Genomic DNA, 72,089 nt, shown 5'->3' on the forward strand with positions numbered 1-72,089 from the left:
CTTTACCTCTGGTTGACCTATATGAGCTTCTATTTTCGGAACACGACTATCGGGTTTGCTTTGATAGGAAAACATTATGCTTGATTATCGACTTGTGGTTCAGGGAGCATTTCCCCTACTTCTGATTTTGCATAGTAGATATTGCAGATTACCCTGAAATTTGATTTATAGATTTTTTGTGCATGATTTGTAACATCCATAAAATTTAAACTTTTCAAAACAACCTTTTTTTTTCTATGGAAGTGTTTACAAAACCCATTGTTTCCAAAACATTATTAAAATCAGAATCCTTCTCAACATAGCTTTCAAAACTTTGTCATTATCAGAGCATCCCAGAAATCATAAGTCCAAAAACACTTGCATGTGTACGGTCACGCCTTCACCTTGACAAAATCCGTTGAAGTACCTAAAACCATAAACCAAAACTGTAAGCATGAAGCCTAGTGAGTTCCCCCCGAAGTACCAACACACAAAAAGATAACATATACCAACAACAGCATGCATACAGAGCCTTCAGCCTGTCTGGACCGCTCACATAACCTTCAACATGTCTGGATTGCCTCACCAGGCATGCAGCCTATTTGGACCGTTCTCTGGGCCTTCGCCCCGACTGGTACACCCCACTAGCCTACAGTCTATCCGGGCCGCCCTGGGTTTCTTGGCCTTCAGCACTAAGCAGGACCGCCTCAACCCAACCATACACACAAACCATGTCGACATATACATAATAGATAAGCATACATATAACATACCGATATAAATATCATAGAGTTTGTTGACTAGAAGCACAAAGCAATACAGTCTCAACCCAACCACACATAACATCATCACATGCGACTGGTAAACACATAGCCAGAACAAATAACAGGCAGATCACTAAGCATAGAATCGTCCTATCTACCAGGATACCAATCTAACAGATCATAACAGCATAACAACATACTTAGTATTAACAATCCAATGAATGCATGGCCGTATATATTCAGAGGTGAGATAGTCACCCGGACAGACGATGTGACACCCCGAAACTTCTACCTTGCTCAACTATTCAATACTATCAATGTTAAACTCGTTTCAACTATCTTTTAGCATTGTTTTGAGCCTTTTTAGATGATCTAAAGCCGTGTACAACCAAAGTTTGAATTAGGGACGGGTTGGTTTAAGATTTAGGGTTGCAAAAAGGCCAAACACTCCATCAAGAGGAGTGTGTGGCCGCACACCCATTATCTATATATAGATGAGGCTCATTTTCACTTCATTTTCCCTCTCCTCAACCGTACACACTTCTCTCTCTCTCTATACTTTTATCATCCACAAACACTTCTAAGGCTTCAAAACGTAAGTATCTATCCTTTTAGCTTGCTATACTTGAAAGATTTAATGATTTGAGCCTTGATTCACCTCAAAGTCGACCACTTTAGCATCATCATGAAGGGGTACGGCCGCACACCTTCTTGGTGACCGCACACTCTGACCGAACACTCCTTTGTGTGGCCTTACACTCCCTTCATACAATCATATGTGATAGTAACACTTGTCCCAAGTGTTTACTAGTCCTGTAAGGTGTCACTTATCATGATTAGTTGTATTATACACTAATTAAGTCCATACATGTATCGTTATATGTTAAATAGGGTCCGTTTGTGCTCAAGGCTACACTTGACACTCAGCATCCCTAACGATCTTACATTCGAATCACACATCAAACAGTGAGTTCATACCCCTACATTTTCCGTGTTTTTAATGTTTTCAGGGGGGAATACAAGTCAAATTCAAAGTATTTTATTAAGTTTCAAACTTATTAATACAGTCCAATGATTTCCACGTTTAATAACATATTCAGATATTTTATCCCTTTTTTGTGATATGTTGAGCATAAGGGAAACTTTTAATTTGGAAATCTAACTTCATAGCTTTCAGAAAGGTTTTTACAAAGCATTTTCCATATCAACTCTAATAAACTATAATGGGTATGGTTTGGGATAACCCTCTAGGTAGTTTCTACCAAATCAGATTTCATGGATGAATATGTATAAACTATGGCAATTTTAGTTTATGTTATATATTTTCTCAGGAGTATAAAGTACATTTATTCAAGGATAATTACTGTTTTATACTGTCTCTAGCTTGTAAACTAGATTATACAGAATTGTGAGGCTCTACTTCAATATTGTACCCTTAGGTGTACATGGATAAATCCTTTTAGTATAACCAGAGTCTCCTGGAGGGAGAGCGTGAGATTTGTGAAAAGATCTATTCGGGACTGACTATCCCACACCTGAAATGCTAGCTACAATTAGGCAGGCATGCCTAGGGTGAACAAATGTCATTTAGCTTAACGCCTGAAGAACGTTGTAAAGGTCTCTCGGTCATATCAAACATGGTTATACGACTCGCAAATAAGTATAAACTTACTTTGGTTTACGGACGCTACTCTTCATTGTTTTATTTTGAGTAATAAAACTACTTTCATAAATACACTGATAGTAATCAGGGATTTCTAAACTTGCATCTCTACCTCTAGGACGGATAACCTGTTTTTAGGGAAAATATGGGATTTTTTCCCAGGATAACACCGACATTTCTAAAACTGATGGTTTATTTTCTACTAATAGATACTCTTTCAACACTACTTTTCATAAGAAAATATGAGATTTTCTTGAGGAACACTTTTCAAAAGAATCAAAGAACATTTTCCACCAAAACTAAATGATTATGAACTCACCAGCTTTATGCTGATATTCTTTCAAACTGCTTGTATTCTCAGGAAATCAGTAGACAGGTACTTCTTGGATTTAGAGGAGTCGGAGCAATAAGAGTCATTTTTTTATATTCTACATACTTTTGGTGTAATTAAAACAAGTTTCAGACTGATGTAAACATTTTTCATATATATATATATATATATATATATATATATATATATATATATATATATATATATATATTCATTGTAATGGTTGTGTTACTATGATTGCTATTGTATAATGGTTGTGATGCTAAACATGACGTCCTCCACCCTGGAACGATTCTGCCATCCTGGTTTCGGGGTGTGACAAATGATCCCACTCTAGAACCACAACTAAACGAGGAACAGGTATGAGAGCTTGGATCAAGAGACTTCAGTCTATCGTACATGACTATATACAGTCCCTAAGGTACCCTTCTACTAATAGATAACCAAAACTAGTGGGTCGGCATTGGTGTCTTCAACCCACGTGTATAGTGAGGCGAAACTCACCTCGGATACTGAAGATCACTTCAAGAATTCTTAGATGCTGCCTCGACGACACCTCCGATCTATCAGATCAAAATAATACCCATTTAACAATTGGGTTTCATTTTAAGTCCCACCATCCATAGTTGGGGTAAAATGACCATTTTACCCCTAACTCAACATGAACCAAAACCGAGGCCCCACTTCTATTAACCAAAAGGTCCACAAAGGCCCACAAGTGGCCCAATTTTCCGAATTGGGCCCAACCTCATATGAGACTTATCCTAAGCCCATAATTTCCTCTATTACAATTTAGGTTACCTCAAGTACCCCCTTAGGATAACTTGGTCAAAGACAAAAGTCAAAAAGTCAAGGTCAACGGCCCGAGTTACCCCAACTCGCTGAGTTGTTCCTTCAACTCGCTGTGTTTTTCCATTTAACTGCAAATTCGGGAAAACCCGATCCAAATCGTCGAGTTTATCAATAAACACGCCGAGTCCGCTCAAAACCCAACAACTTAATACGATAAGCACTTAATCCATAAGGACATGACCCCAAAACCTAGATCTGACTTCCATAAGCTGGAAAAACCATGTAAAGTTGCTAACTTTACATTCATGCATGTCTAAATGAAGCTCTTAAGCTTGAAATGGACTTAAGGATTGACTTAATGCATGCATGATGTAACATCCATAAAATTTCATAAAATTTAAACTTTTCAAAACAACCATTTTTCTATAGAAGTGTTTACAAAAACCGTTGCTCCCAAATTATTATTTAAAAATCAGAATCTCTTTTAGCATAGTTTTTAGAACATTCACATTATTAGAGTTTCCCAGAAATCATAAGTCCAAAACGCGAGGATGTGTACGGTCATGCTTTCACATTACCACAATCCACTGAAGTACATGAAACCATAAACCAAAACTGTAAGCACGAAGCTTAATGAGTTCCCCTAAAGTACCAACACCCAAACAGATAACATATACAAATAACAACATGCATACAAAGCCTTCAGCCTGTCTGAACCTGTAACAACATAATTTTTCAAAAAAAAAATCCTTTTTAATTATACTAAAAACACATATCTCATTTCTCAAAACACTGATTATCCATCAACAATATAGTTTCCAAAAGTATTTATCACAATCCAGGATCCATAAACATATAACTCCGGCTCGGTGGGTGTGTGTGTACAATCAAGCCGGTGCCTTCCCGCGATCCTCGGAAGTACCTGAAACACATAAACACATAACACGATAAGCATGAATGCTTAGTGAGTTCCCTAAAATACCACATACAAATAATTAGCCACTCGAGGCTATACCTCTGGAAGACCCTCTTGGTCAATGTGTCTTAGTGGGACCCTCCAGTCCCACAGCTCGTTGGACCCTCTGGTCCGGTCTGATTGAGAACCCTCCGACCTCATAGTTCGTTAGACCCTCCGGTCCGGTCTAAGCAACAGATAATGTAGCATACATTACATATCACGCAAACATGCATAACTCAAGCAAACACATAAGACCCTGTGGTCACACATAGCTACCACTCTAGGTAAAGTATAGTGAGAAGACTCACCTCGAAGTAAGTAAGCTAGTACACCTCGTACACGAATCACCAAATCAGCCTCTGCCTAATACATATGGTGATTATCTCTAATTAGACCAATTATTCTAATAAGCTTCTACTAACCCCTCTCTAACTCTTGGTAAGGGTAAAAGAATATTCTACCCCTCCATGGTCTCCATTACTCATAATTGCTCTAAGCTCCAAAAGTCAACAGAAGTCAACTTGAGTCAACAGTCCATGTTGACTCAACTCGCCGAGTGCACCAGGAGGACTCGTCGAGTCCCCTCGATCCCTTAAAGGCCTTATGAAAACCAGCTCTACTCGCCGAGTAGTCCCGCCTACTCGTCGAGTTACAGCGCGTAGACTTTATGGAGTAAACCCTAATCGACTCGTCGAGTCAGCACATGGACTCGGCGAGTCCATCCAGTCCAAACTCCCATTTAGATGTTTTTGGGTAGATCTATCACTCCAAACACTGATCTAGACTCCCTAGGCTTGAATGCCACGTAAAGCTTTGATCTTTACGTTCATGCATGGCATATATGCCCCATAACGCCATTACAAGCTCCAAGAAGGGTTAAATGCTCATGAGCTTGCCTTCAACTCAATAAAGCTCGAACCTTTGGACTCTTAAGACCTTTTCTAGTCCAGATCTGAGGTTCTAACCTCATCCATGTTGAACTAACTCAAAAGCACAAGATGATTTGGGAGAAAACCCTAGAAACTCCCAAAAAATGAGATCTAATAAATATGAGGCCAAGGTAATAGCTTTTTACCTCAGAAGAGAAGCTAATGACAGAAGAATATTGCAAGATCCACAACATCCTCTTGATTAGATCCACCAAGCTTCTTCAAATCTTTCCTCCAAAATGCACAAGAATGCTCAAAAAGGATTCTCTTTCTTTCTCTCTCTCTCTCTCTCTCTCTCTCTCTCTCTCTCTACACAACGAAAGGCAAGTTAGGGTTTCTCTCTGGGGAAGGTGGCTGCAAAGGGAGGCCATAAGGGCCTTTAAATAGGCCATAAGCCCGAGAATTAGGGTTTCCTTCAGCAGCGTTGACTCGGCGAGTCGGCTCATGGACTCGGCGAGTCCCCTCATTAATCTACGTCACCAGACGCGACTCTACTCGACGAGTTGAGGCACCAACTCATCGAGTCACTATACTTATCTCAAAATAAAATACATAAAATATCATACCTGGAAATTTGGATGTTACAGGACCGCTCATAGAACCCTCAGCATTTCTGGAGCGCCTCACCGGGCATTCAGCTTGTCTGGACCATCTACGGGCCTTCGGCCTGACCGGTCCGCCTTACAGGCCTTCAGTCTATCCGGGCCACCCTGGTTCTGTTGGCCTTCAACACAAAGTAGGTACGCCTTAACCCAACCACACACATAAACCATGTCGACATATACATAAAAGATAAGTATACATATAATGTATCGATATAAACATTACCGAGTTTATTGACTGGCAACACCAAGCAGTATAGTCTCAACCCAACCACACTACATCAACACATGCTACTAGAAAACACATAGCCATAACAAATAACAGGCAAATCTAAGAAATCACTAAGCATAACATCATCCTATCTACCAGGATACCGATCTAACAGATCATAACAACATAGCAACATCTTATCTACCAGGATACTGATCTAACAGATCATAACAATACAATAGCATGCATAACAGGATATTAATCCAATGGGCCAGCATTGGTGTCTTCGACCAACAGGTATAGCGAGGACAACTTACCTCGAATGCAGAAGCTCTCCGAAAGAAAATCCCTAGTTGCTGCCTTGTCGGCTTCTAAGCTATCAATACCAACAACACACCCAATTAGCAATTGGTTTCCATGCTATAATCCATAATCCATACTTAGGGTAAAATGAACTTTTTTACCCCTGACCTAACATGACCCAAAACCAGAAGATCCACAAGGACCACTATTGGCCCAATTTTCCAAATTGGGCCCTAACCCATATGGGCCTTATCTTAAGCCCATAATTTTCCTTATTACGGTTAAGTTGACTATAAGTACCCCTTGGGACAAATTTGCTCAAAGACATAAATCAAAAGTCAAATTCAATGGCCCAAGTTGACCCAACTCACCGAGTTGTCCTTCAACTCGTCGAGTATCACCATCAACTGCACAGATCGGGGAAAACCAAGTCAATTCATTGAGTTGACCAACAAACTCGTCTAGTTCGCCAGAAACCCACCTCTTAATACATTAGGCACTTAATCCATCAGGACATGACTCCAAAACATAAATTTGAATTCCTTGAGATGGAAAACCATGTAAAGTTGCCAACTTTATGTTCATGCATGTCTAAATGAAGCTCTTAAGCTTGGAATGTATTTAATAATTAACTTAATGCATGCATGACACCAAAATTCTCATAAAGTTTTCACCTTTGAGCTCAAGGGTACCAAAACCAACTCAGATCTAAAAGAACAACCCCTAAAACGACTTTACTCCATCATCATCCCTAAAAAGAGGCCAACACACAGCAAAACCCAAAATAAGGATCTCTAATCATCTACAAGTCAAGGTATGAACTTGATACCTTAAAATGACTGCAAGAAATGGAGTGATTCTGCATCCAAGGCTTCCTTCTCCAAGATAGAAACTTCAAGATCTTCTAATTCCTTTACATTGCACAAAATGAACACCAAACTTCCTTCCATGGCTTAAAAATCAAAAACTTGACAATGGAGGCTACAATTCGATTTAGGGTTTGGATAACAATGGAGGCTGATAAGGAGGCCAGAAAAAGGACTTAAGGACTTTAAATAAGGTGCAAGACCCTAAAAATTAGGGTTTCCTTCCCAGCTACCAACTCGTCGAGTTTAGGCTCCCCAACTCATCGAGTTGGTTCATTAAACCCTCGCTGTCCATCCATATTCAACACGACGAGTTGGTCCCTCCAACTTGACGAGTTGACCTATAAATAGGGTTATTCTCAACAATTTCTATTCAAGAACTCAAATGTTACTATTCTCCCCCACTTAAATTAGATTTCGTCCTCGAAATCACTCCTTACTAACACTCATAACTAAAACAAACACTTGAGGAACGCACCCGAAGATTCTACACATAAACGTCCTTCCCAAAACAATCAATCCCAAATAGAAACTGCTAACCTGGAGAAGAAGAACCCATAATCCCATGCAAATACCCAATCTTATATATTCGACCTTGGGTATCGAATTGGTTTGATTCCCTGATAGACCTCCCAAACTGAACCAATTGCTAAAACCATGACATTTATCCATCGAAAAATTTATTCATCCTTTGATGATAACAATTCCATAAACACACAAGAGATACAAAATACAAACTTCCTCGACTATCGGGCCTATACACTGCTGCTAAGAGCCCAAAACCCCATCACTTGCCCTTCATTCACACGATGAGGCCATCCTAGAGTGCAGACACATAAGCTAAATCCAGAATCCTCCAACTGATGCCTTTGATATATAGATTTTTTTTACCCCCTCAACTCTGGATATGGACCTTGCACGGACCCACTGGTGATTCCCAACATGGGTTCCCACCAAAAACCTGCTCGAGAATGGCTACCCATGATACCTCGTCACATAACCTTCCCTAAAGCTGATGAATATCCACTTGAATCTACCCCCAGCCCTTAACTGGGGCGTTACCAGAACCATGAAAAATGATTCTCGAAACACACTGACCGTGAACTTAACACAAACTGAACCATATGATGAACCCAAAATCTTCACAGCCCTTGACTCTTTGCTATGCCATTACCAACCACTACTTAGTTGAGTAACCGTGATAAAACCATGAGCTTCTGCGATACATCTAACCCTTACCGGCTCCGGTGCTCCCCCACCCGAGCATTCGCTCGATACAATCACCAAGAACATTATGAATTACAACTGCATAAGAAATTTCCAACTTGAGAGCCACAAATCTAACAACGGCTTACGAACAACTGGAATTATAATGCATACAACCTGCCGAGACTTTCTAATACATGACTGATACTTTCCTTAATCCTTACTGCTTCCCTTATCCAACCAACCGATTTACGACTCATCTGACCCCCATCAACGAGTCCACACGAAAAGCACTACAAGTAGAAGAAATGAACCATTAAGATCACTAGGCCCACAACCTATGGCTGAAATGCTCCCAATAACCAACCGACATTGTCGTCATCGCATCATTGGCCCAATACTCCGGGTCTAAAGATACCCACCTCATTCCATTACCCTAAAGAGGCCTAAACAAATCCCTTACAATGCCAACAAACACCACATAACAACTACCAAGCAAAACCTTACGAAAACATAGTTGCACACGATCCGCAGATAGAATAACGGTTCCACTCTTGATCCAAATCGGAAGCTGAAACCCAAGAGAACCATGCACATAATTTGAACAAAGAGCCCCAATGCCCACTAGCCCAGCTCACAAGGAGAACCCCCATACACATACTTAAGAACCCATAATCTCATCCGAAGAGAAAAGAAACACCAGAGATAATCGAGAAGGCTACCTTACTCAAAACATAAAATATCCTCATGATCGGTCAAACAAGACCCCATACTTGTGAGACCGAACGAATCCCATCACTACACCACTAGCTCGAGAAGACCTCCAAGATGAACCAATAAGGTACCAAAACCTGAGTATGCTTCGAATCAGAATTCCACTTCACCATTAAGGGTAAACATACATGGGGACCAAGGAACATAAAGACACTGCACAAGAGGGTAGGTGATACATTCCTTCCTCTATACTATCACCACTTGAATCCTTCAAAGAATTCACGCTGAAAGACGAACTCAACGACCAATGGTCAAGGACACCTTGACACCTAACCCAGAGAACCACAACCCACCTGGAGCTGAACATACCCGCTTTTGGAAAGGGTTCACCGATCAACATCTGCCCAACAAATCTGACAGCAACAAACCAAACAACGAATTTATAGAACCCTTAATGACTGACGCTCAACCTGAGAATCCTAATTCTCCCCCACTTAGAACTCGAAACACCGCACATTGGTGGTGAAACCAAAACATAACCCAAACAGCCCAACCAGGTACAACCATACTTGACCATGGAATGGATATCATCCGAAGAATGATCCTATAAATATGGATCAAACAACCCCCAAGAAAACCTGGAATTTCAGTTGAAAACTTATGAATTTCCATGATAACCACTTACAGAGCATATGCAACTACCGATTTACCATCCAAACATACACCCCTTGCTTGCAACCCACATGACAATCCGATACCTAACTTTCCCATTTCCCAAGAATACAACCCTTGCTCACATCACTAAGGTACTCGAGCCACATTAAACCATTTGCACACACCAGCGCTGACATACTATCACCAACCACCGCGACCAACAGACCTCAAGCTAAAAATCCAACCTAACTTGGGAGGTCACAAACCTGCCCACTCCTTCGAACTCGGAAATTTGAAGGGCAAGATCCTTGCCATAGATAACGACAATCTAATCCAACAATCTGCCACTTAGATCCCAGATGCAATTCCAAACCGATCATATCAACCGCTTACTCCCTATGCCTCAAGGCCCAAGGAACGACCCCTAGCCAAACCTCCGAGACCTCCAAATTGTTGGGTTTTGAGCATTCTAACACTTCCTAAGTGTACATGCAACCCTAAATACCTTGGATCTATGTTTTCTCTATTATACATGCAAATAAGAACATCCAAGGTATTATCCTAATCTAGCATACAAAAACTATGAATGTAACAAGATAGAATACATACCTCTTGATGTAGCAAGATGTCTTCAAGCTTTAAGAGCTTAGCCCCAATAGTGTGGAAGCCTCAAGTGGAATCACAAATCACCAAGACACCTTGGAATACTTTAGAGAATATGGATACTTGGTTTTTCTCTTGTGAAATTGGCTAGCCCTTCTTAGTGTATCCACACTAGTGCCCATTTCACCAACCAAGGACATCTTAATATAGTATGGAGACTAGGGTTAAACCCATGACCTTTCATTTCATATGATCCATGGGTTAAACACTCCATGGACTATCCATGAAAGCTTAGCCCAACCTAAATGAACTTGGCCCATTCCATATATACAAGACTCCATATTTAATTAGTTCATTTTGATCACTTAATTAATTCTTGATCAATACTAATTAAATAATATGATTCCATATTAATATATTAGAACTTATAATATATTAATATTAATCATAAACATATTGTTCTCAAAAGATTATCCATATAAATTGTGTCGGTGAAGTGCAACCCAAATGGACCATGCCGGGTCGGGTCAAGTACATACCAAATATAGTTATGGACTTAGACATTAATCCAACACAAATAACATACTTATTCGGGTCTGAACTACTCAACCCACATCAATATCGCCACAGGGGCATGAACAAAGACAAAACCCATCCTCGCCTGGGCAGCCCGAGCCAAAAGATCAACAAATACAGAACCACTGCCTTGAACCATGGTATCCAACCATGCTAACTTCTCTGACCAGTCCTTAGACTCCCCTAAATCTTCCTTGAATAAAGTATGGATCTTGTGCTTCCAGTAGTACGGGCCCAATACTACCTTCCACACCTATCCATACTTTCCTTAAGAATCATCTCGGGTCCTCTAAGATCTAGTCATAAAATACTCCTGAAACCTGCTCAACAGTGAAACAACTGCACTAGAATGCTCCCTAGGCTATCCTAGGGTTCCCCACTTCTCTGCCATCAGCTGCTGAAAAACTCCTCACAATGTCAATTGGCTATTTCATGAATGCAGTCACATGCAACAAAGCTCAGATAATCCTTCGAGTAACAGACGCATCCCTACAATGATTAGACTCAGACAAGAGCTGCGCAGCAGGGTCAAATTTGTCACTATGAGATTATCTAACCTTTATCTCATGTGACTTGACATATTCACCTAATAGCTAACTCACATCACTCATGAGTTCCACAAAGCACAAAGCAATCAACATTCATGCAGAGGAGCCGACTTGCACTAAAATGCAATAAAATCAGACAGATCCTCATACGAAATCCTCGATCTTCAACTCCCCGAACCACGGGTGCACCTTTACCTTGCTCCCACTTTATCAAGAGTGGCTGATCATTCCCCGTGCTAAACCGCCACAAATTGATCCCCTTCTAAAGAAACCACCGCCTCCTCATCCAATAATGCAATTGGTCGGTTGTCCCCATACTACTCACCATACCACTAATTGCCACGCGACTCTCAATTGGTGTCAGGCGACTATCACATGAATACAATCACATACTCCACAATTTGAACAATCTTAGGCTAAAAGATTCAATCCCACAACGGTTGAGCTGCAAGGCAGGACAAAACCACTTAGCCTAAGATTCTTTAAACCATGTAGCATGTGACTTAGCGTATCCACTCAATAGTCAGATCAGACGCAAAAGAGTCACACAACAACCAAATAAGGGAACTCTATAGGAACTAAGGCATCACATAACCATGCAATTCTATCATGCAATTTTTTAAGATCCCTAGCATATCACTAGCATGTTGTTCTAACATAACATAACATAATCTCAACTAACTGTCACACCCCCGAACTGGAACGGCAGAAACGTCCGGGGGTTTGGGTGACTTCATCTTGTAATATCATCACAGTGTAAATAATTGAATCAAGACAACATCATCATCACACATACAATAATACAACCGTCATTGTTTACATCAGTGTGTTGGATTACAAATTACATTCCTACAATATAAGTGTACGATGATAACAAAAATACAACAAAATCCATGAGTTCTTGAAGGCCGACCTACTTAACGATTTACTGAGAATACAAGTTATTTTTGAAAATGGTCAACATATATAATGTTGGTGAGTTCATAAGCATATTTGTATGAAAAGTTTGTATCGCTTTGTAAACACCAGAAAATCCGATATTTTCTGTTGAAAATGGTTTGAACGCTTTGTATCAAATCTTGTATTAAAGCATGTGTGTTTCTGTTTTGAAAATGTATAAAGAGAGTATTCCAGAAAACCCTATATTTCCTGCTTGTAAAAGGTTTGTGGTCTTAAATCCTAAGAGGCTAAGACCGAGTAACAATGTATGTATGATTTTGTATCACCAGAAATGTATATGTATTCCGTAAATTTTACAGTGGAGTTAATTTCTATGTGAGTCGTTATAACCATACTTGATATGACTGATCTGCCTGTCATGACGTTTTTCAGGCGTCACTTGTTTAAGGTAAGATGTTCGTTACCCTATACTGGCCTAGTCTAGTTGTAGCGAACAACTCAGGTGTGGGGCTGTCAACACCGTATAGATCTATACACAAACTCTCGCTCTCCCTCCAGGATACTCTGGTTATAACTACATGACTGAAGGTTGTACGCTAGGTAGGTACGAATGAAAGAACGTCTCACAAGAACCTTAACTATGTTTACACACATATTGTAACACACTATTTAATGTTTTAAATAACGTTTTTGTGTATGTATTTAGGTTACAAGGCCCAATGAACATGAAATGAGTATACAAGGTCCTTCAAGCATGTAGATGAGTTAACAAGGCCCAATAAACATGTAAGGAGTATACAAGACCTATCAAGCATGTAAATAGGCCACTACGGCCCAATAACATGTAATGAAAGTATCAGGCTCAATAAGCATGTAAATGAGTCACTAAGGCCCAATAACATGTAATGAAAGTATCAGACCCAATAAGCATGTAAATAGGTCACTAAGGCCCAATAAACATGTAACGAATGTATCAGACCCAATAAGCATGTAAATGGGTAACTAAGGCCCAATAAACATGTAAAGAATGTATCAGGCCCAATAATAATGAGAACGACGTAATTAGCCTGCATGATATCATATTGTTTATTTTAGCTCGATTATTTACCAAACTGACATAAAATGCCCACTTTTTGTAATAATGACATTATTGGCCCATTAAGCCGAAAATTTACACTTAAGGCATATTTTTGGTAAAAATGACACTTTAGGCCCATTAAGACCAAAAGTTTACTTTTAAGGGCTTATTTTGTATAAAAGGACATTTTCAACCCACTTTTGATGGAAATAACGTTTTTGGCCTAAATTTAATAGAAATGACATTTTCGGCCCATTTAACCGAAAATTTACATATTTGGCCCATGTTTGTTTTAAAATGGAAATTTAATCCCTAAAAAGTCAATAATTACCTTTTTAGGCCCATGAAACCGTAAGTTGCTAAATAAGACCCCTTTTGTGAAAATTGACAATTCAACCCCTTAAAACCGTGAAAGCCCAAATAGAAGCCTATTTGTGAAGATTAACACTTTTGGCCCTTTTAAAAACCATGAATATCATAAAGATCCATTTTTATTTAAAAATGACTCTTTTGGTCCTCTCAAAACCGTGAGTTGACATAAGAACCTCACTTTTTGTTTATTTTGTCAAACGTGGCCCCTTTACATGATTTTATTTAGTTTTAAATCATTCTTATCATGTTTAATCCGTTCCACTTCATAGTAAGTCACATAAGATGATTTAGTTTACAAACATCACCAAGTTTAGTAGATTTTTTCGAGTTTAGTGATGATCTAACATGTTTTCATAACATAATCACAACATATAACATGAAAACACACTTACATATGCATAATATATAGATCTAATACAAAAACAACTTGTATTCTCCCCCAGAACATAGTAAAAACCAAAAACAAGGGGGTATGAACTCACTTTGGTTGATGGATCGATTTTGGTGAGAAGATTGAAGGAGATTCCGGCCTAGCTTGCTTCTTAAGGAGATTTTTTGGACTTAGGGTGTTCTAAGAAGCAAGAATCACGAAATGGAGTGTAAATGAGTGAAGGACTTAACATAAAAATGAAGTTGAACACCTTGATTAGAAAGTAGCTTACCAATAATGTTGATCTTTGATTAGGTGTTCTTGAACACACACACACAAGAACACATAGAAATTTGGAAGAATAGATGAAATCTTCTTGTGTTTGAGGGGAAAGGATGATAGTGGTGGCGGTGGCTCTTATGGCCGAGAGTGAGAAGAGAAGAGAGAGAGGGACAAGATGTTGCATGAAGATATGAGAATGCCTTGTTGTATGATGTGTATTGTGCATGGATATTCAACATGTAATGTTGAGGTGTCAATATATTAATTCCCACAAGCTTTTCCCACCTTTTTTTTATATTTCCGAGAATGAGAGGAGGAAAAGAGAAGGGAAATGTTTGGGATTGAATAAAAATCGAGATCTTATAGCCCAATTAGAAAGCTTTCGGCCCATTAGGCCCAGTAAATGATTTCTGGCCCAAAAAGATGTTTGAACGAGGAATTTTAGGGTTACAACCCAAAGTTGAGTGTATGAAATGTATTGAATTAGTTTTTGGGATTCACAAGTGAGTTTTGATTTGAAGGTATAACATGTAGCATCAATCTTAAAGTTACGAGATACATCAAGAGTTGATCATACATAGATAGAATTTCCTAGCCAAAAATGCTAGTTGTGACACATGACACCAAAATCCTCATAAAGTTTGCACCTTTAAGCTCAAGAGTACCAAAACCAAATCAGTTCTGAAAGAACAACCCTAAAATGACTTTACTCCATCATCATCCCTAAAAAGAGGCCAAAACACAACAAAACCCAAAATAAGGAGATTTAATCATCTACAAGTCAAGGTATGAACTTGATACCTTAAATGACTGCAAGAAATGGTGTGATTATGGATCCAAGGCTTCCTTCTCCAAGCTAGAAACTTCAAGATCTTCTAACTCCTTCATAATGCACAAAATGAACACCAAACTTCCTTCCAAGGCTCAAAATTCAAAAACTTGACAATGGAGGCTACAATTCGATTTAGGGTTTGGATAACAATGGAGGCTGATAAGGAGGCCAGCAAAACGACTTAAGGACTTTAAATAAGGTGCAAGACCCTAAAAATTAGGGTTTCCTTCCCAGCTGCCAACTCGTCAAATTGAGGCTCCCCAACTCGTCGAGTTGACCTAGAAATAGGGTTATTCTCAACAATTTCTCTTCAAGAATTCGGATGTTACACATGACACCAAAATCCTCATAAACTTGTAACCTTAAGCCAAATGAGGCGACAAAATGGTCAGATCTAAAACGACAACCCATTAAACACTCAAGTCATTGGATAATCCATCAAAGAATCCGATAATCAAGATACAACCCCAAAAGAAGAGATGTAATCAATGAAGAAGAAATGTACAAGCTTTATACCTCAAAGAGACTGCAATAAGTGGGGAATTTCTGGATCTAAAGCCTTTCCACCAAGCTGGACACCTTTACTTCAAGGCTCCTTCAAAAGAGTACCACAAATCAACACTCAAAGCTCTCCACAAGCTTACACTGTCAACTATGGAAGACGATACTCGAATTTAGGGTTTCTGGACAGAGGAGGTCGGTAAGGAGGCCAACCAAGGGACTTAAGACCTTTAAATAGGGTGCAACACCCTAAAAATTAGGGTTTCCTTCTTAGCTGCCAGCTCGCCGAGTTGAGACTCCTCAACTCGCCGAGTTGCTTCATTAAATCCCGTGGCTAAACATTCCTCAACACGTCGAGTTGAGGCTACCCAAATCGCCAAGTTCGACTAGAAAATCATACAAAAGATAATTCTTATACCTGGAAGTCGGGATGTTACATGTTTTAAACAAATTCCTTATTACGATGTAGCAAAAACAAGTTTATCCTTCTGAACAACATTTTGTTGAGTATTCCAATATGCTCCCACCAATCCCTCGCTCTGTCCTTCAGAAGACAGGAAGCGAGTCTGACCTTGTCCCCCTCAGGACACCGGCTCGTACGGAATGCGTTGGCAACATCAGTCAACCATCTGCTGCTAGCGATGGGGTCCCTAGCCCCATGATAATTTGGTGCCCCGTAAGCCCTGAACTCTCGAAATGTCAAGGTACGCGCTCCCATCAAAGCCATCATCTCCGTACGGAAGGCTCCCAACCTCTCATCCAAAATCTCCAATATACCCTCCTTGACCGTGCCAAAGATCACAGGAGTCTAATCTAGAATACTGCGCGTAACCTCAACTGATATCAACTCCCTCATTCGCTCCTCGAGCTGCTCGGCTCCTGAACCCGAGCATGATCCCTCTCCGGTGCCTAGTCCGCTCACTGGTCTTTCTCGCAACGTCACCATGCTGAAAATATAATACATCCTCTATCAGAATACTTATCACTGATGCGAGACCAAACACACACCCTACCAGGTTCCCAGTCTTGTCTTGGCCTTTCCCGAGTCGAGTACGGATCCTCTGCTTTCAGTAGTACGGGCCCATACTACCTTCCACATTTATCCGTACTTTCCTCAGGAATTGCTTTGACTCCACCAGATCCCTTATCCACTACTACTGCTCCCAACACTATCTCATCCTAGGCTTACCCTAGGGAAACCTCTGACTCAACTCAAACCAGTCCTCAGCTGCTGAAGGTCTCCTTGTGATGCCAATTAGCCATTACCTGGATACCATCACATGTGACGAGGCTCAGATAATCCTTCGAGTAAAAGACTCGTCCCTACAATGGTTGGACTCAAACGAGAGCTGCGCAATAGGGCCAAATCCAGCACTCTAAGATTATTCAAACCCGATCACATGTGATGTGACGTATTCACCTAATGGCTAACTCCCATCACTCAGAATCCCACAATGCACAAAACAAGCAGCATTCAGACAAGGGAAAATCTAACCATAACATACTCAATCAATCATAATCTCATAGCAAATAATCGATGACGTTAAAAAATTGAAAACAGTCTCTGACTCTTACAATTTCAGACAGTGAAAATCATAAATTTAGATCAAATAAAATATCATGACATATTGAATAAGCATAATCAAAAGTTAGTCATTATGTTGTAGACACATAATGTAATAAACAATAAAATAAAGAATTATATTAAAAGGATCATTACCCTTGCCTCTTTCATAAGGAACCAAAAATCAAAAATATTCATTTGTACTCTTTAATAAAGTGTAATATTTAAAGATTTACCAAATTACCCTTGATCATAGACAAGGCTGATCATACCTTGTAGCCATCACATGTAGAACATTTTAAAAAAATACAAGAAACATTATAAAAAAATAAACTATAGTTATGATATCTATTATAGGGTACATATGAATATTGAAATTAATGCCAACAAAAATCTTCAATATTCAAATGGTTCTGAATACAGCTACCCTCCAATTTTAAGGCTTTTGACTTCACCCCAAACCCAAGTAGAAACGGTCCCTCAAATACTCTAAAAAACTTAAAATATACATAAAAAAGATGAAAAAGGGAGAAATGATCTTTCAAATATAACAACAATATTTTATAGACAATACTACGAACAAGCTAGAAACATGCAAATAGAGATGAAAGAACATCATAATTAGATTAACACCATACACTCATTTAGTCTTTTCTTCTTCCCTTATAGGAGTTTATAAAACATTTTTATTTTCTTATGGATTTCGGAATTACTTTTTTTGAGATATGTGAGGTTGCAAAGAATAAAACAACAAAGAAATGGAAATGATAGGTAATCGTAAAAGCCAAATAATAGTATGAGTAATTCAGTTCCAGAAACATGTTTGTGAGGCATGAAACAGAACATAATGAAAATTTAATACGATTTTTATGTTATATATTGCAATTTAAATTATAAAGACAATCTTTCACATATCTTTGTTTAGTTATTATTATGTAATTTAAAAAGGTTTATATTGCAACTTTTATACTAATGTCTTATCTTATTGTTAATAAAACCTAGATACTCACAATGTTCCCAACCCTATTTTCAAGAGTATAGGGTATAACCATTTATCCTTGAGAAAGTAAACTCAATAAGAAGATTTAAATCAGTTAAATGAAAGAATAAGGTTGTGTAAGGTTCTTATTATACTTCTTAGCATGCCCAGACAACGCAAGTACTTGCATAACATCAAGTTCACAACTAAAATGTATTCCAAAAACACAAAACAAAAATTAGCAATTTGAGTTCTATGTATCACTCCTTTGAAAAAACAGAATAATATGTAATAGATAAATTAGAATACAGTTTTTCCCAAAAAAAAAAACCCTACTAAGTCACCAAAAGTAATCAATCATAAACATTTTCCAATAAGGTTTATCAAGGTAATCTATTTACATGGTATACTAAAACTTTGTAGTTTCTTTGTTATTGGGTCTAAAAGATGTTTTATAAGATTAAAAAGGGATCAGTGAATAACTCCTTTTTGAGAGCCCAATTTGTGTTTTTATAAAAAGATGTTTTTTACAATAAATAAAAACGAATATCACTACTAGGTTTTGCTGAGTTGTAGGATATGTGGATCACTCATTGGTATACGGGTTTGAATTCCATCTCTAAATCCAGGAAGGGATCAAATGGGTAAAACATTATAGACATTGACTTGGGGATATCTTCCATTCACGATTTCATAAGCCACAAAAAAAAAATCATTGACTAAGCACATATACAAAAAACGTAAAATTAAAAAATAAAATCGACATATACAAATTCACTACCTAGTGGACATATCTTTCAAATCGAAACAATGGATGAGAGGTAGTGGTGCTATTGTGTCTATCTTTTTGCTCTCAGATACTTATAACTTAAAAAATCAAAATCAGCAATACAGATCATAAGAAGAAAAATCAAAGCAGATTTAGAAAACGCAACCATTATCGATCTAAACTTAAATCGAAAGGTTTTATAGATTGAAACTTCATAGTTGAAACAAAATAAAATAAACATAATCTAAAACTTAACCCAAATTGATCTAAACTACGATCATATTAAAGTAGAATCCAAATAAAATTTATCTCTATATCATTCCTAATTCTTCCATGATGATCGAACACAAGATTGATCCATACAGATCGAAGCCCACAAGTGTAGGGATACTGATAATAAGGGGTGCGGTGGGGTATTTTTTTCATTTTATTTTTGATGAGATTTAATTGTCATTAATAGAATTTCTAATTTAATTAATTTTATTTTTGGTGAGATTTAATTGCCCTTAATAAAATTCCTAATTTAATTAATTTTACTTTTGATGAGATTTAATTGTCATTAATAAACTTCCTAATTTGAAACATAATATACGTTTTATAAATTTGGTCAACAAAAATAAAATGATTGATAAAGATGATGTCAGCAAACAATCCGATGGTGGAAAATATATGATTAAAATGCAATCAATGACTCTGATTTTTTCAGTTTAGAATTAAAAGTTCTCTTTTAATAATATTTAAAGAAGAAATATATATATATATATATATATATATATATATATATATATATATATATATATATATATATATATATATATATAGGAAATGATCAAATGAGAACGCCTAAAAGGTTGAGAACGCGAGAACAAATCTGATACATTAAATATTTATAATCTAAGGATATCATTAATCATTAATTAAAGAAATTAATAAATGAATTTAATTGTTTTTTTAATTAAAAAAAATATAAAAGGGTATTCAAGTAATTTTATGATGTCATCCAATTTGAATATATCGGGTAAGTTTGAAAATTAAAAGAAACTGTTCCTATGTTTTAGTAATCACAGATAACTTCTAATGTTTTGGATGATTCGATCATATCTTGAAAGGAAAATAGCGTCACAGATAAACGATTATAACACATTCGATTAATACTGTTCATCCGTGAAGAGTTATTTTGCATTCTGAACTTTGTGAAGCGTCGTAGGTGGAGGAATGTCGTCGTTGAACAATCGAAGTGGAAGAAGTAAGTTTTCTAATCTTTATTGAATGTCGAGTGACTGGAAAACGGGTGTATTAGTGTGTTTAGGTTTTTATAATGTGTAAATTTGACGATTCTTAAAACCCTAGAAGTTGGGTCGTTCGTTTTTTCTTTATATCGTCGATTATGAACTGTAGTTAGTCTTCATCTCTGATGAATGTTGTTTTAAATGTTTTGTTTCATAAATAACACGCTGGTGTATTTGATTGTTAAAATGAAAACGGTAATTGTAGATGAGTTCCGAATTTACGGTACTGTGATATTGAATGTGCTTAAAAATCAATAGTTTATGATTGTGTTTGATAGTTATAAGAGGCATATAAATGTGTAATCGGAGTCGACTACTTTGAAGTGTAATAAGGTTACATAAACCCAAAAATTAGGGCTTTTTTTACATCATAATTAGCACAGGAAGAGTAATTGATCTTAGTATTCGATTGTGAATGTTTTTTAGTTGACAAATAATAGCGAATTTTAAGAATGTCATTCATTAATAATGATTACTTGTAAAATCCGATTGTGCGACAGAAGTACTTTTCTAGTATTAATCCTTGTTGTTGGTTGTATGTGTTGTATATTGTTAAATTGATATTCAGTTGTGAATGGGTACTTTATTGAGTATGTATGTGGTTTTGATCCTGTACATGATTTTGTATGTAAAGATTAATGATGTAGGAGTGCCAACTGTTTTATGTGGGTAAGTTAATTGCACTGTTTGTTTCTTGATGATTGTTGTAAACATTACTCTTCCTTTTGGGGAGAAGAGGAGTAATTGATGTTAGTATTCGATTGTGAATGGTCTTTATTAGAAAAATAATAACGAAGGGTATAAATGTCATTTATTACTACTGATTACATGTAAAATCCGATTGTTTTTGAGACATAAGTAATTTTTCTAGTATTATTCCTTGTTGTTGGTTGTATGATTTGTATATTGTTAAAGACATAGTCATTTGTGAATATATACTTTGTTGAGTATGTTTTGTATGTAAAGAATAATGATGTATGAGTCCCAACTGTTTTACGTGAGTAAGTTAACTACACTGTTTGTTTATTGATGATTATTGTAAACATTCCTCTGTTTTTTGGGTATGTGTTTAATGTAGACTGTATAATGGATGATTATTTGAGTTGTTAATGATTCAATTCTGAGTTATAAATGATTAAGGTATATTAATGCTATTATTAGGTAGAAAGAAAAGCGAGATGATATTACTAGAGACGGCATACAGCAAATTCACTAATGAAGAATCCAATCCATTGCTTATTGATATTGAAGATGCAGACAATGAAGGAAACGAACTAGTACAACCTCAGATTAAAAGAGAAGGACAGAAGAAGTTTTCAACACCTAAGAAGAAAACTAAAAATCAAACTGGTGGTGATGATGATTATTTGGAATTTAAAATTTTAAATATCAATTTGAATCTATAGTGATTATGTGTCTTATTTTTTGGACAGGTGTGGGGGAACGTGTTAATCGCACACCAGCTCATTCAATGCGAAGGGATCTTAAAGTTGTAGTTTTGAGCTCAGATTCAAGTAATGTAATTGTTTAGAAATAAATTTATTTAGAGTTTGATGTTGTAGTTAGTTTTAATAACCTGTTTGTTTTGTATTTATTAATAGAAAAAAATAGGAAACCCAAAGTCAATGTGAAGAAGTTTGATGGAGGAAATTCCAGGTTTTCTAAAGCTAAAAAAAATATACAGAAAAAAAAGGTATGAATGATGATTTCATGAAATGTAACTTGTATATTAAAGTATCTTCATTGATGATTATGTTGTCTAATTATTGACAGGTTTCATTGAAAGTTATGACTTGACAGAAGACAGTGGACTAAATAGGGAAAATGAATTGAGAACAAAAAGACGTTTTGATAGATGTAAAACAAAAGCTGATGAAGTTGTTGTTATAAATTCATTTTCAGGTATTGTTATTTTCTTTAATAAATTTAGTATGGCATTGGTTTGTTAATTTATTTCTAATCATTTATTGTGTTAAATTTGTCTTAACAGGAAAAGAGAATGTTACTGTCAAGAACCTTGACGAAGATGAAGACTCTGATTTTGAAGCTGACATAACTGTGGTAACAAGGAAAAAGAGAAGGCATCATACTTCATTCAAAGATGATGACAAAGAAAATGTGAAGAAATTTAAAAGACAAAGGAATAAAGAAGGAAATGTATTGAAGCCAAGAAAACATCCTAAAGTTGTAGCAAGTGGTGCAGAAGAAGCTAAGCGAATACAAGTACGGACATCTCCAAATGTTTTGTACAGTTGTATGCATAACCTTAGCAAGGAACAGGAAGCTTATATTTCTTCTATTGGTTTGGGGCATTTGTTGAAGATGAAAGTGGATGGGTGTGCATCAATTATGGGGCATTATATTGTCAGGAATTTTAACGCAGATAAGATGGTACTCAAACTTCATCATGGAGAGATACCAATCAATCGGCAAGTTATTCACGAAATGTTGGGTCTGCCTCTGGGACATGTTACAATAAAGTCTATGCCTTATAGAGAAGTCACAGATGACACGATAACTGTTTGGAGAAAACAATTCGAAGATGAAGATAATATTAGACCAAGGGCAGTTCAACAAGTTATTATGCAGTCAACACGTGCGGATTTAATGTTTAAAGTAAACATCTTTGTCCTGTTGTGTAATACACAACAGGTCAGTCGATGAGCATGGGCACATGTGACCTGTCGATTTTATCAAAAGTGACGAAAGATATGGATCTAAGTGACATTGATTGGTGTGGATATGTTTTTGATTGCCTTAAGGAGACAAAAAGTGCGTGGAATCCAAACAGCAAAAAAGGATTCTATGTTGGGCCAATTATATTACTGCTGGTAAGATTTGTTTTAAATTAAACTGTCATTCAATATTTGTAGCCTTATGTGTGCAGATTCATTAAAGTGTATTTAAGTAATACATTTTTTATTTGTCTTTGTTGTAGTTGCTATACGTAGAAAGTGTTCGATGCGATTCAGTGAAGATTGTACGATGCAGACCAATAATATGTTGTTGGAGTGTTGATAAACTACGTGAGCGAGAAAGAGTAGAGTGTAGGACAATTGGTCTGGATATGGGTGAATTGCAAGATCCATTTCAATTCGTCAATGAAGCATCGGGAACTGGTAATGTAGGGCAAGAAAAGGTTCAGGTAATATTTTATTGTATTGAACAATGCATATGAAATTTATTATTTGTTTATTTGGTATAGTATAAATTAATTACATTCATAAATTATTGACAGGGAAATGATGCAGGAGATGTAAGGTGTAAGGTAGTAATATAATATAATCATAACTAAATAATAAGTTATTAGTACAACAACTAATATTGTGTTGCTTTTCGTAGGGAAATCATGGAGATGATATTTTTAGTGGAAGTGGGGAAAGTGTTGAGGTAGTTAACTACCTATTCACATTTGAATAATGAGTTTCTACAGTATTAATTAATACTAGCTGACATATTAATATTTTTATTTGGTTTGTAACATAATTCTGTTGTGGTGACCTAATTAGACAACTGTTAAAAGAATAAAGGAGATGTACGACATGATATTGCAGCAAAAGAAAGTGTTGGAAGACAAAATAAATGATGCTGTCAAGAAATATCCTGATAATCAGTTGGTCAAAGAATGGAAAAACAAAGTAAATGATTTGTTTAATGAAGTTTCTGCATCAGAGGAACCAGAACAGTCTCAATGGTGGTATGATAACGAGGCTGAAATTGAACGTACGCTGATTCTAGCTACAACTAACAAACAGTTTGACAACTCCCTGATAGCAAAATGTAGTATTCAAATGTCACAGGAGTATGCAGATTTCGCGAATAGATCTGGAACAAAATCTTTTAAGAATACACCACCATCTAAAATGGAAATGCCAATTCCTTTGTCTGTAGTACCATTCAAAAAAGATGAACATTGGGTTAGTAGAAGAGGGTACAGGCCTCGCATGAAATCCGAATATCTAAAATCTCCTTACGTTATACGGGCTGTTGATATCATCAAAGGAGTTCCACGGCAGGAAAAACGTGTAGCAGAATGGATATTCTCTCTCCAGGGAGATCCAAAGTAAGTTGCATTTAAAATATTTTTAAAATTACTTAATTTTATTGTTTGCTTATTAAAAATAGTATTAATTTTACACGTCTATTGCAGTGATATAGTTTTCCACACTCTGGATGGGTTTTCTGCTCAAAGGTTTCATATGGAAAGTTTCTTTCCAACATGTGAACTATTTGGCCATGTCATTGATTGTTGGAGTCAAGTGTTGAATCTTGATGAAAGTAAGCGTGCACCTGAATCGCCCCTGAGAGTTTATTGCAAGACAGACGTGACGGTATATTTTAATATTGTTCAATGTTGATTATATTATTTTTTAAATACAAACATATAAAAAAGTTAATGAGTTTTTAAATTTCGATCACAGAATTCGTATCTAGAAAGTGGTTTAACAGAAAGTCAACGTAAAGATAAATTCATTGAGAATTTGGTGCTTTCTATTGAAGATATGGACGCAAGCCTACGTTTTGTTGGACTGGTAAGAGATATATCTCCACAGTTTACTTACATGTGTATTTATCATTGATCAAATATGAATATTAAATAAAGTGAATACAATTGTAATTAATAAACGTTGCAGCTTTTCCTACCAATCATCCGTTCCTTCCACATTTTCCTTTTTGTGATCAATCTACAACAACCAGAGTTTGTAATCGTTGACAACAACAAAGTTGATGATCCTGATGGTGAGAGATATGGTCAGTTGCCCCAAATCATTGTAAGTGATTAATAAAATTTACTTTACATAATTAATAAAATTTAATATGTGTTCACAATGTTTTTTTACATTTTCAGAAAGAGTACATAGTTGATTACTTAAAATCTCAGAATCATCCAAAAGCTGAGATGTTTTCACATGTGATGCCACATAGACTGCAAATGCCTTGGAGAACAATAAACAACAGCATTGATTGTGGTGTGTTTACGATGCGTCACATGGAAACATATATGGGTGGAGGTATGAATGAGTTTACAGCTGGATTCAAGAACGAGTCTTCTGCACAAGATGATCAACTTGTTAAACTGAGGACAAAGTATTTATACAAAATCCTCACTCATGAATATAATGTGCAAAAGGATTATGTGCTGCAAAAGGTTGATGAATTCCACAAGATTCCTTCAAAACAACGTTCTCAAATGTTGGCCATTGCAAAGGAAGAAATTCACAGGAGATTGGATGTTTTAAGTTAGTTGTTTTAAAAAAGTTATTTTAGTTATGACTTTAATGGTTTCTTTTTGATGGATTAAAAACAATGTTTTTGTATGCTAAGGATGTTAACTTGGGTTGCTGAACGTACAATACTTACTTTTGGTTTGCTAATTTTAGTAATGGACTAGTGATATTTTAGTATTTATATTTTTACATTAACATTTGAATAATTAAGTTATCTTAGAAAATGATGATTAACATTGATGGTATAGTTTTTCTGTATATTCAGTAATGATTCTAACTAACAAAAATTTGTCAATATGCTATTTTACTATGAACAAACAATCAGAATTTTTAATAGTTAAAGTGAACATATCTATATTATATAATGATTGTTGGTGCTTTTATATCTTAATGTATGTTGTTATTTAAATATTGAATAATAGCTTAAACACTTATTTGAAGTATTCCTAACATATTATACTTTAGTTCAACCTACATACATACTTTTGGTTTGCTAATTTTAGTAATGGACTAGTGATATTTTAGTATTTATGTTTTTACATTAACATTTGAATAATTAAGTTATCTTAGAAAATGATGATTAACATTGATGGTATAGTTTTACTGTATATTCAGTAATGATTCTAACCAACAAACATTTGTTAATATGCTATTTTACTGTGAACATACAATCAGAATTTTTAATAGGTAAAGTGATTGATGGTTTTATAATTTCAAGAAAGCACAAGTATATCTATTGTAAGTGCGAACTGTTTTAATCTAATAAAAGAGGTTTAAATACCAGATATTGTCATTAATCTGTTAACATTACCAAGTTTGGGATTGTTATTATTCATCTATGCATAAAATAAAAACGTCAAAAGTAATGAAAGTGGTTTAAGATAACATAACCTACTAAATCATAGAAACATATTCTTATTCATAAGTGTAATAGAAAAGTAAAATCTATTGGGAAAATGACTGGGCAATTTTAAGCTGCTTTTGACTCTCGTGCAAGTCTTACTTTGCAAGTCCTCCAATTATGGTTAACATATTGATTGCAACCTATGCACATTCTGGTTTTTTTCTTTGCAGCTGCAACAGCTTTCTCAATAGCACTAACCATTCTTTTCTTAGTTCCACTACCTTTGGTACGTATAGATGCAGGTGGATGGATATTTATTTCATCAGGAATGTTGCGTATTCCAAGCATCCGAATAATTTCTTCTTCATCGTTATCAGATGATGTTTGGTTGGAACTGGCAAACTCCATTGCTGCCTGCTTCAACGTACGTGTTTTTTCAACAAACTCCAACAATTTCTTTTTGCTTCTTTTGAAATGATCCAAACAGTATTCAATATTGTTGTATGCCTCTGTTAAAAGTTTAAAGGTGTCATCTTCTATTTCCATGGCAACATGTTTCATGGCAAACAAATGGCTGGAAATTGCATCCCTTCTCCATCTTCTTAGAATATACTGCTCTGGAATCTCTTCAATATGGTTGTTTTTCAATACAGCAAAAATATGATGACACAAAATGCCAGTACGTATGAAGTGATTGCATGAACATTTAACTTCTTTTTCAGGCAACTTTAGTTCAACCTACATTGTATAATAAAATACAATAAAAATAATGTATGTTAGTAACTGATTGAAGTAACATATTAGTTGGTGGTTATTGCATAATAATGAAAAAAATATATGTAATTTAAAAATAATTATATAATATGCTTGTATGATGACTAATGAAAAGCATTTAAACGATGAATATAACCTTGCATTTTATCTTCAACTGTTTGCTCTTATCCGTTTGTGTAATCATAACAACTTGCCACCCATCAATCTTTTCAACACTGTCGATAGAACAGTACCAGGCTGCTTTAAATATTTCCTTTTTGACCTCATAGAATTTTTTTTTTGTGTAAACCGCAGCTGCATGTTCTAGTAAGCCACTTGGAAGCGTCATTTCATGCTTTGCATTTTTTGTATCATGTTCTAGTTTCTGTTGAGCATTTCGTTGCTTTCCAATTGCGGTGTCGTAGTTCATCATGAAATAGATAAGCAAATTACCAGAGTTAGAGTATTTATTAAAAAATGAGTTCACGCTTTCAGACCTTGAAGTAGTTTTCATCAGACCGTGTAGTGGCATGTCTTTAAAATAGGCTGGAATCCAAAGTTTTCGATCCCTGTACATATCTTTGAACCATCTTTTGTCATGTAGTTTGAATTTTCTCATAAGCAGTTTCCACCTTGATTCAAACACTTCAGGCTCGATATAGACATTCCAAACAAGCTTTGTAAAACGCTTGCGAAAATCAGTGTTTTTCAAAAAATCGGCTGAAACCTAAAAAAAATAGAAATTTATTAGATTAACTATGAATAAACAATATGTATGCTAATCGTTATTAAAAATATGTTAAACTGTGTAAATCATTGATAAATAAAACATGTTTCGTGTTAACATAGGCCAAAATATACACACCTTGGCTTGTAGTTTTTTCATAATGTGCCACATACATAAACGATGATTAGAATTAGGAAATATTGCTTCAACGGCCTGTAGAATTGCTAGATCTTGGTCTGTTAACACTAATTGAGGGTGTTTTACATGTGCTTTCAAAAAAGCTTCGAGCAACCAACGATAAGATTCTATTGACTCGTTGCTTAACAAACTTGCCCCAATGTTTATTGAACGTTTGTGGTTATCAATGGCTGTAAACGGCACAAAAATCATTCCACACCTGTATCAAAAAGGTAATTAAAAACAGATTGAATATTGATTACGAAGTCAAAAAAACATCAATATTCATACTTAAATAAAAAAAATGTGTAATGAGTATAAGAGCGTATACTTATTTGTTCGGAATGTAGCATCAAATGATATCACATCTCCAAACTCCTCGTAATATAACTTATCGGTTTCATCCGCCCAAAACATTGCGTTTAACACACTATCAACACATTTATACTCAAATGTGTAATTATGAAACTCATCTTTCCTTATGTTCATTTTGTCAACAACCAGCTGTGCATCCTTGTCACCTATAATGTTTCCCACCTTCCTTCTGAAATTTTTATAATCAATTGCTTCAGGGCCAACGTTTTCATAACCTCCTTGCAAACTAGCTTGTAACTTGTGTGCCTTTGTTGCACCGATGTTAGATGTTGAAGAACGCACTATAAACTCCTTGTCTTTATAACTAAGTCGTCGTGCACGTTTGGAATACCGTCTTTCTTCTTTAGTCTCTGGGGGGTGGTTGTGATTCTCTTCAAACTCATATATTTTACACGCATTAGTTTGCATATGTAACCTTTCAAACTTTATCAATGCCTTGCAGTCCGTAATTTTGAAGTTTGAGTTTCGTTTATTCCTTCCACTCCCCTCGGGATCCAAAGTGTTAGTTGATCTGTTAGGTATTTTACCCATTTTGTTGCACACTACATACCTTTTTTTAATGGTTTTGTCACCAAACCTCGTTACTGTATTTAACCTGACACCAAAACCTGCTTTATCTGCATATAATTTATACATTTCAACCGCCTCCTCTAATGATTGATATATAGCATTTACATCTGGCATAAAATCTTTAGGAACAATAGGTTTCCACAACTTGGTTTTCCCACCAGGAGAGTCAACAACATTACTATTGAATGATTCCTCTTCAGAATCAGTTCGATTTGTACCTGTTTTTTAATACAACAAAAAACAATAATGCGACATGCAAAACCTGATATAAAATTCTATGAATTACGTATACATAAACTAAAGAACTTTATAATCATAATAAACGTCTGTGAAACAGTAACCATATTTGAATTGTTTACATATTTGAGTCGTATTAACGCATAATCACCAATGATTATCAAACTTAATCAACATTGTTTTAAACTTAAGAAAAAATCACCAACGAGGGACTCCAGTACAACGATATGTGATATAAACCATCATTACATAATTAATACATGCAACGTATATGACCAATCATATACAAATATGTACTCCGGTCTTATTCAACATATACAAAAATTTAATAACTATTGAAAAACACGAACTGTAATTACAAAATATTGATTACGATTTCATTATTTACCTTCACTAGCATAATCAGAAATTTGATTTCTTCCGTCGAATTGATCATCGGACTTATAGAAATCGTCGTCGTCAAATTCATTACAGTTGACGTCTTCTTCGCCATATTGATCATCATCTTCTGTATCATCGCTACTGTAATCAAAACAGTCCGACATCGATATTGATTTGAATCACAAATGTTATACTGCGTTGTTATCTTCAAACGTAAATGATTAACAATATACAAAATTCGACTGAAATTCCGATTGCTATACTCGAAATCGTCCTGGAAATCGTATCTTCAATTCAATATCTCATTTAACGATAACTATGGAATATCCCTTAATTATAGGAAAATATTAATGGATAATATATTGATTATTAATTGTATTATATTAATTAAAAAATAATTTAAATACAAATTTACTTAAATACCCTAATAAAATGATTGGCTGATAATTGTTCTCACGTTCTTAACCTTTTAGGCGTTCTCATTTGATCCTACTCCTATATATATATATATATATATATATATATATATATATATATATATATATTACTATCTTATAAAACAAATCTTACTATTTCTATAAATAACTTTAATAAAATAATAATATTTTTTTAAGACGTTCAAGTCTCTAAGCTTAAAATACAACTAATCATCAATAAAATAATATTAAAATTTAATTCACGTTTTGAATATTAAAATATCGGTAGATCGTACAAAACATGAAGCGCTAAATACAAATTTTAAATGAATTGATACCTTTAATTCGGAGGCTTTTGACCCAACATGCTGATGGAGTATATGCTAAAATCCCAATATCTTGGCAATATGTCTCTATGTTTCTAGGCTGCCATCTCATATATCCTCGTCTTGCCGATATCAAGTCTTCCTGGCGGCGAACAATCGAATTGGTTTCAGGTAAAACACATTCTCTATCCCCTCTTTTCTAATCCTTGAATACACAATTCACTTCTATTTTCTTTTGATTTTTGGTTTGAATTTTCTAATTTCTTTGATTTAATGTTGTTGATTTTCAAGTAGTTTGAAGAAGGTTGAAGATGCCAGACCCGTGTTTTTGCTTACTGCCTTCAATTCACAAGTATGGGCTTTCCTTCCCTAAATTGACTTATGGTCTTGTTAGTAAATACAACTTGATTTTCCATCTTCACCTATAAATTAGTCTTTCTAGATCTGTTCACAGGTCCATTCTCCACCATCGCGTTCACATGATCAGCCATCACCCCTGTGACAACCATCTGACACCGTCGCACCAGTCATTGATTTGTAACCTTACTTATCTTGAGCTGGATTGGCAAATGAAACCCCTATATCTAAGTTGCAACTATCAGATGCAGTACATAAAATGGTAGGGCTTCAAACTTTTGTGTATCTGTCCCCTATCTCTATGCTCATATTTTTTGGTTTATTTTGCAACAGAAGCATGATCGAGTCTGATTTTTTAGTTGGAATCTCTGGTAAGTCCGATTTTCGGTTTATTTTGCAACCAGTGGTGTGTGGTGTGTTAGGGAGTTCACATTATCCTCAAATGTTTCCCTTTCTCCTTATTTTTTAATCTCTCATTGATTGATCTCCATTGTTTTACCAAAGCAGAAACCTCAGAAAAAAAAACTCGAAAGGGAGAAATAGTTTCATACTCAGTTTCACTGGATTCCTTTTCTTCTTATGTCGCTTCAAGTTCCAACCGTGGTATGAAGGTTAAATAATTTGAACTAGCATCTTCATTGTATATTTATAAAATTGAATTAATCTTTCTTAGATCTGTTGCTTGCGCTAAAATTGATTAATTTGTTCATTGTAATGATTGTGATGTTCATTTACTTGTGGATAATTAGGGCTTGGCAGCACCAAATTGACGAGTCTGATTCCTCTACTTCATGGTAAACATCATTTCACATTTCCAATTAAGAATAGGCTTTTACTTTATTGTGGGAAATCAACGATAATTATTTATTTTTTTTCAGTATTTTTCTAGATTCAAGCTACAACTTTGGGAAATTATCTCAGTTTTTTTTATATTTCCACCCTGTTTCTTTCAGATGATCTTCATGTAAGTGCTCTGCAAGGTAAATTAGGGACAAAAAGGTGAATTGAATCTCCGTCCCTTTTATTGTCAAATTTTTCCTTAATATGTTGGATTTTTCTTCATCTAGGTGCTCTATAGGACTCAACAACCACCATTTTTTTGGATCACACCAGGCACTACTGCCATGACGACCTCAAACTTCACACGCTCGCCATATCCAATGTTGACATTTTTTTGGATTACACCAGGACTCAACAACAACCAATGTTCTCTCCCCACTGCATAAAAGAAAAGACACACACATACACTTATCAATCTGCAAAATACCGAATGATGACTTTTTTCAATCCCAAATCCTGTTTATCTTAGTTTCTATGATTTTTTTGGCCATGTTCTTTTAATTTAGGTCTGAAAACGGATGATCAGGTGTGTTAATTGGCTGCAGGTCTAAAACTTTTGGAAAATTATTTCCTCTTTGAACCCCTTTTTATGATAAATTTCTAGCTTTCTTTTCTGTTTTTTATTTTTTGCCTTTTTGTCTGAGTTTGGTATCAAGTAATCTACAAAGAAAGTTTGAAATCATCATTTTTTTGTTTATCTACTCATTACGTGAAATCTGCATATTTTTGTTATTATTTACTTGGTGTGCTTTTGGTATGATGCTAATTAAGTTGGAGCAGGAAAACTTACAGTTCTGCCCATGGATTTGGTAATCTGGTTATATTGGGAGGTACAAGTTGGTATTATTGTAGGTACGGTTGGTAGATTGAAGAGACGGCGAGGGGAAAGCCTTCTTTTTCTTTGATGTTGACAAAATTAACTCTTGTTTGATCCTTTATGTTTTGATCTTTTGTTTAGTTAACGATGCCATATTATCTAATTTTGGAGGATTGTAATATTTTTTCGGAAATCACATCTTTACCCTTTATAGTTAGTTACTATTGATTGGTGGGATGGTAAATCTGGAAAACCTTCTTTTTCTTCGAATTTGACAAAAATACCTGGTGTTGGTTCGGTTAAATATTCATATAAACTTGTAGTGATTGGTGTTGCTTCAGTCGGCTCTTAATCTATGATGTTATTCCTGGTTTGACATTCATTGTCCATTAATTTATTATAGCATCCTGCATTTATTTTTATCATCACATTACTATATTTTTGGAATTTTCACGTGGTTATAGAAACATCATTAATCCAACTCAAAACAACTTTTTGTGCCTGATAAGGATAATTATTGAAAGTAAAATGCTATATTTGGGACACAAACTACATCAAATTAATAACAAAAAACAATGAAAATGCATTTCTGAAAATACAAAGTAACTAAAATACTTGATCTTTCAAGTGGTAACTTGACAACTTTTTGATGCGTCATTCATATTGAATTTGTTTTATTAAAAGAAAATATGGAATGAATGCAAGAAAATGTGAAGGAACCAGTTGGTATCAAGTTTTAACAGAATGTTTCTTTTAATATGCACCTTTTAACATGTTTAATAAAACATAAATGTATTAGAAAACAACTAATGGGCAAAGACATTTAAAAAATAAGTTAATACAAGGGGTTTTTATTTGGAAATGGATGTTTTTATATGGAAATGGATGTTTGTATAACTTAAGGACCAAGACCCTTGACATAATTAATTGAAAATTGATGTTTTTATTTTAATTTTATTACATTATCTTTTCTTATTTCTTTTCAAGATAATGTAAAAATACTACATCGACAGGTCTTACAAGATATTTCCTATTTGTTGCTCTCATTATTATTTTTGACTATTTGTTACTATGTTCGTTTGGTATATTTCTATTATTAAAAAAAAATCAAAGTGATTACTAAGTTATACAAATATTATCATTGTTAGTAAAAGTCATTTTTTGGTAACCATAACAATACCTTCGTTTTATGGCCTTAGATATTGTTCCTGTAAATATATATATCAAAACTAATTCTATTCTCTTGGATATGTACTTCTTTTTTTGGAACATAAATTTTTTGTTAAAAAAACATATTGCCGAAAAAAACTGTTCGTCACCGCCGCTTTGCGCGGATAAACGGCTAGTGTATATATATATATATATATATATATATATATATATATATATATATATATATATATATATATATATATATATATATATTAGTAGTTTTACATAAACAAGTTAGTTTTTCAAGAAAAAAAAGTAGAAAGGGTAGTTTGGTCTTCCTGATCCAACTTTTCTCTTTCTCTCCTCCTTATATCCTCCCGCGTCTAATGTCTTCCAACAAATCTGTTGTATTCCATAAACACGATGAGACTCGGCAATATACAGCTACTCTTATTATGTCTCATACTCACAACAGTACTCGTACTCACCGAGTCAACTCAGCCACCGTTCGCCTGCGACTCATCCAAACCCGCCACCAAATCATTCCCATTCTGCAAAACCACACTACCCATCTCCGCCCGTGTCAAAGACCTCGTCTCCCGCCTCACCCTCGACGAGAAGATCTTGCAGCTCGTGAACACCGCGCCGGCGATCCCACGACTCGGTATCCCTGCCTATGAGTGGTGGTCGGAGGCATTGCACGGCGTTTCAAACTCGGGATATGGCATTCGCTTCAATGGCACTATCAAGTCCGCCACCAGTTTCCCTCAAGTTATCCTCACCGCCGCTTCTTTTGATGCCAGATTGTGGTATCGAATCGGTCAGGTGAATCGGCTTAACTCAGTACCGATTTAATATTAATTTATGGACTCTGGTTACAACGCTTTGCTTTATTAATTATTATTATGCCTTTTCTTCTTTAAATACTTCCAAATAATTGAATAAAAACTTTTTGGCGCATAGCCATGATATGTAATAAACAATGATAAATTATGTTCACCGAATGTATTTTAGATCGTTCTTGTATTATAAAACGTATCATATTAGTTGGTAATATACTAATATATGTTTTAAAGTAACATTTTACCATTGCATTTTGCTCTCAATATATTTTAATGTATATATTTGTCTTTACTGTATTATTTTTTACCTTGAAATATATTTATTTTTCAATGATTATTGATTAGGCAATTGGATTGGAGGCGAGGGCTGTTTATAATCAAGGCCAAGCCAATGGAATGACATTTTGGGCCCCAAACATTAACGTGTTTAGGGACCCAAGGTGGGGTAGAGGTCAAGAGACACCTGGCGAAGACCCATTGGTCAGTGGCAAATATGCAATTTCTTATGTTAGAGGGGTCCAAGGTGACAATTTTGAAGGTGGAGGTCTTAAAGATGGACATCTGCAAGCTTCTGCTTGTTGCAAACACTTCACTGCCTATGATTTGGATCATTGGAATGGTGTTAGCAGATTTGGTTATGATGCTAAGGTTAGTATATTTCCATTTTTTCTCCTTATAATATACAAATGAAAATACACTTTGCATGCAAAAAAAATGTTATATTATAACTCGCAAAAACAAATCGTAGAATATTTTTATAACTATACATTGTATGTGGAAGTAAATATCATAACTAGCAAAAAAACAAATCGTAGAATATTTTTAATTTTTTTAACATCATAAAAAATGTTACTCTCAAGAAATTATTCCTTTTTCTTGAGACTTGTGCTAGAAATTTATGTTTTTTGTATTATAAATATTTGATGACTGATACTTCTTTCCGGATTTTGTGTTTGCAACGTTTATGGGTTGGTTTTTTCTTTTTTCTTTTTGGAATTTTTTATATTATATTATTGGAAAAAAGATTTGGACTATTCCGTTTTTGGACTTTTCCCAAAAAAGAGGAGCACGACCCATGACTAGAATTACAATAATTTTAGATATAAATAGCATTATCTGAATCATTTACAAATATATATACATATCCAAATAGAAAAGCAAAGTACTAAAATATCATTAATGGAGTTTGATGTTTGTGATCGTTTATTTTTGGCAGTAGATATTAATAACCAATCACATAACAAATCCGGAATACGTGACATAACTCTTCTTTCATGTTATTTTGATTTTATTATTATTTAAGGATATCTTATATTGTGAAAATGTAAAAAATAGGTGACAAAACAAGATCTTGCTGACACTTATCAACCACCATTTCAAAGTTGCATACAACGTGCTGGAGCTAGCGGAATCATGTGCGCTTATAACCGTGTCAATGGAGTCCCAAATTGTGCTGATGAAAATCTTTTATCCAACATTGCCCGGAAGCAATGGGGTTTTAAAGGGTAATATCCCAATCCCATATACAAAAGAAAAAAAAATCAAAAACAAAAAAAAATAAATGAACTATGATATTTCTTTGTTTAGAGAGTTTTTGTAAATTAATGGTAGTATTATTTACGATTTACAAGATTCTTTATTAAACAAATATCTCTTTAAAGATATTGAGTAAATTACAAGATTGGGGGCATATTGGTAATTCCACATCTTTTTGTTCAGGTACATCACTTCAGACTGTGATGCAGTATCCATCATATATGATGTTCATAAATATGCCAAAACACCAGAAGATGCAGTTGCTGATGTACTTAAAGCAGGTATCCCTTTTTCTTACTACTTTTACTTTCAATCCTTTAACTATTTATATTCAACAAAAGGTCCCCCCTTTGGAGTACTACTCTCTTCTTCATCTGTCCTTTTACATATACAAGTGTCTTGTACTCTTGAGTCTTTTTAGAATTTTTTTTACAGTAAAAATTTACTGTGATCCCTTGTTGATATATTATCAATTGATAATACTATTGGTTTACGTACATGAGATTCCGTTTTTTCGTTTGATTGACTACACTCTTTGTTAGGTCACGAAATGGGACCCATTAAATAAAGTATACTAAATGAATGACCCTTCTAGCTTTTATGCTTCGAATTATGAGTTTTTGAACACCGACATTCGTGAGATCTAGTTGAAGATTAAAGTATGAATTTAGTCCCTGGACAATTCATCAAGCTATTAGTGTATATGATCATAACCGTTTGTTTGTTGAAGGAGACAAATTATCAAATTTGTAGTTCAAAGGGAGAAAGGTTCACATAATCACAATATAAACCTTTTTCTTATGACTATTTTCTACAGAAATATAATAATTTTATGTTAAATGTTTCAAATTAATCATACTGTTTTTCAAACTATCTAAACTTAGATTACATATTTATCCTTGTAACAGTCGTATTTATTGAAATATAATTTTATAATTTTCTATCATTATTCTACATGAAGCTCACAGGCATAGGGATAGGGTTGGTTAACTTAAGTAGTTAACACTAATTCATGATCACCTAAAATCAAAATCTGATTCTTATATAGTTATATTTATATATATTGCCAACGAATTATAAAGTTATTATCTGATTCTTATATTTATATATATTGCAATCAATTATTGCTTTCTGAGTCTCGTGGAAATATATATATATATATATATATATATATATATATATATATATATATATATATAGTAATTGTTATTTTCTGTATTATGTGGTATATGATTGGAGTCATTGGACCATTTTGGTTGTTTGGTCCAACTATTGCGCATGGCTTAACTAAAGTCCATATAATAGACATTTGGTCCATACACGTGACTCTTAAAATAATTAGACTGTTTTCCTTTTTTCCTTTTTTAATTTTTGACTTTTTGAATCTACCACCCCACATATCTTATTAACACTGTCATTTTTTTTTTAAAATTTATATATCCATAATAGAAATACATTATACATTCATATTTTTTTTTATCTATAATCGTAACTTAATCATATTAGTTTACCGATAACCTATACTAGCAACACCTTTATACTTCCTTATACACAATAGGAACATACTCACAAATTTTTACCCATATTACCAATGCAAACAGTTCTTTAATTGATAATATCAATACATAACAAATATATTGGTAGCAAAATGTAAGTACTTTGTTATTGTGAGTAAGTATGTTATTACGTGTAAAAATAAAGTCTAATGCTATTATTGATAAAAGAATGTAAGAACGTTGCTAAGATCAGTATAGTATAAAATACAATGCTCAATCTTATATGTCACACCTCTTATATTTCACTAAGTGTAAGTAAATATAAACTACAATCACATGAACTCAAAGTATGTTAAAATCGGCAAAGTAAAATTCTTGTTTTGTTGAAAAAAAAATAACAGGCATGGATGTAGACTGTGGTTTCTACTTGAAGAACCACACCAAATCAGCAGTCCAAAAGAAGAAAGTCCTTGAATCGGACATAGACAGAGCCCTTACCAACCTCTTCACCATGAGAATGAGACTCGGTTTGTTCAATGGCAACCCAGCCACACTCCCATACGGCTCAATCGGTCCGAACCAAGTCTGCACCAAAGCGCACCAGGACCTAGCCCTTGACGCTGCAAGAAACGGAATTGTCCTTCTAAAGAACTCAGCTAAACTCCTCCCATTGAAAAAAACCATTTCCTCCTTAGCCGTTATTGGCCCTAACGCCAATTCCGCTTATACCCTCGTCGGAAACTACGCAGGCCCACCTTGCAAATCCATTGAGCCTCTCAAAGCCCTTCAGAGCTATGTGAAAAACACGCAGTACCATAAAGGGTGCAACTTTGTTAATTGCACATCGGCTTCGATCAATGAGGCTGTTGAGGTGGCTAAAAAGGCGGATTATGTGGTTTTGTTTATGGGGTTGGATCAGGGGGAGGAAAGGGAGGATTTTGATCGGGTTGATTTGGTGCTTCCGGGGAAACAACGGGATCTGATTAGTAGTGTGGCTAAGGCGGCTAAAAAACCGGTGATTTTGGTGATGATTTGTGGTGGTCCGGTGGATATTTCGTTTGCTAAACGTGATCCCAAGATTGGTGGAATCTTGTGGGCCGGTTATCCTGGTGAATCCGGTGGTATTGCACTTGCGGAGATCATCTTTGGTGATCATAATCCAGGTAAAGTTCGAGCAATTTATTCAAAATCGTACGTCATGATAGTTTTAATCTATAAACATTTTTATTCGTGTGCCCTGTTTCTGCAGGAGGGAAGCTACCAATGACATGGTACCCAAAAGAGTTCGTGAAGATACCAATGACAGACATGAGAATGAGACCACAACCATCCTCTGGTTATCCCGGGCGTACGTATAGATTCTACACAGGCAGAAAAGTTTTCCGGTTTGGCTATGGGCTCAGCTACTCAAAGTACACATACGAATTTGTATCTGTCACACAAAACAAACTCTCCTTAACCCAAATTTCAAACACCGGTTTCACCCTTCAGAATTCCGATTCCGTTCATTACACACCAATCTCCGACACCGAAACCGAATCATGTGAAAAGTCCAAGTTTTCAGCCACCATCGGAATCCAGAATCACGGGGAAATGGAAGGGAAACATGCGGTTTTGCTGTTTGTGAAGCAAGACGGAATTGGAAACGGAAAGGCTAGGAAGCAGTTGGCGGCATTCGAGAGTGTGAAAACGAAAGGCGGAGAAAGGGTTGAAATTGAATTTGTGATCAATCCGTGTGAGCATTTTAGGACAGCAAATGAAGATGGGTTGATGGTGATTGAAGAGGGGTCTCGTTATCTTGCTGTTGGTGATCAGCAATACGAGATTAGTGTTTCAGCTTGATGTTTGACGGATCTTCAAATGGTCTGATTCGAGCTATTGTGCATTGCGGTTTTTATGTGGAGTTTTGTGGTTTGTTTTTAGAGCAATGTACTTTGTGGAGGGAAACACGAATACACGGTTGTTTATTTAACAATTCTATTTAGTAATATTTGAACCTATGAAGTTCTGTCATTGATACATTAAATCGAAGAGTTCTTATTATTACTGAAAATTAATGAAGTGATCAAATGATTTATTATTATTAAGCTATGTAGTATGGTCACAATATGCTAACTAGAAAAGTGATGCCACATATACCCTATATCACCTCCATTACATGTTAGTGTTTGGAAATGATTATTACTTCACATATATATATATATATATATATATATATATATATATATATATATATATATATATATATATATATATATATATATATATATATATATATATTAACTGGCATTATATTAAATAAAAACACAATTATTAAACCTGCATAAATATTTTATAAATAAAAAAACATTAACTTAAATAAAAATAATATTTTTAAAATTCAACATACATTTTACCAAAACTAATTTTAACCTACAAAAAAATAGCCCACTAAGAATATACTTACTTAGATTTATCTAAACCCAACATGCCCTACTTTCATTCAAGTTGCAGTCATCTAAACATTGCAGCCTCCTCTTTTCTTCTTCTTCTTTCTAGCTTGCACGTTGTAATTTCTTTTTCCGGCAAGCACATAGAAGATTTCTGGCAACTTCCTTCAAGAACAACAACCATTTTTGTGACCGTTTGGAAGAAACAAATCTCATTAGTTATGATAACCCGTAGAGCTGTCCACTCCACACCATGACTAAGAGCCAATGGGGCGGTATTCACGCGCGGAAATGTCTGCCAGCTTAGCTCTTCATGCGTGAGCATCCTTCCATACCCAAAGGCCTTAATGGAACATCACAAAGCAGTTAGGAACATGATAAACAACATCAACCAACCGAATTCTTGTAAGCTAATGGGATGTTCGGTATAAGCCTTCTTGTCTTCGTCTAAGAGCCATAGAGAAATTTCTAAAGAAGGCATGCAACTAGAAAAAGGCCACATGATGTGAATTAAAATAGTAGACACTAAATTTTAATTCAAAATAAATTAATTAGTAGATAAGTACCCAGTTTCTATATATAGAAGTAACATCTACACATGAATAACATAGATAAGTACTATATAAATGAAATAATAAGTAGACAAAACATAAAAATAATATAAGTACACCCTGGGTTTTAAATGTTGTAAGTGGTGACATGACGATGATGTTAAGCATAGATGCTTTTTACGAGTTATAGCAAGTCATGATGTTTTTTTAAACGTAATGTAACATGACAATTTTGTATATATAAAAAAAGAAATCATATAAAATATATCAAAATTTTAGAAGTGTTATCAATACTCAATAACAAAAAGTTCAAAAAAAAATCAATGATTTTATGTATGATAAAAGAATGTGCATTGAAAAAAAACTAACCTGCTATGGGGCATCTAGACGAGCCATGAAATGCGTCATGTCTAACAACGTTGCAAGCATTTTCGAGATGAAAAAGTCAAGTCTCCACGCAAGACACATTTTTTATACCCCTACGCTGAAGGACACCACATCCAAAGTTTTCAAACTCTCAAGATAAAAATTAATAGTATCAAGTAAGTAGAGAATATTCACAAATAATTTTCCATATTAAAAATATTTGATTCTTAGACCATCCACATTTATACAATTATAATACATTTTTAAACATATCAAGTTAGCCCATATATTTACTGACTATACATATACAAAGCCAACATATTTTGAAAAATAAACCCCCGTCAACACATACCTTTTATATATATATATATATATATATATATATATATATATATATATATATATATATATATATATATATATATATATATATATATATATATATATACTAGCCGTTTACCCACACCAAGCGACGGGTACAAACAATTTTTTCAGAGATAGTACACTTTAGGCGATTATTTTATTTTCCATATGCATAAATAGGCTTTCAATGAAAATGGAGAATGGTTTCCTTTCAACAAATGACTGGATAGGTTCATTTCATCAAACAAATATTAATTACTTTCTACAATATAGCCCCATATTTTGTAGTGACACTGAAGGGCGGATGGATGATCGAAAACTAATTATTACTTCTCTTTGATTATTCTAATAAAAACATATATAAAATAATAATTACAACAAAGAAAAGACAAAGAAGAAATCAGAAAATAAGGGAAAGACGAAGGCAAAGATGAATGATAATCGGTTTAATGGTGATACGTGTCTCGTATTAGTAACAGGGAAACATTGCAGCGGTGAAATTGAGAAAAAAACAAAATTATGTGGTCAAAATATGAATCACAAAAAAAGTATTGTTCCTAAGTTAGAGAGGATTTAATATATGTGTATAATTGTATATAGATATAAGCAAGTTAATAATAATTTGGTGTAGTTTAAGAATATATATATATATATATATATATATATATATATATATATATATATATATATATATATATATATACTAGTTGTAAACCCGCGCAAAACAGCGGGCGGACATTAATTCATTTCGGTTATTAGGTTCTTTGCGGCTTTAACTTTTATTTCGAATTCACATGATTGTTTTGGAGATTTGGATAGATAGTTTTCTTTTGGCGGATGGTAAATAGTTTTTTTTTTCAGAAATTTTTTTCTTTCAAAACAAATTGCATATTACACAGAACACGTATTGTTGTGGAATCAAATACTTTATGTTGAACGAATAGTTTCGCTTGGCGAATTGTTTTCGGTGGCAATAAGTTTTCTTTTGATATGCTATTACGAGATAAATATTAAAGATGGTAAGTTAGCTTAAAAAGAAAAATACATTGTATTTTTGAGTTAAATATAATACTATGTTAATTTGCTTACAAATACAAATAAGTTGTTATTATATTTTAAATATGAAAGTATGTTGCTATTACATGTTAAATGTTAAAGTACATTGCTATTTTAGTTTAAAAACAAAATAGGTTTTAGTTTTAGGTTAAATAATATTTGCTACTGTTTTAGCTTAAATAATTAAAAAATAATTTAGTTGCTATTTTTAGTCTCATGCAAGGCAAGCAAAAACTGTAGAAGTTTTGAATGGTGTTTTTTTTTTTTTTTTTGACGAATAGCTTTTTTTTTCCGATGTACCTATCTTTGGATAAGGAGGTTTGTAACTGACAGTTCCAAAATGATAACGGATATCATGGGAACCGATTCTGATTCCTAAATTTTAAAATTGATTGGAATCTAGACCAATTACAGTTCTTATTTTGTGTAAAGCCTTACATGTTGAGTACCTGTCAGAACCGATTCTTAATTAATATTTATATAAATAATTTTTATACTGTTAGAATTAATTAATTGTACTTGTTAGAATATAAAGTTCCATTAATTTAAATCAAATCAAAGCATAAAAATAGACCAAAATCCTATCGATTAACCATATATTGTATCATTAATAATATAACTTTTTTGTCCTATTTTACGTGTCCTGTTTTATAGTGAAACCTTTCATTTAAATTTTAGTTAATTTTGTTATAATAAGAATTTTTAAATAAATACTCTACTAATTGGCTTTATTATCACAAAGATGCTTGAACCCAATTCCATATAATTCAAACCAAACACGAAAGACAATTTATATACATTTCAATATAAGCACTAATCTCAACTAAAATGACATTAATCTTGAAACAAAAGGCATGTAAATACTTTTACACGCAGTTGAAGACTTCTTACAAAAGCAATTGTGTGGTCTTTCTAGACCACCTGGAGATCAACCAATAGTCATGTCTTTATTTCTTTAATGTTGTCTTACATGATCTCAGACGTAATGATTCATCAACTTCAGAAGGTAGGGAATGTGTTATGCCTTTTAAAAATATAAAGTTACATAAAATACCAAAAATAAGGATGAAAATTAAAATATGAGATAATGTGAAAGCCAAATTGAGGCCCCAAAAAACACCTATCTATCTTGTATCCAAAAGGTAGTCCATCTTTCATACAGAACATCCAACACATGCAGGAGACTACAAATTAGTAGAATAAACTAAAGGTCCAGCTATGTAAGTACACTGCTAATTTGCTATTTCCCACGTTCTTGCATTAATCTTTTTTTTAAACAAAAAGAAAAATTTTAAAAACCGCACATCAGGTAGTAGAGCAAAGTACATTGCTATACACTATAAGAAAAAAATTCCAATAACAGCTAAACACCTAAACACATAAATTGGAAAAGACAAACAGCCTCACATTAAAAGAAATTCACAACCTTGTGAACATTAGAAACAAAAAACCTTCCATAATCCATTGAACATAGACAGGCTCGGGGTGAAAATAATATAGTAATAACCTTATTGTTTAAAATAGGAAAAACAAACTTACCCAACCTTTGTTGGTCAAAAAATACATTTTGTACATGCCAACTTGCCAAATTGAGCCCATGGAAAGAAATATAGTCCACCAGATTAATGCACTTGAAAATTAGTTTTATGTTTGAACTCACAATGCTTATATAGTAGATAATACTTGAAGTAGAGGTATTTGGATATGATGGTGAAGTTGGATTAGTCTCCTCATTAACATGGGTAATTTCGACATTTAACTTTGTCTTCTCCTCATTCTTATCAGCAGAAGTAGGAATTTGAGAAACAGCTTCTTTAGATGCCTTCCTGGAAATGATGGCAACTTGTATATCTGCTTCAACTTCTTGGAACTGGCTTCCAAACAAGTCTACAAGCTCATAAGGAAAAACAATAAGTAAGCATTCTGTTGATTACCATTAGCAAAATCGGAGAACCCTTGAAACTATCGTTTAATATCCATTCAAAACTTCTTGCTTCGAATATTAGTTTCTCAAATATTAATTGTTCCAATATTTTTTTTGTTATTAGCTATTAGATCCTGCCTAATGACAAAAACTGATGTCGATTGAAACTCATTTAACGAAATAAGAAAGAATACGAACCATTATTTTTTAGAAGAACAGTAAAACTGAAAAGAGAAATAAACCAAACTTCTCCATTCTTTAACATAAGTCTCATTCTCCACCACCATCACTATCCTTTAAAACAAACATTTAAAAATCAAAAACTAAATAGAAAAAAACCGAGGAAATATAAGATCCTGAAAAATCAGTGAACAAACCCAATGCTACTCTTTTTGGGGTTGATTCAAAAAGACAAAAATTGAATGACAGTAAAGCTTACACAAATATGTTTTAACTTTGAACCTTTTGAAGCTCTTTCCTTATCATTATCTTCTAAGCCAGAATCAAAAATAACTTCTTACAATTACTTTATCCTTCAACATAGAGAATCTCCGACAATAACTTACAAAAAAACACCAGAGTCTAAGAAATCAAGAAATTAGAAGAGGGAAGCATTAAGACGTCAAATATAAAAAAAAAGGTCGGATCGAAAAGAAATAAAAAAATCAAGAAATTAAGATGGACCAAATCTAGAACCCGATGTCGATAAATCCAAGAAATTTCTTGAACAAACAAATGTTCTTGCGTCGTTCAGGGTTATTATTAGGCTTCTTTTCAAACTAAGAAAAACATATACCTTGCAATTCTCTCTGTAAGAAGACGAGAGGAATCTTGGGAGAAAGAGATAGAGAGAGTGAAAGAAAAATTAGCTAGGTTTTATCAGAGCAAGCAATAGATAAAACGACAGAGTTAAGAAGCCCCATACATATCCAGTTCTTTATCTTCTTCATCATATCGTCGAATCGACCACTTCTAGAATACTTGCAATCGGTAGAGTAAAACATAGTTATGGGATATGGGATTCACAACATGTGAGCCTCTAAAGCCTTAACAGAAAACAAACAAAATCATCATAAAATATGAACCTTTTAGTGCTCAAATAGAAAACAAAAAGAGATCTTACTAACATTTGTGTGAGCCTCAATTTAAGAAGCAATATCGAAAGAGGAAGGGTAAGAAAGAAAATCAAGATTTTTTTAGAAGAAACTATCATTCTTCAACCCGCCTATCGTCCATCTCACCTGTAACACATCGAAACACCAAATCAAAATCATTAAAACGAAAGAAAATCAAACTTTTTTTCTAAAAAAAACACATTGTCTTCGTCTAAGAGAGGGAGAAAAACGATTAGGGTTTATAAGGGAAATACTTCATGGCAGTGGGATTTATAGCAGGGTTTATAAGGTGGAGGGAACAAACACGCGTTTGCTATAAGATATTTTAATCAGCTGCAGATGCAACATTTAAAGGATATTTGTTGAAGCGTATTAGGATGAAAAGGTTTTAAATTTTGAATGACCATGAAATTAAGATTTTGCTGAGTAATATAAGAAGTCAAAACAAATTTAAAATTTAATATTATTTTATTAATGATTGTTTGTACTATTAGCTTAATCGTTTGTACGTCTTAAAAAAATAATATTATTATATTCATTTTATTTTTAGAAATAGTAAGATTTCTTTTATAAGATAGTATATATATATATATATATATATATATATATATATATATATATATATATATATATATATATATATATATATATATTCTCCTAAAGACTTTGAAGGAATGTAAAAAAAATGGAGCACAAAGGTCGTGTCATTTGAAAAATCTGGACTTTTGACAAATGTATCGGGGACAACCAACCGATCATTATGTTTATCGAAAATTTCTATTTTAGCTAATAATAACCCCATAAGTTATATAATTTGATGAGCCTCTCTATTGATATGGAGCCGCACCTATAAAACCCAAAATATTTTGGGTTTTTGTGGGTGATATATTTAGAATGTTTTTCGTAGTAATCATTGTTTCCATAACCGATCAAAATTTGATAAATAATTATATACATTTGGATCTAAAGTACATGGTAAATATTAATGTTATCAATTTTAATCTTTATTAATGTAACTAATGCATACATATGAATATTCACATACCTTTGCAGTTTCTTTTTCCGCCGTAATGCTAATAGTATTTAGTTTTTGTTTATTTCAATAATTTCAATTGTAGACGTCTAACCAATAATTACTAATTCTTTAAAAATCTGCAAGTTATCATGACAACAATATTAAAAGTAAAATATGATAACAATATAAAAAGTAAAAACAGTAACTAATAAATTTAGCAAAATTTCATCAGTTGATCATTAGTTTAAAATAGAGATAAGTGTTGCGGACAAATTCTTATTTTAACCGGACAATTTTTTATTTCCAATCATTTGGCTAGGGATGTCAAAAAGTCTCGTGGGACCCCGTTCAAAGTGGGGGCCCCCGGCCCCGTCCTGTTTGGGGGAATTTTTTTTAAAAAATCGGGGGCGGGGGCAAGGTTAACCCCCATTTTAATTTCGGGGGCGGGGGCGAGGGTAAGCAATCCCGTTCCGAAACCTCCACGGGGACCCCGTTAATAAATTAAACATATATTTACATATATTAATTATTTAAACATAATAAACAATAACATGATTTTGATCTTCCAAAATTCATCAAAAGATATGTTTTAAGTTGTTAGTATAATGTTTTTAAGATATCATAACTTTTTTATTTTTAACATGTTAGATTCGGCTATAAATAATTATTTGTTACTTAAAAAATAGCTTTTTTTAACCTAGATAACAACTTTTTTTAGCAAAAAAAAAAGGCAGCTCAAAATCAATCGGTGGCGGGGGAACGGGGGCGGGGATAATAAAGGGGATTCGGGGGCGGAGGCGGGGATAGGAAGGCTGAACATTTCGGGGGCGGGGGCGGGGACGGGGGAACCGGGAAATTTCGGGGGCGGGGGCGGGGAATGCACTCCCCGTCCTGTTTGCCCCGTAGACATCCCTACACTTGGCCTTAAAATGAAAATGACAATTGGTTAGCAATTGAGTCCTCAACCGAACCATCTTCAACGGCTCAAAACAATCTTAAACTACATCTTATTTCATATACTGTATTATTTTTTTCATCTCAATCTTCACGGTTTAATTATCTTGACAACAACAAAGTTTACCATGTTTTATCTACATTACAGACAACAAAAATCAGAGATTAAATTACTATTGATATAACACATTTGTTATTAGCTTCTGGTCGAACAAACAACATGCAAAACTCAACAGGGACACAAAAATTCAAATTCAAATCCGTCTTACTTATTTCAAAATTTTCTCTTCACATGCGCATGTTACTCTACATTTTTTGGTCAATATGAGTATAAATGTGGAACTGCCATGGTAATTTCCCCCAAGATATTTAGGATTTTGAAAGCTACATCCCACAACTCCCCACCTTTTGAGTTCACACACCAAATATCTGCATCCTCAACTGGAACACATTTTATTTATCTATATGTTTTTAGTTTCATTTTATATTTTCAAATCTTCATTCTAGCACACAAAACATACTAATAATAATAATAAATATAAATCAAACAACTAATGTTATATCTCCTAGATCTTCGGATGTAGTCTTTAAAAGAATTAGTTTTACCATTCAAAAAGGCTTAGCGGCACAGCTTGTTGCCCGTTTGTCATCTCACTCATTGTACGATGACAATTGAACTTTTAGTTTATTTAATTATAAACTTATAATCAGAAAAAATAAAACATACATACAATTAACAATATTTTACAGTTCCACACATAAGTACACACAAGCACCACTATTCTCACGATCTGCTAGCAATTTACATATACCAAGAGAATGCAAAACCAATTCCAATACACAATCTAGCAACACTCCCAAGCAAAAATGCCAAAGACAGTTACCATTCGAATCAATACTTTGTTTCAACTAAATATGCACAACATATGGAATCTTGTGTATTGGTTCTGGTGATGGTGATGGTGGACAGAAATGCCTTGATCAAGGACATAATCCAACTTACACAAAAGAAGATAGAGGACATCTTTCTTCAACTAAGTAATATAGTGGAAGCAACTATTTCTGTAACAATGAAGCATTACATTGTCTCAACTGTATAAGCAGCAAGAAGCAATCAACATAAAAACTTAGTGTATGATGCAAACAACAACATCAGTATATACAATAAGAAAGTTGCTTTAACTAAATTCAAAAAGAAGAGAAAAAAAACAAATGTTACGAACACCATCTCCAATCAAATATTGACACCATCTCCAATCATTATCGATAAAATTGGTAATTAAAAAAAAACATATTTCAGTAAACATCAAACTAAAAGATGATCAATAAAATATGATGACAAAACGTACCCAAGTAATTGCATCAGCTTGGGCTTTAAAGGCCCGTAAAACGGATCCACCTCTTGGAATTCTATTTTGATGGGATGGCGGATAAATCATCATCAGTTCCGGCAATAAATCCAAACAATCATCTTAAATTAATCTACACCAATTGGTTATGACTTCTACCATTGAAACGTATTCACAACTTAGAGAAAAACAACCTCCTATACTACAAAAGCTAGAGGTTGCTAAAAATTAATTTCCAATATTCAGAAATGTGAACTCATGCAATCACAATTCACTTACATAGGGTATAAACAGTGAAAATAATTGAAATTACAACAAAACAGAAAAACATTAAATTGACAGAAATAGAAATTTAGCAAATGAAAGTTGTGAAATTAACCACAATACATAATTAGTCATACTTCCACTAATTAATCATACAATAATAAGAAGACAAAACATAATCCACTCAGCAGTAAACGGAATGATCAAGAACTTTTACCTCTTCCTATTAGAATTTAAGATAACTGGAATTGAAGATTGTAGGAGAATGAGAGCAACGAATGACAACAGGATAAGTGGGTGCACCCCCAACCAGCCTTAACTTAAAATCAATTGAATATATCAACAATTAGACATATAATTTTATAAACAACCAAATGATTAGTGAAAAAAAAATCAAGATTCAAGAAAGGTGAAGTAATTATCTTTTTACTCGAATGGAGTTTGGAGAATATCAATAATCAATAACACATAGGTAAATCTGGTGACGGTACCAAATCAGAAACATTAAACCTCCAGGATGCGAGTTTCTTCAGGCTTCTTCAATTCAACCAAAACAATAGTTGATTAATAAGAAATGTTACAGAAAATATATAATCCTAATCATGTAGAAAAGATATAAAAAGAATAAGATATTGATCTCATTTACAGAGGTAGTGGTGATGGCAAAAAAGTTTTCTTCTTCACCAACCTTGTGTCTCCAGGTCTACAGAAAACATAAGGGTCTGTTGATTAGGTTTACTAAACAAAGTAATTTTCAATTTACTAAGAACCTCATGCAACCAGACATCAAACTGTTCTATAGAAATTGTTCATTTTCGATTATTGGGATCTATTCGTTTATCCTTAAAAATCAAATAAATTCATACAAATTTTTAACCTGATTGTTCCCTATTCAAAATCAGAGCAGCACAACCAATGCAGAAGAACTAATTTTATAATTATGCAGCATTCCAAGAAATGTTTTTTTTTTTCAAGTGTGCAAGAGCAAAAATCTCATGTACTTGTATTGTTGCACCAACTAATACTCTAGAACTAATGCTTTTCTTATCAAAATAAGTGATTGGTTTGATATAATAAGAGTGTAAACACCAAAGGGTCTAAGAAGCACCGCGATTTTAAAGCATTTGCTACAGATTATTGTTTGACATCAGGTATGTCGATATATCTGAATCATTTCAAACATATAAATATATAAATGCATCATTTTTAATGAAGCTAAATTACAATCTTCTTTGTCGTTGTGTTACAGGTCTCTCAGTATGTGAGAATTAGGTCAAATAGAAAAAAGATTGGAAAAACATACCAGGTAAATGTCGATAACAACTGAGGAATGAAGGAAAGAGATGAATCAGAAATTGATGGCTTAGCATTGTCATTGTCCTCACCTCTTCGCTGGTGGTGACGATTAGAGTTGTGGAGACTGTTAGGGTTTCTCATCATAACAGAACGTAGAGGATGGGCAAGAGAAGGGGTGGCAATGGCAGTGGCTAGATAGGGTTTCAAAAGTTGGATCTTCATTAGACACATGTGCGATTGGGGTTTTGAGAAGAGAAACAGATGTAAAGAAAAGTAGAGTTGTAGGGCATCGATCATCCAGGTTAGAAGGAATCATCCAGGTTAGGAGGTCGAGCATTTTAGTGAGCGGCGATTGTGATACCAGAGGTACACCGGAAACTAAAGTGAGTTAGAAGAGAGGCGATAGAGGGGGTGGGTTTGACGGCGTCAAATGATGTATCGAGGAGGCTAGGGTTTAGTGTTTACAACGTAAGATAAACGCATGCTTTATAAGATTGTACATTATGTTGGAATAAGTATACCTCTTAAATTTCAAAAAACAGGCAATATGTTTAATAATATATATATATATATATATATATATACACATATATGGCTTAGGGTATTATATTCTAACTAATTATTGTGTGAATGTATGAATGATTATGGGCCAATCATTTTACTTATTTTAAGAAAAAGTAATTAATACATATTACCGAATTAAATATAATTGAAAAATACCATCTAATTTAACTAGAAGGGTATTTTAGTCATTTAATATAGATTTAATAAAGGAAATTTGCATATTTTAAGGGATCATAAATTCTATTCATTTTAAAAATCCGATTTTACGAATGATAAGGTTTTTAATGCGGACATTCTGACAGAATATGTTTGAGTATGTTCAAAAATAAAAATATTCTTGAACCATAAAATAATAAAAATATTCTTGAACATATTTCTTGATCATGACTTTAAAAATTTCTTGTAGAATAACAAAATTCTCGAACCATCAATTGAATAATTAAAACAAAAAATACATTAATTATTATAGAATACATGTAACAATTGCTAAAAATTACATTTATTGTTAAAGAATAAAACTAAAAAACTTTCAAATTGGGAAAAAACATCAAAATCTAACAAATACATTAATTCATTCTAAAAGAATAATGTTGCTAAGAAACACTTTCAATTTTGTTGTCCGTTCTTCAAGCATCAACTTCTGTGAAAACAAATACAGTTGTAGTTTAGAATCCAATAACGCATTAGCAAATGATAAATAAAAAACTATATTCCTTTGGAAAAATATGCCGACTTTTTAACTTCACCAAAACCAATAACCAAAAATTGTAGAACATGTATAATCAATGAGAAAATATCCATATTCCATTCCAACAGAATTAGAATTTGTGTTTCCATTCCGATAGAATTTGAATTCGTGATTCCATTCCGATAGAATTGGAATTGTATAAAATACACAAACCACTAAGGGATTACTAGAAAGTAGTTTCATAAGTTGATGAACAAATATATGAATCATACACAGAAAAGAGGAGTAAAATTTGTGACAACTTGGGCGCCTCTTACAGATGACCAACCATCCATGAGATTGAAAACCATCATATAATGAATATTAAAATAAAAAACTCATCAAATCTCCACACAATATATATGCTCCACGAAACAAGTTTTTGTCATCATTGTTTTATATAAAAAACAATCAAGTTAATACAAAAAAAAAAAAAAAAAAAAAAACTTACTATGAAAGTCAAATAGATATAACATGCGATTCAATAATATATCTCAGTTTTAAAATATGGTTGAATTTTGAACTTTAAATCTCAAAATAGATGATATCCTCCAATAGCCACAAGCCAAAAACTCCATAAACAGTTTAGAATTGGCATATAGATTACAATAAAAGCTTCTAGATCTAATGAAAGTAAAAAAAAAATGTTGATAACAAAAAAAGTTTAAATTGCAAGATACAGAGAATAAATCAACACTAAATCTAATAGATAGGATTAATTACCTATTTTATTATTAAGAAGAAAAATATTACCTCAAAAGCTTGTGTTCGTATGTATCAAGCCCAACAAAAATCGACAAACCTTGATGAACCCTAGATTGTTAGCATTTGGGTTACGATGGCAACTAGTAAAACTCGAATAAACTTCAATTTCACTTGATGGGATCGGCCGGTGGTGTGGACGTCGGAAGCGAGCGACGAGGGACGGAGTAGACATGGCAAGCAGATGGCGTCGGTGAGTAATTGTTGACGGCGACCGGAGATGACGATGACAATCGATTTTTGTAGCAGTCAAGATCGATTTTGTAGTCTATTCCAATTTTGCAGATTGGCCAAGATTTGGTTTTTAGATAAAGAGGGGAACGATTCTAGATATAAACCTGAAGAAATTAGGTTAAAACTCAATACCATGATTATAGAGATTATTTTTGGAAGTTATTAATCATATTACTAAATTACCGTTATTTATTTATTTAATTAATTAATTATTTATTTAATTTTGATTAGCTCACATTTATGCATACAATCACGCAACAATTACTTTGAACACCTGAATCTCTCTCTCTCTCTCTCTCTCTATATATATATATATATATATATATATATATATATATATATATATATAATCACTAAAATCATATTTAAAAAACAACAACTAATTCAAATGTTACTATTACGTGTTAATTTGTTATGCTATTATTAAAGGTATAACTAATGAAATATATAAGGTAATCATAAAATGTTTTTAAGTTTTGACTTAAATACATAAAAATTCGTTAGTTGTGTAACCAACTCATATAACATTTTAGACAACATTTTATTTACTATTTTGATATTATAAAAAAAATGATATGTAGTTATCTTTCCTAATAAGGAAAATACCGGTAATTGTTAAAAAATTAGGGGTATTTTCAAAATTTAGACATGAAAATGAACATTTCCGGGCATAGACATGCATTCCGTGGAGATAGCTCCGTGGAATGGCAAAATCGTAAATAAACTAGCGTATTAAAAAAAAAACTCAAGATCCATTATGCGGAGCTACATCCGAGGAATGAACTCCTTCCGCGGAGGTAACTCCGAGGAATGAATCATCAGTTTTTTTTTTCACATCGATTCTTCGGGGTTTATATTAATTTCCCAACTAATTGTTTTCAAGAAAAGATTATGATAGTATGATAATCTTTTCTTGAAAATAATTAGTTGGGGAATGAATATAAACCCCGAAGAATCGATGTGAAAAAAAAAATGAAGATCCATTCTTCGGAGCTACCTCCGCGGAATGAGTTCATTACTCGGAGGTAGCTCCGCGGAATAGATCTTGGGTTTTTTTAACTAATTAATTTATTTATTAATATACTAATTTATTTACGATTTTGCCATTCCGCGGAGCTACAGTAGATTTCGCGGAGCTCCGCGGAGCTATCTCCGCAAAATCCATGTCTATATCCGGAAATCCAATTTTTTGTGTCAATATTTTGAAAATATCATTTATTTTTTGACTATTTCCGGTATTTTCCATTCATAATAATATATAGTTTAATAATAAGATAATTGTTTGTATAGAATTTGTGACCTATAAAGAGATAAAATTGCCTTCTTTTTGAAGGATTTGCAACATTTGAAAGATCAAGGCTCATGTGAGTGTTTTGCAATGTATATGATACACCGATATGAATGGTCTATATTTAGAGATTATTGAATGACATGTGATCTTAAAAGTTTTATATTCAAATTTAATTTGTTTTAGTTTTTTCATCTATTAACTTAATGTATTTGATACACCGATATGAATGGTCTATATTTAGAGATTATTGAATGACATGTGATCTTAAAAGTTTTATATTCAAATTTAATTTGTTTTGGTTTTTTCATCTATTAACTTACTCGTTTTTAGATGAAGTTTTACTCGTTTCGGCTTCAAACCTATAGGGCAAAGACTTTCATGCAAATTTTTTTGTTAAATGAGAAATCTCCATTAAAATCATAATATTTTGGGTTAGTTTAAGGTTTAATCATAATTTTTATTTTTTGGATAGAAAAGTCTTGATTATTTTATATTTTGCATAAATTTACGAAATAGTCATTATTGTTTTTTTCAATAGAAAATGACAAATTATCGTATAAAGTTAGATAATTATGACTTTTTTGTTCGAAAAATAAATGTTTGGATTAAACCCTAAACAAACTTAAAATATTGAGACTTCATCAAAGATTTCCCAAATAAATTTTTTGAAACTATAGGGACTGAAATGATAGGGTATGCAAAATATTTGGTTAAAATGGAATTGATGAAACTATTGGGGCTGAAGTGATAAGCTTACGAAAATGCTAAGCTTTAATGTAATCTTTTTGATTCTCTTTCTAATTTCATGGTATAAATAAAGCGTAGACTCACGGCACGCTTGGATTCGATTCCGCATTCTTCGATTTGTGATTTTGGTTGACGATCGATCTTTTCGTGAAAGCTTCGCTTCGATCTCGTGCAATCTCCGACTTTTCTTGAAATATCTAGTAAGTATTTGATCAGATTGATTGATGATTCAATTTAGGGTTCATCAGATTCTTTTTTTTTTAGTTTAACGGTAATTGTTTGATTTCTTCTCAAATTAGTTTTGTACATTTGTTTATCAAGGTTTTAGTTTTGTTAAGAGATGGGGAAAAGCAGCCATGATGCAGACATAGGGGCGAATTGTAAGAAGTACGGTGTTCCTTTCTATGGTGCTTCCTTCGTCCCACGCAACGCGCTCAGATCCTCGGAAACAGAATCCAAGCGTGAAGACGAGATTGTTGGTGATGGATCTAACTATGTGGTTTTTGCCGGAGGCGGTGGCGAAGGTCGAAGTGGAATCCCTAATGCGCTCGTCATCTCCCTATTTGATTCCGCTTCCAATTCCCTTTCGGACCAACCCGTGAGTCCCATTTTTTCTTATATATATTTTTTCATAGATACATTATTCGTTTGCAGATAGAGTATATAACCAAAAAAAAAGTCATAGAGAAGTTTTCACTTGTTGTTTGACATTTTACGAGGATTGAGCAAACAAAGCAAAAATTAACTAAACTGGATCAGTTGAAGTCATGCCTAATTGTTCATTAAGATATGATCAGTTAAAATCTGAGAGTAGTCTGTTTTACGTTGGCTCATCTGTAGAAAAGTATATTGCTCTTAGTGAACGCATACGCTTCAATGTTTGAAGATGATTTTTCTTTTCCTGTAACAAAGCGCATAAGTTTATGAACCAGACACTCCTTATTGCAGGTGAACAAGTTTGGGCTTGATGATGAGCTTCCATATAGAATGGCTGTTCACCCAGGTGGTGAAGGTGTTATATGTTCATTACCAAAGAGTTGCAGGTAATTTTGAAAGCACTTCACAGGATTCCTAATTGTTAGCCCACATATTTAATAAAATTGGAATCATATTAGAGGTTAATAGCATATAGTTACATTATGTAGATGGTTCGAATGGGAAGCAAGCAAGAAAGATGATGAGTTTACATTGAATCTAAAGCAGTCTGAGAAAGTCCTATATGAATTGGAACATATTGGACAACAGCTTGCAGTTACTTTTAGTCATGATGGCTCTTTACTTGCTGTAGGTGGTGAGGTAGGGTTCATCTTTCACATACCCTGAGCTGTAGAATTTTGTTTAGTGAATGTGAATCATCATATGGTTTTTAACTATCTAGTTATGGTGCAGTACAGGATGGTAAGCTGAGGGCATTCAAGTGGCCCAGCATGGAAGCAACTATTGATATCCCTGATGCTCATGGCTCTGTTAAAAATTTGGATTTCAGGTTCTATTCCTAAATTGTAATTGCTTAATCATGCTGATGTTATACTCTTATACTCATAATTTACTGATTTTGTTGGGTGTTAATCTGTGTTGCAGCCCTGATGGAAAGTTTTTGGTCTCTGTGGGAAGTGGTGGCCCTGGTAGAGTTTGGGACACCTCATCATCAACCAATAAAGCTTCTTTACCAAAAGAGAATGTATGAAATATCTCCTAACTATATTTTATGAGAAATTAGAAATGCTTACTTGTTACTAACTACATTTACTTGTCTTTTACAGGATGAAGTTTTTGGGTTTTGCAAGTTTTCGCATGATAGCTTGAATAACGAAGTTCTGTATGTCACTGCAATGCGAGGTGTGTATACTGTTTGTCATTCTCGAATTTATGCTTTCAATGCTATTTTTCTAATCTTTCTTTGTTGTTTTAATTATGTAAACATTGATGAATGTTTTTAATGAAATACTGAACTAATTTCTTTGGACATTTTTCATCTCGGGTAGATCGAGGAGGAAGTATTGTTAAGTGGAATACAACAACATGGAAACGAATAAGCTCAAAGTATGTAGTGAGAGACCCGATTTCTGCTTTCAATGTATCAGATGATGGGAGGTTTCTTGCCATGTAAGACTTATTTTATCTGCTTCTGCTTCTAAATAGAACATCTCAAATGATAAATGTTGATGCATTCTTTGCAGAGGTACCATTCAAGGGGACATATTTATATTGAATGCTAGTAATTTGAGGGTGCAGAGTGTAGTGAAGAAAGCACATCTTGGCCTTGTTACAGCCCTAGCCTTCTCACAGGATTCAAGGTTCTCTCTCTTTCTTTCATTCAGATTTCAGACCTTTTCATACCCATTTTTTTAAAAAAATAATATAAAAAGGCTTCGTGTTTTTTTTTTTTTTTTTTTTTTTTTTGTAATATAGAGCCCTGGCGTCTGCATCTCTTGATTCAAGTGCAAGGGTCACACAAATCAAAGAAACAAAAAACAATGGTACATCTCTCTTCTCCCACATTTGATGTTTGATTCACACATAATGCAATTTGTTTCATTTTTGTATTTTTTTTTGCAGGATTTAACATATGGATCATACTGTTACTCATATTACTTGCAGCAGCTTTATATTATGCAAAAACAGAAGGCTATCTTCTTCTCTAAACAAACAAAAATTCTCACTTGTATTGTATCCCAACACTAGACCAAAAAACTTGTGGGTAACTGTACCCATGCAATGTATGTGACTTAAATTATATCAGGAAGAATTAATACCATTTTAATTCTACTTGCATATATTGTCATTGTGTATGTGTATAGTATACTTTTTCCATACATGTGATTTCGAACATTTTCTTATCCTTACATGAATGTGAGAATCTGTAAGTGATGTCTATTTTATGATCAAAATAATTTTACTTATCGTTAAGTTTGAAATGGCTTAATTTTTGGACCCAGAAACCAAATATAGATTTTATCAAAAAGTCTGTAAGGGTGCCGTAAATATATAATCCTAGTTTTGGTTAATAGTTGCTAAATGTTATGCAGTCGTATTATGGAATTTTTTTAAACGTTTATTTGTATATGTAATAAATTGTGATAATAATGTTTGTTCCTCTCGTTTCATACAAGCTTTCACGTTTGGTTTTTTGATGTCTAATAAGTCATTTGTTATCTTATGAATGCTTACATATAATAATATTACACGGACAATCACGAAAATAGTATTTTTTTTCATAGCACTTTCTAGAAATTGACCACATTTTGGGCTAAAACTCCCAATTTGGCTAAATCTCCCAATTTTGTAACCAATCGGCTGTGAGATCTAACTCGTGAAGCTATTTTTTCTGACTTGAGGAGTTTACACCGTGACTTGTGAGGTTTTTTGCACTTGTAAACCACCTTTTCAGGCAAATCTTACCATTATATTCGCGTTTAATGAGAACACAGTTCTCTTAATCCTGGTTTTGAAATTTTCTTTTTGTGGTGATTTCTTTTTTCTCTTGTTATATATTGAAGAGTTTTGTAGATTTAATCTCCATCTTCAATAGGTTTAAATCCGCAAACACATATTGTTTCATTCAAGATGAATTCATTCGACAAGGAATTATGGTATTGGTTTCCCTTCACGTTTAAACATTCCTAGGTTGGTTAATCTGATGGCAATCAAGATACGTTTAGCAGATAAACATACTCTTTTGATCTTTTCAATATTTTGAAATGAAGAATATAATTGAGCTAGTTAACAACGGTGATGTCAAATACTTTATAGATGTTCTTTCTTTATTACCAAATACGATAACTATATTACTTGTTGATAGCCGTGTCAATTGTGGAAATGATTTCCCTATAAATCAAATGGTATGTAGAAACCGCTCGGGGAAAATAGATCAAGTGTTGGAAGCAATTAAGTAAGTAATTACTTCCATGCTTTTGATGATTCATGATGTTTGTACGAAACACCAATAACATGTGGTTTTGAGTATGGTTCACCACAAAAGGATAAACATGTTGGTGATGATGAGCTTGCATACAAGGTTAATGAACCATCAATTGGTTATTGAGATTTGTTGATGTTATTTGATAATTCGAATCTAAATTCACTAGAGAAGTTGCTTGAAGACTGTAAGTGTATACCTATCATTGTCCTCGATACTGAGTATTTCGGTTGTGAGGATGAAGGAGGAGGTGACGAAAGAATAAGTTCTTTCTAGGATATGCCCCCTTAATACCAACACTATATGGTTTTCACACCCATGCCATCAATCTGGCACAAGTCGAAATTAAATGTAAAAAACTACAAATATTCAAAAGCGGAATGATTGAAACATGGGATTGAAATGTTTTGAAAATGATTTTGTGATTAAAACCTATATATACAAAAAAAAAAAAAAAAAAGACGGGTGTCTGTCAATATATTGTTGTGAATACTATAAACCGCATACCAAGACTGCTCTAGCTCTTAAAATTAGACTTTTCCGGGTTCAAAATTTTATGGACGATCATATTTTTCAACAACCTAGTTGCATTTCAATTAGCGCCAAGTTAACAAAAAATGCATTATCACATATCAAAGGAGATAATGCTTAATAACATAGTATATCAAGGAAAACGAATCGTCTAACAATGCTGATACCCGGTTCAAAGTTGACATTCCATACTCTTCTACTCTTATGGTTGGCGGGGAAAGTGTTATAGGCTAGACCAGTAGACCTTTTGAGGAGGATCGTGGAGAATCATTATTTAAACTTCCAATGTTGTCACAATTTGAAAAAGACAAATTTGGACATTGCGACCCACATTAAACGGGATGAAGATAAACAATTTGAGTGATTCTTTCAGGTCATTGGTTGTGTGGTAAGATTTTTTTTTGAAACATCGAAGTAGTTATTTTCACAACAAGTCTTGTGTAACATCCTCATTTTAAGACTAAATTAAGACTTTTATTAAAATAAATAAATAAATAAAATGGTGAAATAAATAGAAAATAATAAGAAAACAATTTATTTATTAGCTTGAAAGGAGAAAATTCATAGGTTAATAAGATTAAATAATTTATTTAGTCAGATATATAAAACTATGGTTAACTTGGTAAATTAGGAAAATGCCTAGTATTTGACCAAGATTTAACAAATTAACATCTTGTAGACCAAAAGGTTAAAAACATTGTGAGATATAGGAGAGACGAGGTGCTTATGCTCATTAGTGGTCAAAGTATGAAAATATAAAGTTAAAGGAATTATTAAAAGCTAATAATCTTTCTTCATTCCCCATTTGAGTCCAAATCAAGAATTAGAAAGGGAAGAAGAAACCAAGGGTGATTTTGAACATTTAAGAATGTTTTTGGGTGAAGATTGAAGCATTGATGTTAGAGTTAAGCAAGGAGCATTGGAAATGTACAATGCATCTTCTTCATTCTCTAGATTTCGAGTTAGTGTTTGGAGTAATCTCCAAATCCAAAAATCAAACACACTAGAGGTATTTGATTGGGGTTGTAAGTTAGTCTTGATTAATATATAACTAGAATTCCTAACTTGATTTTGAACATATAGAGATTTGAAGCTTCAATATCATAACAACGGATTTTTTCCCAAAATTTGAGCATGCTCTCATGAAATTGATATTTTCTCTAAAGTTACTTTGATGTTTCTAAACTCTCTTATGTATTTTTGTTGATGAAAAACAATTCCATTGGAATTCTGATTGAATTCCATTCCAAGAAAAATGTTAATGATTCCTAGATCTTTGATCTTGAAACAATCATACAAGAACAATTTCATTTGAGATATTTCTTGATCATCATCTTTTGTAATGAGTATATCATCAACATATACTTCAATTATGACGATTATGCCATTTTACTTTTTTATGAACAATGAGTGATCATTAAGAGAATGAGAGTAACCCTTCAATTGTAGAGAATGTGAAAGTTTTGCATACAATTCCCTCAAGGCCTGTTTCAAGCCATATAAGGACTTTTTGAGTTTACAAACAAGTAAAGGAGAACCAATATCACAACCAGGGGGAAGTTTCATGTAAACTTCTTCATGAAGATCACCATGAAGAAAAACATTATTTACATCAAGTTGTTGAATTGGCCACCCCTTTTATCTGCAACAACTACTATGTATTTGAGAATACCAAACTTGACAACTGGGGAAAATGTCTCATCATAATCAACACTGGTTTTTTGAGTAAACGCCTTTGCAACCAATCTTGCCTTGTATCTTTTAATACTTCTTTAAACTTTGTACTTTATTTTGTATACCCATCGACAAGATATATGCTTTTTGCCTTTGGGTAATTTGACAATGTCCCATCTTCCATTAGCTGATAAAGCTTCCAACTCCTTTTGCATAGCTTCTTCCCCAAAAGGATTGTCTTTAGCTTCAAGAAAGAATACAGGCTCAACAACAGTAACTTGAGCATTAAAATCAATAAAAGTGAAATCTTGAGACTGAACAGAAAGAATGCACCAATCCGTGATAGTATGATTGCAAAAAAAGTAATTGGTCATGAGAATTTGCAAGATTGCAAACATAATCATGTAAATGAGATGGTGGATGAGAAACTATGGTACTTCTTCGTAATATATGTGCATCAGGAAAAGGAATTGGGGACAAAATCTCAGGTGAATCATGAATAGGGGTATTATTGTCATTATACTCTCTATTATCAGGTGAAATAAAAGAGTAATCTTCACTTTGATTGATAAATGTAGGAATATAGGATGAAGAAGATGGTTGTGATGTAAACATCACTGAATGAAGAGGAAAGATTTCTTAAAAAAATTTCACATCTCTAGATACTAAAATCTTGTTGGTTTGAAGATTTAGGAGTTTGTAAGCTTTATGATCATAGGGATACCCAATAAAAATGCATGATTGAGCTTTCTCCATAAATTTGTCCCTTACAATAGGATTAGTTTTTACAAAACATACACAACCAAATGATTTTAAGAAGGACAAATCAACTTTAGTCCCATATAGTAACTCATATGGGATCTTGTCTTGAAGAATTGAAGATGGCATTATGTTAATAATATGAACTATAGTCTTAACACATTCACCCCAATACATGTTTCCTAATCCAGATTGATAAGACAAGGCTCTTGCTACTTTAAGGATATGTTTGTGTTTTCTTCTCACAATCCCATTCTGTTGGGGTGTGTAAACAACATATTTTTGGTGTATAACGCCTTGAGACATAAAGAATTGAATGCCTTAATTTCTAGACCCTAACTTATGAGCATGATCACTTCTAACAATTTTGATAGCTTTGCCAAATTGATTTTGAATGAATTTTATAAAAGCTTTAAGAAGTGAAAAAGCACAATTTTTGTTTAATATCAAATTAATCTAGGTGAATCTACTGAAATGATCCACAATGGTAAGAAAGTACTTATATCCATCATGTGTAACATGTTTGTATTGTCCCCAAACATCTACATGAATAAGATCAAAAATACTTTTGGAAACAGATTTGCTTGTTGGAAATGGTAATCTATGTTGTTTTGATTGAGCACACACTAAACACGGATCAAAAGTAATTGAAGAACTACGAGGAACAAGTGAAACAAATTTGAGTTTTTGCAAGGAAACATGTACAAATCTCTTATGCCACAAATGGGTATTCGAATTTGTTACAGAGACAAATGAATGTTCACTTATTGAGGGTACAAAAGCAGAAAAACTGAAAGCTAAATTGGATTTGACAAATCTATGATCAAGAACAAAGAGATTGTTGACTCTTGTTCCAAAATCACTAAGTGCCAACTTAGTCTTTTGTGAAGGGTCCTGCATCATGCATTTTTTATTAGTAAAGATAACAAAATTTTGGAGTTGAGACGTGAGTTTGGAGACAGAAATCAAGTTATACTTGAAAGCAATAACAAATAAAACTCCATGAAGAGTAACAAGATCATGAAGTTGAACATCACCATAGAAAGAAATAGTAGTGTTATGGCCATCAGGAAGCCCAATAAGATGAAGTTGATTGAGTTTAGTTAAAGAAGAAAATAAGGATTTGTTAGAACACGTACGATAAGTAGCTCCTATGTCTATAATCCAAGAATAATATTCTTCAAGCAAATCAGGAGGCTTACAAACATTGCAGGAAAAACTCTTAAAACAAAAAGGTTTAGCTTCATTGTCCATTGCTCCATCAACAATAGAAACATTGGCTTGACTTGATGATCCAGATGATTTGATGATGTTTTGATTAAGGAGTTGCATCAAAATCTGATATTGTTCTTCAAAAATTCCATAATTACCAGTAGTAGGGGTAAAATTGGTAGATGCCGCATTTTGAGAATTAGGTATAGAAAGAAAATTATGTGCATGATGATTGTTGTGAACATTATGTAACATCTGAAGCAGGTACTCGATCTCCTAATGTTTTGAATTAAATAAGAATGAAAGGCCTGAATTTAGGAGGGTCGTGACGTGAGAGCTAGTGTCTCACGACGTGACTTTATTCTGGGACGTATGGCCATTTTTAAGGCTCACAATGTGACATATAGGTGTTCACGTCGTGAGATCAGGCTAACCCTAATCCCATGCTTTGCTCCCTATTTAAGAAAAGTGGGAGGTGAGGGTTTGCACACCCTCAACCTCCATCGCCTCCTTCCTGCCCAAATCGTTCTTAGCCTCCATTGGTGACCTTGAAGAGCTCATTTGGTGATTTTTGGCTCTTTGAAGAAGAAGAAGAATCCTTGGGTGCATTCTTTTGGCAATCGAGCTCGTACATCATCATCTTGCAGTGCTTTTGGACCTTTGTAAGTCCTAAAGTTCTTTCCTTTATCTCTTATGCATGCTAGATCTAAGATTTATGCTTCTCTTTTCATGGTTGGGTTGGGTAACATGCATGGGATCTATAGAGTTAGCAACTTTATGGATCATTGATACAGTTTATGTAGTATAAGTTCCAGATCTGAGGTTTGGTGTTGGTTTTAGACTCCAAGCATTAGCCTTGATCCTATTTCCTTCTTATTGACCTAGTTAGTGTCCAAGTCATGCATTGGACATGCATGACTGAAAAGCTACGATTTTTATGGTCCTTAGGGTTGGGGAAGACCCTCTGGAAAGTCTCAAGGAGTAGCTTAAGGGATTAAGAGCTTAATGCTCAAAATTGTCCATAACGAATCTCACGACGTGAGGGATAACATCTCATGTCGTGAGATGTGGTGTTCGTGACTATTTTGTCTTTTTCAAGTCACGAGGTGACCTATGGGCGGTCACAACGTAATCAATAGTTGAAGTTGACCAGGGTTGATTTTTGACCATGGTTGACTTTGGGGTAAAGTTAGGGTTTTAAGGATGTAGGCTGAAAGAGTATGTCTTTTCTAATGTTAGGTGTCTTGTTGCTAGACCTGGCAATGGGGCGGGTTTTGAGCGAATCTACATTGATCCAAACCCTTTTAACAAATTCCAAAACCCGCTCCATAACCCACAGGGTTTTGAATAATCAAACCCATACCCTTATCCACCGAATCAACAGATATCCAAACATGCCCCGTAACCCGTAGGTTTTTTGAATAATCAAACACATTTTACTTAAATCATACAATCACATTTGTTAAATAAAACAAATGTTGATTTAGAAAACACATTATGTACTCGAAAACTTTCGATTGGAATTAAAATCATTATTGTAGTTACTTCCAATTGGTTTTTGACCCTCGATTGCATTGATAGAGAATAACAATTACAAACTTTCTTCCAGTTGATAAATGAATTTATTGATTTATAAATGAAATTGGTGATTACATGATGAAATATAAATGAAATGACATCATGATTTTTGGGAGAAGAATGAAAGTCTAGAAGTTGAGTCCCCGAGTCCTATGTATAAATAGTTTAGTCTTTGGCCTTTTCTCTTTGGACTTTAGATTGGAATTTAAAGTAAAATTTAGACAGTTTAAAATATAAATGTATAATTTTAAAATTTATATGGGGCGGGTTATAAATGGATCGGATCGGTGATAATCCATACCCAACCCTTTTAATAAAAAGGTTAGCGGGTACGAGTCGTTAACGGGTAAACGGATCAAAAACTATACTCCAAACCCGTATAATTGTTAAGGGTTTGGATCGGATCAGGGTCAAAACCCGCTCCATTGCCACGCCTACTTGTTGCTCCTGTCTACCGTGTGTATGAGCAGGCCCAGTTTTGAGGGTGTGCAAGGTGTGCAACCGCACAGGGCCCCGGAAAAAATAGGGCCCGATTTTTCGCCAATTTATATAGTTATTATATATTATATATTATGTTACGCAACAATTTTAACAAACTATTTCTAGTTCAACTGGCTTATGAGCCACCTTTTCATGCAAAATGTTGTGGGTTCGATTCCCATCTGCTCCGTTATTTTAGTTTTTAACTGATCTGTTTTTAATATATATACACATTTACGTAAATCTTTAACAAAAATCCTGCATCTCGGCTGGCTTTAAGGTGTAAACATTGTTGGCTCTCTCATTAATAGTCAAGGGTTCGAACCATTTGCCTTATACTTTTTTGAATGATTTTTATAACTAATCATTTTTCTTATCTTAGGGATCCATTTATCATTATTAGCACAGGGCCCTCAAAAATAACGGACCGGCCCTGTGTATGAGAGCTGATGTAGTTCTAGTTGTTATTCGCAAGGCGAGTCCTCTCACTTCATTTACCTGTGTGGTAATTTTGTTTGTGAGCAATTGGGTCTTAACTGGTGATTATTGTTATGTATGCATTGAATTGTATTGCTGATAATTTGGGATTGCTGAGAATCCTCAGGGTTGCTGATAACCTCTGGAACATGCTGTTAGACCACAGGGTTGCGATTAGCCCATTGGGATTGCTGATAATCCCTATGGTTGATGATAACCCATAGTTGTTTATCATGCTGTGATGTATGAATATTTTGGAAAGGACGCACTAAGCTTTATGATTACAGTTGTGGATTTATGTTTACAGGTATTTCAGATGATCGCGGGAAGGCAAAGACTTGACTGTACACTCTAGCTCACAATTTTATGATTTTCACCTTTTTGATACGCTGATTTGGATAACTGTATTGACGTACTTGGGATTTTTCATGACTTGGATATTTATGACACTTGTGGTTTTGCTGAATTAAAAAAGAAAACTTTTGTGGAAAACATCAATCTGTTACACATTTGACCTTGAGTCTTCTTTCTTATTCTTAGTGAACTTAAAGTCGGTAGGAAAACCATGGAGTCTATAACACTGAGATTTGACATGTCCGGGTTTCTTGCAATGATGGCAGGTAATAGCCTTTTTTGAACCAACATTTTCAGAAGTAACATTCATGGCAATTGCATTAGGATTAAGAGGAGAAGATGTGTGAATACCTCTTTGTCTTTCTTCTTGAAGAATAAAAGGAGTAGTAGCAATGGAAGGAAGAGGCACCATCATAAGAGTTTATCCACGAATAACCTTGTAGGATTCACTAGCCCCATCAATAACTGGATTGATTTTTGATTCACAAGGAATTTAGTAATTCCTATTCCGACATCACAAGTACATGCAGGAAAATTTTGCACCATTCGTAATTCATCCCTGACTTTAGTCAATTTTATGAAGTATGTAGAAAAATTATCTGATCCTTAAATGATTGAATAGAGCATCTGTTGAATATGGTAAATAAAGAGTTCTATCAGATTGTTCATACCTTTGGTTCAACTCTTTCCAAATCTCAGCAACAGTTTGAAGGAACAAGACACTTTCCACAATACTTTTATCAAGTGAATTCAAGATCCAGCTTATCACCATAGAATTAGCATGATTCGAATTCGAATATGTGCTTGAGGTACTTACAAGCCGAGGAAGCGATCCATCAACAAGGCCGAATTTTCTTTTCACTGAAAGAGATATGATCATAGATCGCTTCCATGAAGTGAATCCAAAACCATTGAAGATATTCGAAACGAGAGTTGTACTCAGATCATCATAAGATCCGATGAACAGAGGATTAGAAACATTCAAATTGGAAGATGAACTTGACGGATTTGATTCAGACATTGTTAAAACAACAAGTAGGATTAGAATAATGAAATGAATTGGAAAAAAATCAATGAAATCAACAGAAATCAACTACCACTTCTAACAAGCTCGGCCAACAAACTAACTAACAATATTTACAGTTTAAACCCTGATCTTCAAAAAAGTTATAAAATATATCTTTTGATAGAAATAAACTCTTACAAAGTTTTTAATTTAACTTGTGGCTTTAATAGTAGTTTTCAAGCTTACTTTCATGTTTTGATCTAATTATCAAACCATTAGAACTCATTGGAATGTTGTGATCTTAATTAAACAAAACTGAAACACAAATGTTGATTTCAATAGTTTGTAAGAGCACTGTGTTACTTTGGAACTTATGGTAAGTTTTTAATACAAATATACTCATTTACTTTTCTTTCAAAACTAGTCTTTATACTAGGTTTTATTGTTTTGTCAACATCTCTAGTTATCATATTGTCCCTTCGGTTCGATTATGTGTTTCAAACCGACAATTTTTTTAACAACCGAATGATTTATATTAACAAGTTTGCAAAATACTAACAACAAAAACAAGTTACAATGAAATGTGCTTCAAATCAACTAATCTCAGTCGAGCTTTATTTTGATAAATTTCTTATAGTTTGATTTTTTTTTTTTTTTTTTTTTTTTTTTTTTTTTTTTTACATTTTTGTTTTGGATAGGATTATTGTTTAATCTATTAGTAAAATAAAAAAAAAATGTATATAATATTAAATGCGGTCGATTTTTTTTCTTCATGATATACAAAATTAGCATTTTAAATATAAAATACTAATCAAATTGCTTTTTAATATTTTACTAAATTGCATGCTTAATCAAGTGTCATTTTTTTTTCAAACAAATTTTGCACGTATTTCATTTATGGACTACATCGTGCTGATGAGCTTTATTTTTAAGATAAATAGATAATGTTTATTACACAGTTTTTATTATTATATTTGCACATATATTATATTTATCAATATGTAACATAAACTAAATATTCTAAAGTAAGTGACTCAAATAGGAACATTATCTCCGCATCCACTGCCTTGAACTCAAACAGTAGCCATCAATACCGAACAACAAACCATCACCTTCAAAATGCAAAAGTAGAAGTTGATGTATGTAATGATCGCTGAAAGTGAGATTTGGTTCGTACCATGTTTTTCTTCTGATGAGACAATTTTATGTATTAATTTTTTTTCTTAATATCTTTTTATGTCGAATGTCATTGTCGAAAACATACATTCCTACTGTTGAGCTGCCTATTTCCTACCTCCCTTACCTTTTTCTTTTCTTCATGGAATTGATGTATTTTTAGTGTTAGTATAGTGTATGTTTTCTCCTGATAGGCAATGGCGAGCTGCTAGGGATAGTGGGGGTGCTATAGCATCTCAAAAACAATAAAAAAATTGTTCATTTCATGTATTAATTTTTTTCAAGTCTCCGCCTCCGTCGTTGCCTATAGGTAATCAAAGATGGCATTGGTTTTGTGAAAAGAATTATTTAATATTTTATTTTATGTTGTTAATTCAATATTTTCCCTTAATGAATATTTGCATTCCACTAATAATATATATACAATACAAGGAAGAAGGGTGACGTTAGTGGGCTAAATACATTGGGTCACACTATAATAAAAGCATACAACAAAATAAATGGTACACTAGAATGATCCACTAACATCCACATAGTTGGAATGGTAGATCTAGAATGAACGTTTAGACTGAATTTGAAATTGAGAAATAAAGAAGATGGTAGTCATTTGATGAAAATATCATCATATTGAGACGATGAGGAAACATGGAGAACACAAATCTATCCCATGGCAACTTTGTTACACACAAAATGAATGTTAATCTCTATGTGTTTGGTATGTTGACGCTAAACTAGATTGGTAGACAAATAGACAACACTAATATTGTCGCAGTAAACAAGAGTATCAGTGTGGGGTGGGGGTGGGGGTAAAGGAGCTCACATAAAAGATTATGTAAGAAACATATCTCGACAACGCATTCCATGTTTCGCAGTTGCGGAAGTGCGTGTTGGACGATGAGGCAACAGTTCCTTTGGATAATATCCAGGTCAATGAGCGTCTGAATTATATTAAGAGACCGGTAGCGATAATGGAGAGAAAGATGAAAGTCATGCGCAATAAGGAAATACCTTTGGTAAAGGTTCAGTGGCAGCATCGGAAGGGCTCCGAGTGGATCTGAGAGCCAGAGGCAAAGATGTGGGAGCATTATCCTGAGTTATTCGCAGTAGCGGACTTCGAGGACGAAGTCTAGTTCAAGTGGGGAAGAATTGTAACATCCCTGTGTTGAGGTAATTTCAATTTTTACCCTATGTATGAATAAATATTGCATTTTAGCCCTTAAGTATAAGAAAGAGTGCAAAATGGCCTATAGTGGTATTTTGGTGATTTTGGACAAAGGGGTAGTACACTGGGTGTACGTTATGTACGCTGAACGTACTGGGGCGGACCCTAGTACTCCGGGCAAACACCGTGTATGCGGGACGTACGTGAAAAAACTTCAAACTGTAACAACCCAAAAGCCAAAATAAATTTTTTCATTTTAAATAAACACAAGAGTAACGATCATCACATTGTTCCAAACCAATCCATAATAATAATGTCAAATCATCATAGTATAATATCAAAAATGCAGAAAATAGTGAGGAGTGAATGATGCTCCATCAAGCCAGACCCTTCCCTTTAGTACCGGAAGTACCTGAAACCACAAATATAAATTATAAGCAAAAGCTTAGTGAGTTTCCCAATCATAACACATACATAAACATATAACACCTTGGAGGAGTGGAGCTCTTTGGATCCAGGATCACACCACCTTTTGGCACCATTTTGAGGTATCAAGTTCTGAACTTGATGAAGTTTTATTTAGATCTTATGTTGGAATGGTTTTTGGTCCCTTTTGTCCCAAATATGGAGATTCATGAACATAACATGTTCTTGACCCATTAAGCTGTCCTTTCAGACCTTTAGAAGGGTCTCGTGTCATAAAAATGGGATCTAGGTGGTTGGTTTTGTTTCATGCATTCTCTAAAAGGTCTTAATGGGTTAAGAAGTTGAGTTAAACACTTAATGGACATGCAAAGTCATAAAGTTGGAAATTCTATGACTCTTGAGGGTATTTTAGCCATGGATCTGAAAGTTGGACGTAAGGGATTAAGGCATTAAGCACTTAACGAGGTTTGGGAATTCTGGGCGTATGCCCTGCGTAATTTGTGTACATAGTGCGTTCTCGACCAACCCTCGCGATGCCGATCAAAGTGGGAGTATACCCCACGTACCCTTGTATTGCGCCCAACGTACGTCTTCTGATTCGACTCGGCTGAGTCAACTCAGTTGGGTTGGCTCACTTGACTTATGGATTTTTATCAGTTTGACTTTGACTTTGACCAAGTTTGACCCAAGGGTATTTTGGGTGGTGTTTAGAATTGGTCTTTTGGATGGTGATTTAGAATTGGTATTTTGGTTGGATATATGGCAGTTAAAGCTGAGATTCAGAGTCAGGGCCTCATCAGCTATTGATCAGATCGAGAGGTGAGTTTTCCTCATTGTACTTACGGGTCGAAGGCACCAAGGCCGACCCATTAGATTGATATCCTTCTATACACTGATATGTTGAGTATGGAATAGATCTGCATGATTATATGCTAGTTGTCGATATGTTAGTCTGGTAGATCTGTAGGACTACCTATGATTCTGTCTGTATGATTATATGTATATGGTTGTTATATGTCGATATATCATGTTGGGTTGAGGTTGTACTGCTTCGTGTTGTAGCCAACAAACCCTTGAGCATTCCATATATGAGCTGAGGACCGGGTGGTATACCAGACTCATATTGAGGGCTCAGTTGCATTCCAGATACGAGCTGAGGACCCAGTTATATGCCAAACTTGTACTGAGGGCTTGATGGTATTGGAGCATTTCAGATACGAGCTGAGGGCCGGGTTGGGCATGTCAGGCTCATACTGAGGGCTTAGTAGCCTTCCAAATACAATCTGAGGACCGGTTGGTATGTTAGACTCGTATTGAGGATTGAACATTTGTATTCTAGTCTGATGACTGATTGGACTAGGGAGCAATCCAAGCATAAGTTGTGGGCCCCGAAGGAAAGCCAAACTTATGATTTGGGCTTAGGAGCAAGCCATATATGAGTTGTGGGCCCGATAGGCAAACCATACTTATACTGTGGGCTCAAGGGTAATCCAGTCTTTTAGCTGTGCACCTAATACATGATGTTATTTGTATATGTTATTTGTTCGTGTGCTGGTACTTTGGGGGAACTCACTAAATTTCGTGTTTATAATTTTGCTTATGGTTTCAGGTACTCCAGAAGACAATGACAAAGCGAAGGTGTGACCATACACATTGTAACATCCCCCTCTAGCACATATCACAATATTGTCCGCTTTAAACTCCCGACACGAAAAAATTTCAATAATAATAATTCATTATATATTTTTTAATTTCTTATAAAAATTTCAATAATAATAAGAAAAATAATAAATTATTATTATTGAAATTTTTTTATCTTTTAAATTTAAACAAATAAATAAAAAAAATTAATGAGCTTTAATTTGAGAATTTTGAAATTAAAAGGTATCTTTATTAATGGAATTGATATCTAATTATCTAATTATTACTATATTTATTGTAATCATCACATTAAAATATTATATGAAATTTAATAAAATAAAAAAGACTCATAAAATAACATGTGAAAAAAATTAATTCAAAATAATCACAAAATGACATTTAACAAATTATAAATAATTACAGATACACACATAATATAGATGATTATTAACTAAAAGATATCCGACCAAAAGAGATTGGATTCAAGATATACTTTTTTCTTTCTTAACGGCAAGGTATAACTTTATAATGAAAATATGACACGAGGATTAAAACATACCTCCTATTGCCACCCACAATTAGGACTTGCGATTGGGTAATTTTTTTTTTTATTTTTTCTTCTGGTCTCTGACGTGGGCTCCTTTTTCATCTAGGAAAAGGGATCTTACGAAAATAGTCATTTCCCATGTTTAAAAGATGCAATAAAATACAAGGGAAAAAAATGTCAAACTAGTGTTCAGTAGTCCAGTTAATACTAATATCAACCTTTCGGCTTAACCGGGCCTAGGACGCTAGGACTAAACTAAGCCTACAATGACTAGATTTGATTTTTTGGACTTGACCCAGATCATTTGGGTATCTTTTATAAATTATATAATTAGGTGTAAAAGTTTATTTTTTGAAAAATTAAATATGAAATTTTAAATATTTGAAAAGTTTGAATTTATATAAAAAGTATGAAAAATATTAATTTATTAA

At 33.9% G+C, this 72,089-nt stretch overlaps 3 protein-coding genes and 3 long non-coding RNA genes across 17 annotated transcripts; 4 read left to right on the forward strand and 2 right to left on the reverse strand.

Annotated features, from left to right (window-relative positions):
- The first annotated feature begins 23,701 nt into the window (after positions 1-23,701).
- LOC145067360 (uncharacterized) lies at positions 23,702-24,025 on the forward strand. Its single transcript, XR_013688834.1, has 3 exons — positions 23,702-23,780; positions 23,874-23,903; positions 23,978-24,025. It is a non-coding gene; the product is annotated as an uncharacterized LOC145067360 (long non-coding RNA).
- A 2,808-nt stretch (positions 24,026-26,833) lies between these two features.
- Positions 26,834-30,091, reverse strand: LOC145050996 (protein FAR1-RELATED SEQUENCE 5-like). Its single transcript, XM_078999160.1, has 5 exons — positions 29,935-30,091; positions 28,696-29,527; positions 28,326-28,584; positions 27,618-28,187; positions 26,834-27,445 (listed from the first exon to the last, which is right to left on the reverse strand). Exons 1-5 carry the CDS (start codon positions 30,089-30,091, stop codon positions 26,834-26,836), a joined length of 2,430 nt encoding a protein of 809 aa, XP_078855286.1.
- A 611-nt stretch (positions 30,092-30,702) lies between these two features.
- On the forward strand, positions 30,703-32,900 carry LOC145087546 (uncharacterized). 12 transcript variants are annotated; one of them, XR_013700864.1, is made up of 8 exons: positions 30,703-30,840; positions 30,961-31,021; positions 31,103-31,288; positions 31,360-31,397; positions 31,534-31,629; positions 31,776-31,820; positions 31,980-32,025; positions 32,094-32,900. It is a non-coding gene; the product is annotated as an uncharacterized LOC145087546 (long non-coding RNA). The 12 variants fall into 12 exon arrangements; XR_013700847.1 differs by having other exon boundaries at positions 31,112-31,288; XR_013700890.1 differs by having other exon boundaries at positions 31,124-31,288.
- Positions 32,901-34,213: 1,313 nt separating this feature from the next.
- On the forward strand, positions 34,214-39,735 carry LOC145088059 (Glycosyl hydrolase family protein). The gene is made up of 6 exons (XM_079026290.1): positions 34,214-34,660; positions 35,023-35,325; positions 36,013-36,182; positions 36,397-36,494; positions 38,111-38,872; positions 38,959-39,735. The coding sequence occupies exons 1-6, from the start codon at positions 34,259-34,261 to the stop codon at positions 39,549-39,551; spliced, it is 2,328 nt and encodes a 775-aa protein (XP_078882416.1). The 5' UTR covers positions 34,214-34,258; the 3' UTR covers positions 39,552-39,735.
- Positions 39,736-43,882: 4,147 nt separating this feature from the next.
- On the reverse strand, positions 43,883-45,884 carry LOC145088143 (uncharacterized). The gene is made up of 2 exons (XR_013700996.1): positions 44,597-45,884; positions 43,883-44,361 (listed from the first exon to the last, which is right to left on the reverse strand). It is a non-coding gene; the product is annotated as an uncharacterized LOC145088143 (long non-coding RNA).
- Positions 45,885-54,763: 8,879 nt separating this feature from the next.
- Positions 54,764-57,491, forward strand: LOC145088196 (SEC12-like protein 2). The gene is made up of 11 exons (XM_079026474.1): positions 54,764-54,916; positions 55,038-55,314; positions 55,665-55,759; positions 55,862-56,012; positions 56,111-56,202; positions 56,298-56,397; positions 56,480-56,555; positions 56,702-56,822; positions 56,897-57,013; positions 57,129-57,196; positions 57,276-57,491. Exons 2-11 carry the CDS (start codon positions 55,057-55,059, stop codon positions 57,359-57,361), a joined length of 1,164 nt encoding a protein of 387 aa, XP_078882600.1. The 5' UTR covers positions 54,764-54,916; positions 55,038-55,056; the 3' UTR covers positions 57,362-57,491.
- Positions 57,492-72,089: the final 14,598 nt, after the last annotated feature.

Source organism: Lactuca serriola, chromosome 1 (genome assembly GCF_051521515.1).
Source record: "Lactuca serriola cultivar US96UC23 chromosome 1, Lser_US96UC23_V15, whole genome shotgun sequence".
NCBI classification, from domain to species: domain Eukaryota; kingdom Viridiplantae; phylum Streptophyta; class Magnoliopsida; order Asterales; family Asteraceae; genus Lactuca; species Lactuca serriola.

Excerpts from the sequence above, each read along its gene's own strand:
- LOC145050996 (XM_078999160.1), bottom strand. The coding sequence starts at position 30,091 with ATGTCGGACTGTTTTGATTACAGTAGCGATGATACAGAAGATGATGAT. Across the intron at positions 28,188-28,325 it reads TGAAAAAACTACAAGCCAAG|GTTTCAGCCGATTTTTTGAA; the intron begins GTGTGTATATTT and ends TATTTTTTTTAG. Across the intron at positions 27,446-27,617 it reads AGTTGAAGATAAAATGCAAG|GTTGAACTAAAGTTGCCTGA; the intron begins GTTATATTCATC and ends TATACAATGTAG.
- LOC145088059 (XM_079026290.1), top strand. The coding sequence starts at position 34,259 with ATGAGACTCGGCAATATACAGCTACTCTTATTATGTCTCATACTCACA. Across the intron at positions 35,326-36,012 it reads GATTTGGTTATGATGCTAAG|GTGACAAAACAAGATCTTGC; the intron begins GTTAGTATATTT and ends TGTAAAAAATAG. Across the intron at positions 38,873-38,958 it reads CTTTGGTGATCATAATCCAG|GAGGGAAGCTACCAATGACA; the intron begins GTAAAGTTCGAG and ends CTGTTTCTGCAG.
- LOC145088196 (XM_079026474.1), top strand. The coding sequence starts at position 55,057 with ATGGGGAAAAGCAGCCATGATGCAGACATAGGGGCGAATTGTAAGAAG. Across the intron at positions 55,760-55,861 it reads TCATTACCAAAGAGTTGCAG|ATGGTTCGAATGGGAAGCAA; the intron begins GTAATTTTGAAA and ends TACATTATGTAG. Across the intron at positions 57,197-57,275 it reads CAAAGAAACAAAAAACAATG|GATTTAACATATGGATCATA; the intron begins GTACATCTCTCT and ends TTTTTTTTGCAG.